This window comes from Scaptodrosophila lebanonensis, unplaced genomic scaffold (assembly GCF_003285725.1).
Source record: "Scaptodrosophila lebanonensis strain 11010-0011.00,11010-0021.00 unplaced genomic scaffold, SlebRS2 tig00001410-arrow-pilon, whole genome shotgun sequence".
Taxonomy (NCBI): domain Eukaryota; kingdom Metazoa; phylum Arthropoda; class Insecta; order Diptera; family Drosophilidae; genus Scaptodrosophila; species Scaptodrosophila lebanonensis.
In genome coordinates, this window is record NW_022060738.1 from 6560248 (window position 1) to 6626927 (window position 66680).

The following is a 66680-nucleotide window of genomic DNA, read 5'->3' on the forward strand; positions in this document are numbered from 1 at the left end:
ATTTTTAGTGTCCCCCCCTAATTCACGCAAGCGTGTGAACCAATTGAAGAGCCTCCTTTTCTATCCCACAGCACCTTAGCGCAATCAATAACAAACTCCATTTATACCTATCATCCAAATCGACTTATACTCTTATATGTTTGTATATGTATATAGTATTAAATATATATAGATTTAAAATACATGAATGTATGGGTATATTTAATAAAAGGCGCCAATCTATAATTATTACGTAATTGAGGTTGAATTCGCGCTTCAAACTTTGTTTATCAAGCGTTTCTCTTTGTGCCTCATCTTGTCTTGATAACCGTCAACATATGGAACTGGCAGCCATCGATCAGACAACACAATAATAACGAGCACCTTTTGTCTTTGTATCGGTTATAAAATTCGCATAAATCAACACAAATAATTAGACAGTCGAGGCGAAGTAAGAAAAAAGTCGGCCAACTCATCAGCAACAATTGAGGGAATTGTAAAAATATTAACAGCAACGAGATGTTCAACTTCTGCGGTCATGAAGCGGCCAAAGACTAATAATTTAACAAACAATTGATCAGATAAAGCAATACACATGTCTATTGATATTATGTGATTATTAAAAACTATAAATTTGCGACTACTGTAAAAAAAGCAATCGAGATTAACAGCATCAGATATTTATATCGGGTTCTCTTTAGTTAATCTATTAAGCAGCAAACTTATAGTTTAAATAGTATTACCAAATAGAGTTGTACAAAAAATAACAGTTGTTAACAACTTATAACAATTATCAATCAGATGCTTTCTGGCCATTTGGGATTATAACTTGATGCTGAACTGAATAAATTATTTAATTTCTATATTGCCGAAAACGACAAAAAGCAACTTTAAATTATGAAATGATCGAAACTCCTTTCAACTAAGTACATATATTAACTGGGGAAGAAACAATTTTAAATTAAATTTTCTAAACATTTTTTATTTTTCCGTAACTAAAAGGGCTCTAGCTTCACTTTTAAGAAACATTTTTAAGAACTTTTCCCTCAAGTAAACAAACGTTACCAGCGCATCAAAAAAAGCTACCAGCAGAAAGAAAAAGGTTAGCTCAAGTTTAAGTTTCAGACAAGTCTGCGTCAACCAATCTACTACAACAAAACTTGATGACAGCTACTAGTCTTGGACAGTGGCAACACATAAATTCATCTACATATGTGTAGTTGTTGTTTAAACCGGTGTATGCTCAAAACAAAGACTGACCAGTGGGAAATACGCTATTTTTGTTCAAAACGCACGACGCGTCGTGCTAAAATCTACAATAGGCAATAACCGAATCTATTCGAGTGTCACGCTGCCTAAAAAGAGGAGCTCCATAGGTGCACATCATAGATATTTTACATACTATAGACTTGTATCTTATATTTGCATCATTTATCATGCTTGTATTGTTTGGAGCGTTATAAAAAATGATGATGATCAGTTGGAGTGGTTGTGGGAGACTAAGAGGAAGAAGCCTATCGATGAAACAAAGAAATTGCTGCACATTTTTTGCCTTCACATTTCAAATGTTGAAGTGCAATTTGCTACGCCTGAAAATATTGAAAACGGGGTGTATCAGCACACACAAAAGCATAATTAATTAATGTTGAAAATCATTGTAATATATTATACAAATTTCACACGCCAAATTGTGGCACAGAAAACGGCAAAGCGAAAATAGACAAAAATAATAATAATGTAAATCGGCCGGCAGGCTGGTCAATATTTAAATTAGAAGATGTAAAAATAGGACTGCACAGCCAAAATGACTCGTGATTATTTTATAAGCTGCTGTCTCATCTACGCTGTCGCCCAGCAACGTCATCAGCACGTGGCTCGCCGGAATCAACAACAAAGTGGAAGATGCATCAGCATTGCACTACGACACAAATATTTTTAGCCACATTTTGAAAGAGAAACCAAAGGAGAAAAACAATATATTGATGTAAAGATAAATGTTTTATATTCGCGCTAGTTTTGACGCACGCGTCTCACTCTCATCATCGCCGGCGTCATCATCATCATCATCACAATATTGGCCTCTCGTGCATCTTTCTCTGCCCTGTTTTTGCAGTTCAAGTTCAGCTGATTTGCATTTGGCGTACAATGACGTGCCCGATGGCAAGTGCATGTGCTTATTTGTTAAAATATAATCCGTAAAACTGCTGTAAAGTTTTGCATTCAGATTTATGGCGTCGCTGTCGTCATGGCCCCCGCCGGAGCCGCTGACCACAGGCGCGTGGTCATATGTTACGTCTTTGCCAATTTGTTTTGCTTTGGTTTGTCACCTGCACGACTACGGCGTCTGTCGCGTGTCTATACCTTCGCTGGCGCTGTACTTTCGCGCCTCTCCGACTACAATGGCTAAACAAATACGACTATACAAATATACTAATGGCAACAGCAGTTCTATTCTACCCCTTCTTTCGTGTTCTGCTTCTCTTGGCTACTATCTAATTTGAGCTGCTACGCTACTCATTGCATTAGTGCCTGATAGATGGTTCTTCACTGCCAATTGTTACACACAATCTAGAACCAAAATAAAAAACAAAAAACACTACTTATAAAGCAACTATGCTGAATTTTTAGCTTAACAATTTGGTTCCGAAAACTAAAAGAATTTAGAAAAGTTCAATCAAAGGGATCCTGGAATGGATGTGCTGAATTAATTTAACTAATGTACTCTTCAATTCTTATATAAAAAGTATTCTTATACTTGTTAATAAGCTCAGCTACTATATGATTAATAACCATCTACAATGATCTACTTAATTGAATGATTAATTTGAACTACAATAATTTGCTATTATAATCAGAAGACGCCCTCATAACTTTTTCTAAATATCAAATAAATGCCAACTAATTTATGTTGGTGTTGCAATGATTGACTTCCCTAAATGATCGCAATTACCGATAATTATAGAAAAACTATAACGGCCCTCTTCCGGTTTTCGAATCTAACTATACTCGTATCTTTCCGGGTCTCACAAATCGAATTCAATGCAACAACAAATATACACATGTCTATAAAGTGAAAGATATTTTATGTATTTGCATTAAATAATGATAAGTAGTTCTCAGACTAATAACTTATATCTCTTAAAAAATGAAATGAAATTTGAAATAATGTTTCAAACAACATACAATTTTACTTTTATCACAGCTGAAAATTCCATTTAAAGGCCAGCAAACAACATTAATTCAAAACTTTGAAGAAGATTCTACATTTTATTTCTAGTTCATTTTTTTTTGACTCTAATTTATAATATTTTGAATCTAACAGGACTCCTTCAGCAACATTGTGGGTATTAAAAAAATATAAACAATATGAACTATACTTCCTATGTGCGACAGAATTGTCTCTCATAAAAAAATAAAGTCATCAAATCTATTCCAACAAATTTATTGGAATACGCACGTCTATTCCCAATATAATGATCACCATACCGACTACTTTATTTGAGTACAGATACCAGAGGTAGTACTGATCAACATGCTTAGACATAGAATAATCTATAAACTAGTTTAGTGCATCCCCACTATATCTTAAGATCCATTCGTTCAATGCGACAAGCTGAGCGACTTAATTTGTCATGCTAATCAAAAATATAAATGTATTTATTTTGCCAAATCTACGACGCCTTCTAACACAAATGTGTTACCCACATTACTAACAAGCTTATGTTTTTTAACCCGTCGAAAATTGTATTTCAAAATTGCCTTCCAACATGCAATAGAACTTAAGATTTCGAATGCAAACATCGTTCATAGCTAAGTGGGGTTGAGGATTTGAAAACATTTTTGCTGCATATAGTACACATTTATCTTCTGCGCGCCATGTTTATATTTTGTTTATTGTGTTATTAATAAATGTGCTATATCGTGAATGTAATGGGTATGTTTGAGAGCATACTCATGGGCCTACACCCATATTCACTTATAAATGTCTCTGCGTGTGTGTGTGTGTGTGTATTTGCATGTTTATTGTGCAGTTTATAAATCATTTTGCGTCAGGCGAGGCGCCTGCGACGCTTTGCTGACGCTGGTAAACCTGTAAGACATACACACACACGCATAAGACACACACATTGCACAGCAGCTAACTCATATTTATATTATTATTATTATTATTTGTTTAATATTTTCACCATTCAGTACTATGTTGTGTTGTTGTTTTTTCACTTTGTTTGTTGATGAAAATTTATGTCGTCATTGTCGACGGCGTCTAGTAAACAATTTATTTAATGCTTGTCTTCGTTTAGCTGCTTCTCTACTTCTCGGCTTCTCTGTTTTTCTGATTTTCTGATTTTCTTCTTCTTCTAATTACTCACACAGTGTTTGGTAATATTTACGCTGCGTATGCGTTATGTGTGCGAGTGTCCGTTGCGCATACGTCGCGTATTACCGGCTTAAATATTCACAAACATAGGCAATTATGTCTAGCAAATTAGAAACCACCACCATGACCATTTTTGGTTAGAAGAAGGAGAAGAACTGCCTAGAGGCAATACATACTGTTATGGCCGTTGCTATGCCAACTGCTGCCATTGTTGTTGTTGTTGTTGTTGTTTGCTACATCAAGTGCATAAAATGCTGCGTGCTGTTGTTGTAGCTGTTGCTGCTGCTGCTGCTGCTGGTGGTGGTGATGGTTCTGGTGCTGGTGCTGGTGCTGCTGCCTTTCGAACGTTGAACAGGCTAGATGCGTAATGTCACAGCCAGCGGGAAAAAGATTGCGACATGGATAGATCAGTGGTGCTGATGGCTGCGAGGATGACGATATGGTTGGCGATGAGGGTGGCGTAGTAGGTGCTTTTAAAATGTTCAGGTTTTGTCTATAGCACGAATTATTGTTGATCTCATAGTAGCCGCTGTATCGTATTGGCGCATAGGGTGATTCGCATTTAATGGGCGACGATGACGGGGTGTGTAAAATGTTTTGTGACTGTTGTAGTTCTTGTTGTAATTGGTGTTGTTGTTCTTGTTGCTCTTGCTGTTGCCGCTGTGTATTGTTACTGATGTTGTTGTTGTTGTTACTGATACTGTTACTGTTGTTGCTATCGTGCTCCAGCAACGCCGGCGCTTCTTGCTTCACCACAATCAGTGAGGCAAGGCGATCGCGCATTATAATGAGCTACAAATTCAAGCTTATCATGTGCATGGATATGTAGGAATACGTGTATGTAGGCATGCAGGTGCAAGTGAGACAGTGACAAAGACACACAAACATACAGACACAGACAACACAGAACGCATATAGATAGTTTCTTGGATAAACACCTGTGGGGCACACGGTGCGCTGAGGGGCACGCTCTTTATCCAGCACGGCGGCCAAATTGCAGGCTCCAGTCCTTTATATGCGAGTTTGTATATAATTCTTCGTGGCTATGTAGATATGTAATTGTAATCAGGTGACTTCGTCATTATAGCAGCAGTTATTCGCAATGTTTGTCCTTCACATACGTTGCTGGCTTGTTGTTTTCTTTTCTCTTTTTTTTCCACCTATTTTTGCATGTCCTTAGACTTGAACGTGCGACCGATTTTGGCGTTTGCGCAATAGCAGCTTCAATATAGATTTAACGACGTAAGCAAAACTGACGACGTAATAACTTACGCACGTACATACATATGTAAATATGTATGTATACAAGAATTTAGCTTACGAGTATGTGTGTGAACGTGTATATACTATATTGTATATAGTAGTTGAGAGGCACAAGGACGTCTTAAAGTGTTTTGTTTTTGTTGCGCAAAGTTGTACAAAAATAAGTTTATCTAGCTAGTACTTAAAAATTCACAATAATATTCACAATAATTTTCACAATTCACAACACACGTATACGAATAAACGCATATCAAGCATACGCACTGTGTTCCATTGCATGAAATAACTCATACGAACCGTTAAACGCGCCAATGTTTAGAGCATTGGTAAATTATGCGGCATGCACCAAGAAATGATAGAAAATCACGCATACGATACGGTGTGCAGTGCTTCGTGGCTTCCGTTTCCGCATAGAACGCGCGGCTCACCGGCTAAGTGGCAACTTGTTGCAATTGACAATTGTTGTTTAAACTTTAACAAACAATTAACAGCAGCTGCACATTCATAAATATTTGTATTATTTATATGTTAGTCGGGAATTGGCGAGCGAACGATCCGGCGAGTGAGCGAATCGAATGCGAAATTACCGTCAAACTAATAGCAAGATGTTTTAGTTTAATTTACAGTTGTGGTTGATGTTTGTGCTTATGTGTTTTCAATTTTATTTTATTTAAATTTCTTTTAGCTCTAGTCGTGTGAGCAGTTTGAGAAAAGTTGTTAACAATGCGGCGTCTGTGACGCGACTGAACTTATCTTTACGGTTACACGCGACTATATTCAAACGGACGAGTGCACGAACGCCAGAAACGAAATGCTGCTGCCGCCGCCGCTGCCGCCGCTGTCGCAGTCAACGTCGCATAAAACAGATATCGATGTGATTGTCTGTGTGAGAGAGAAGAATCACAGGCCAGCAGCAAGCACACGACCTACCTCGCATCGTTGTCGGCAGCGTCCCGAAGTGCGCCACATATTACGTCATTCCCTAACCATCATCATCATCATAGACAACAACAATAAAAGGCAGGCTGAATGTCTGGCTAGCTGGCTGGCTGGCTGGCTGGCTGGCTGACTGGCTGGCTGGCTGGCTGACTGGCTGGCTGAGTCGCTCGTGCACAAAAAATCGATGACGTTGTTTTTAAGGCGCCTGCGCTGCTGCCAATGCAGTGCAGTGGGCCAATTCTGAGCGCACACACATACACATACACACAAACAGCGACAACGACGACGACGACGACGTCGCACGAAAGCGAAAACGCAAATAATTTACGTCATAAAAAAGCTTTGCTGTCTCTGTTCATTTTATATCGTTGAGGCTATGGCTGCGACGCGGCGTCAAATGAGCGCAGGAACGGCACAGGTAACGACACAACAACAATGACGATTGATTATTTTAGCTCCTCATTTATGTCAGCACTGCTCCAACTCACAGGCACCTGTGAAAAAAGCAACCGCTCTCTCGCACACCCACACAACATACATATGTGTGTACATACTCGTATATCCTTCCAACCAGCCCGGTATATATTTATAAAGCGCGCCTCCCAGCATTGTAGAGTGTGGGAACTCGGGCTTCCCTGTTGCTGTTTTTTAGGCACAATTCGTTTTTTTTTTTTTGTGCCTAACGGGCTCGGAAATTCTATGTATATTCTGTGTAGGTGATATCACTGCAGGTGCATACATAGTATATTTATATAGTCGGTATAGAAATACATATAGTATATATTAAGCGCCACACAATGGGTAGTTTTTTTGTCAATCTTTTTTTTCTACATCCAATAGTTTGTATTAATAGCTTTTACAACTAGCCTCAGTGCTAAAAACTACTGCTTTTAAGAGAACGTTTCCTTAATTTAGTATTAGTAGACATTTACAAAAAGCGACTTTTTAGAAATTGATTGATAATTCGACTATTATGTATAGTATGTTAATGATAATAACATTACATTAATAGTGAAATTCTGTGTTTGGATTTATATGTGAGGTTGAAATAAACTTCTTGTTATACTACAAGCAAGCCTTTGTACGAGCTCCAACTTCGATAAATATGTTATTGGACTTAAAATCTAAAACCTTTATGATTAGATTACATATCAACTAAAGCAAAAAACCAATAAATCAAGTAAGTAAAACAAATACATAAATAAAGGAAGATTAATAATGAATTGGACATATCTGACTTGCTTTATTCCAGACAAGAACAATATAGAGTTTGATCATAATTTGCGAAACAGGAAACGAAATCTAGCCCATTACTTTAACTTCATCCTCCATTAAAAAAAAAAAAACAAAATAATTTCTTTATACCCCAGATGTCAATGTAGTCGTAGCCAATATTAATGCACCTTACCATTGACACCGGCATTCGCAGCTCATAAACACGAACAACTACAATAGCAACAACAAAAGCAAGTATGAAAGAAACAACTCCCAAGCCGAATCCAAAGCTCGGCTTGAATTCGTTTGGCAATAAACCAAAATTAAACGTCATCAAGCGCGACCATGAGCAAGCTTAGAGCGGGGGGCTGCTATGAATCGTGCATTGGCCATTGGAAGGCATCAGAGAGTGAGAGTAGAGTGGCCAGGTGAGTCGCACGCGCATGCGCGTTCGCGTCTGCATTTGCATGGAGGCGTGGAACGAAGTAGGTGAGGCCGTCGTTGCCGTTGTCGTTGTCGTTTCGTTTTCGTTCGTTAGGCTTCGTGTCGTGTGTTGGATTCGTTGTGGCTATTTTTAGACAGGTTTTTGGACAGGTTTAAGCCACGTTTTCTAACTGTTGTTAGCGTATTGCAACAAACAAAACGAAGCCGACAGGCAGCGGCGGCAGCGACGAGGCGGCCGGCGTTTAGACAAACGTGAGATCGGCAACGCGGTTGGGCGCAGTGGGCTCTTCCTTTCGTTTTCATAGATTTTTTTCCCATAATGCTTTGTGGCGGTGGTGTGTACATGTATATTAGTTGAATTTTGGGAGCGACGCAAGTGGAACTGGTCTGGGCCACTGCCAGCCACCAGCCACCAACCACCAACCATACATACCTACTTACACTCTCATATACAGTACTCATGGTGCTGTTATTGTTGTTTTTGTTGTTGTAGAGTAAGTATGTGCGGCTCTTGCCGTTGCTTGTTGGCTGTTCGCTGTTAGCTGTTGCTTTGACCCGCTCGTGGCCCCAAAAGTGCAACATTTGGCTGTACATGCAAACAGCTCCACCGGCCAAGTATTAGAGTTTCTGTTGAGTCGTCGCTTCCACGCCGGCTACACATTTCAGCTACACTGAAAGCATTATGCAAGATGATCGACACAAAGACACACATTAAAAATAGAAAATTAAAGCTTAAAATATATTGTACAATTATAAATTATTAAATTAAATATTGTATTTGAAACTATTGATCTTGATATCAGGAACATAATTGCACTTTACGATATACTCATCGATTATTAATCTCCACTACAGAGTTTGTAGTGCAAATACATACATCTTTTATTTAAACAATTAATCATAAATAAAGTCATTTATTGCATAATGGGAATAGCAATAAGAGATATACATATTGTAGTCAAAGGTATGAGGTTTCAAAGCTTTACAATTTGAATGCAATGTATTGATTGAATACATAGTCTTAGGACTTCAATTCAATTATTTCACATCAGTTTTAATGAAACACAAAAATAGTGAAATATGTTTAAGTCTAATAACGTCTCTGACTGCTCTTTGCTGTGAATAGGGGCATAGCTGGCCGTTTGGCAAATAAAATTCCCCCACCTAGTCGGATTCGGTATTGATAAAATAAATAAAAGAAATAACAAATAAAATAAAAAGAATAAAATAAATAAAATAAATGAAATAAAATAAATAAAATAAATAAAATAAATAAAATAAAAAAATAAATAAAATAAATAAAATAAATAAAATAAATAAAATAAATAAAATAAATAAAATAAATAAAATAAATAAAATAAATAAAATAAATAAAATAAAATAAATAAAATAAAATAAATAAAATAAAATAAATAAAATAAATAAAATAAATAAATAAAATAAATAAAATAAAATAAATGAAACAAATAAAATATATGAAATAAATAAAATAGATAAATGAAACAAATAAAATATATGAAATAAATAAAATAGATAAATGAAACAAATAAAATATATGAAATAAATAAAATAGATAAATGAAACAAATAAAATATATGAAATAAATAAAATAAATAAATTTTAAAAAAAGAAATAAAATAAATAACGGTTTTTTATGTTGAAAACTATTCTTAAATATAGTTGCTTTATTTTTCGCAATGTGTAGTTGCCTCTGCCGCTCTTATTGTTGTTGCAGTCACTGCATTTGTTGCTATTGTTGGTTTTATTGGCTGTATTATACCTGACGTGCCTTCGCAAGCCAAAGCCAAGCCGAGCCGAGCCAAGCCAAAATAGTGGCCTGCCTATGGGGCACTCCTTGATTTTTTCTTGCGCCTTTGCCTTTGTCTTCGGTTCGTTCAGTTGCGCTTTGTCTTGTGATGATATTCTAAATGTGCTGCGCCAAATTTGCTTCGTTTTGCTACGTCTACTTAGCGTTGTTGTTATTGTTGTTGTTGTTGTTAATACATGTATCGTTTTCGCATCGCTGCTGCCTGCTGTTGTTGTTGTTGCTGTGGTTGCTATTACAGTTCGTGAGTTTAATTTAAGGAATTTTTGACTTTTTTGATTGCTATTTAAGGTTTGATTTCTGACCGTTTGTCCGTCTTTCTGTACGCCAGTCCATCTCTCAAGCAAATTTCAATTAGCATGCGGCACTTTGCGTTTCGTTTGCTCATTTGTGCCGGCGCCGCGCGTCTCATTTGCATAAATTACATTTTGATTTGCTGCACCAAGCAAACTGTAAAGCCAACAACAACGAAAATAAAGGCTCTTTGCGCCCACCCATTTTGTGGCTTTTACCATTTGCGCTCTTTCTCTGAATAGACATGCCCATTTTTTTTCTTCAAGTCAGCCACCACTTACCATACGAATACCCAAGCCGAAGCATTTCCTTCAAATGCAAATTTTTAGTTGTCTGTTTAGCCTGCAGGTGCATTTTGTGGCGAATTATTGTCATTATTTTTGGGCTGTTACTATTAATATTTGTAACTTTTTACACAACCACAATTTTGCAAGTGGTTGTTGTTGTTGTTGTTATTGCTAGCCAGCTTTCGTGCTATTTTAAAGCTTACTGCAATGTGAATAAATGAATATATCAAAAGTTGACTCGGCAGAGGCCTCAGCAGACCTTTTGTTGGCTTTGATCCAACAGTTCCCTGTGTAATATAGTTTACTTTAAATTTAAACTTCGTTTAAGTGTAGATCCTTTGACCTTGGAAAGCGCCCAACCTCTGCTACGTCATTCCCATATAACATTAAACAAAGCCCAATCAGACAAGAGGGAATATAAAAGAGTCGCCGATGTCGGCATTGATTTTATGGCGTGCTTCCGTTGCGTCTGTCGGGCTATTAAAGCACGCATAGCACGTCAGCAAGCTCATATGCATGGCGGTGTCCATGTTCGTCATACACGCCCCGAAGTAGGCAACATTTTATACATTTACGTTTGTTTATCTACCGCCCCTTTTGGCTTTGACTGTTTGAGTGACTGGTGGCCATTACGCTTGTTATCAATAAAATTGATTGACTCATGCTCCCTCAATACGCTTCCGCCTTTTATAAAAATGTAACGGAATACATACGACTACAATGACGTTTGACTGCGGCCAAAACGGTTGCCAAGCAATCGTGTCGTGTTGGGACTGTGCCTTTGACCTCTGTGGCTAATTCTAAATTGGTTTAATTATTTCAATTGTTCAGGTAACTGTCTAAATAAATTAGTATAGATATACCATTAGAAATATAATGAAATATGTACATTTTGTTGAATAAGAATTATACTGATATAAATTTAAAAGATGGTGACAGTCCTGCAAAGGATAATAAATTAATGGCTATTGCATAAACAAAACAGATAGGTATTTGGACATGCCTAAAAAGCATGGCACCCCTTAAAACAAATATATTAAATACTCAAAATATCCCTACAAGTTACAAAAGATAGACTCTACCCTTGGGTAGAAAAATTGAACTCATCAATTTATTTATTTATTTTTGACAAAGAACTGTAAATTTAAAGACATGGAAACATATAAAAATAATAAAAATAAATATTCATTTGAATGAAATAAAAAAAAAAAAAAACCAATGAAAGAATAAAGTTACAAAATTATAAAAATTCTTTAAAAAGTGTAGAGATTTTAAGTTTTCAGCTTATACTTGTATATTAAAAGTATTTAAATAATTTTATATTTTATGTTCTCTTAATATCTATACTAAATAATTAACAGAACCAAATGATTTTAAAAGAAGTTCCCTTATTAAATATAATCTAAATTGTTTAAGTGTTATTAAAATAAAGGCATTTAATAAGGATAATGCTACAATTTAATAGGGATGTCAAACCACTTTCAATTAAAGCTTCAACAAGCAAACTAAAATGTTGCATTGCCCTTTATCTTCATGAAAAGGATCCTTTAAATTAGTAGAAATTTACATTTGCCTCTGACATTGACTTTAAACTTCATTCAACTCGCTTCTGATTAATATGGCCAGACTCCCACAACTCTTAATACGCCCCGGAATTATTTCAAATTGTTAATTATCAGTACACAGCGTTAATTGTTTAACTCTGCGTTTTAGCCGCCAACGCTGCGCTGCTTAACAATGACGTCACAGCGGTGGAAAAACTTCCGTGGTAAAGAAAAATCAATAAACTATGACGTCAAGGTTGTGGGTGGTGCGTAGCCTGGACGCCTGCCCATCGCTCAGCCAATTGTGGACATGCGCAGAGATGTGTTCTGCAGACATGAATGAAAGATAGCCGACCAGGTGTGTAGGCAGCGGACCACAACAGCAGCGACGGCCTACGCCAACGCCAACGCCGACGTCTACGGCAGCAACCCACGTATAAAAAAACACCGGCCGGTCTCGCTCTGTCTGTGTCGGCAGCGCTCACGCTGTGACCAAGAATAGCACGTGTATGTATGACGTCATAGTTGAGCAGAGCACCACCAAAGCAGCTATCCTTTTCTATGTGACGTCATGTACGGGCTGAGGTTTATTTCCAGTTCAGCTGATGATGATGTCACAACATTTTCCACTCGGTTGTCGTTGTCGTGCACACACAAGCGAAAATACAACAAGGACTATAACCAACAACACAAATAGCTTTTGCCTTTTTTTTGCTATGCACTTTTGCATAAATTTTACGAATGGTTATTTTTGTTTCTGCAAACATGCGCCTAGCCTGGCGGCTATGTACGTGTATAGTAAATGACTTATTTAAATGTAAGCTATGATATGACGATGTAAATAAATCAGCACTATTTAAATACATTACACCTCTGTGAATACATTTCCAACTAACGTATTTCTAGGACTTGCCTTTTTCAATGGCTCTTTACCAATTTAAAAACTTTAATAAACTGCATTTTATTTGTATTATCATTGTACATGTTATAGTTATATACTTACAAATATATAAATAACATCTATATCTACTCTTCTTTCAATTTTAAAACTATTTCTACTTTAAAACTTTATTGGATAACTGTGACAGAAAAGAAATAATTTAAACGAATTAAAGTAACTCTTTAACTCTTTATTCTTTTTTATTCTGCACCGAATCTATGTACTACTTGTATATACATATACCCCTCACTTCGTCTTACAACAAATGTTGTACTTCTTCATGTTTACAGACCACGAATTAAATAAAAACAGTACTGTCCTTTCTTTATTGCCTTTTATCCATTTCCTTATCCGTTCATTCTCATTATTTAAGTTGATGCCAATACTATATATTTTCAATAAAAAGCACTTTTCAAAGTCATAGTTATATGGTCCATGTATTTATATTTTTTAATCATACGTTATTTAACATATCTTTACCGCTGCAAATATTGATTCAAAAGGCAGTTTCATATCTCTGCAAATCTAAATATATATCGCTTTCCGCTTGAACAAAGTTGGCAAATACTGCAAACTTATTTCATAAGGCAATGCTGTGTGGCCCAATTAGTTCGTTTATTGCAAAAAAGTTTTGCTTACGCAAGTTTGTGCAATAAGCTCGTGAGACTGGACAACACTCAGCTTCAACTCAGATGAATACACATCCTTATACACAGTTCTTAACGTATATGTACTTATTTATATAGTCGAGCACAGAACAAGTGCAAGTTTCTCAGTTGCTTACTTAAATTAATATAATCTTAAATTTAAGGACCGTGCCCCAATTTTAACTTTTGGGCATGCATATAAAGTGATACTTTATAGTGTAGCCATGCGGGTCTATCTCAATTAAGGACATTCAAGCATATCTTATGGAGCTTTTTCTTTCATTACCAGTAGTCTGGTAAGACTGCACTAGATCGAGAATTCTATAGAACTTTATAAATTGTTCGAGTTTTCAGCAGTTTCTCAGTAGTATTACTTAACTTAATATTATCTAAAGTTTAAAGGCCGTGGATAAATAGTATTTTTAGGAATGCATTTCTACTTGAGTGATAGTTTATACGGTAACCATGCGGGTCTATTTCAATTAAGGACATACGAATACAGGGATATGTTGTTTGTACTGTACAGATTTTCTTGCAATACCAGTAGTCTGAGAATAACTTTTAATAATGTTTGAATTTTTATCACAAATAAGCAATTTGAAGGTACCTTTAGACAAGAAATACTTACATAGGAGCAGGAACTTAAATTGTAATTTTTAAAGCACACTTTGATGCCGAATTCTGTTTAAGAATTGTGCCCGTTTATTCAGACAACCACCAACATATGAATTTCTACGAGTAGTAATAATTACAAGCACCAAATGAATGAAATCAAAAATTGTGTGGAAACTTGTAAAATGTGCCATTTCAGACTTACAATATAATAAAAGCTACAAAGACTGAATGTTCTAGTTTAAAAATCTCTTACAAAACTGGCAAAGTTTCATGACAATTGCTATATCGTGGTTTTTTTAAGCTAAGCACTCAACGACAGCAATATTATCTGGCTGAAGCTTAAAGAGTCTTGGGGACTTGCAAAATAAGACAAAAATATAGGGGCTTCTTATAGTTTGAGGTGACTTGTTAATTCTGACGAAAAGGGTAAACAATTATGCTCTTTCATAGATCTTCTGATCAGATTAATTGTTCTGCCATTACTTTATTTTAAATCGATGCCTCTTAATAGTCGTCCATATATGTAAATATTTGTAAACATAGTATGTTGGTAGCAACCACTCACTAGTCAGAAATGCTGCAATGCCGCTTGAGGTAAATCGAAATGCACTGAATATCTAGCAGGGCCCAGAGGTTGTGCGCATTTTAATACTCTTGGTTGCAATAAATTTAATGGCTGTTACAATCTGTCATAGATAAACAACCATTAAGCATAACACGACGACAAAAGCAGCTATACGAGTAGTGGCCAGCTCCAATTGCAACGTCCGCAGACAAAAGCGTTGGCAGCATGCGAATGCGATGGTGCATCTGCCAATTGAATGCTCGGATGCTGATGCTCTGTTCTTGGCTATTTTCTCACCTGCGGCGCTTGGCCAACTAGCAAATGGTAATGGTAACGGGTCCGTGTCCGTGTCCGTCCGATTGTGGTCCGACAGTCGAGCACACAACAAGCAGCGACTGCTTAGACGCGACCTCGACCTGTCTCGTGTGCTCAAAAGCGCGCTCCATGTTATGTGAGATGCTGGGTATTATTTATTGACATTCAATGCGAAACACAACAGCAACAGAAACAACAACATCGGCAACAAAAAATATCCGAATATACATACAGCCACTCATAGCGGACTTTGCTTGAGTTAGTTGACACAGGCAGACGGTAAGCCGCTTTGGCTCAATGCTGCACGTTTACGTCTCTATATTCTAAATTGCATAGATTTGTATCAATTGATAGCGGCATGTAATTTTCTAAGCAGGCAAAATACACCTTGGTCAACAATCGAATGGCACAACATGCAACGGGCAACGGGCAAAGTGTTTGTCAAACCGAAGGTAGCAGCTACTCGTACAAGCTGGCTTACTCGCAGAGCTCAGCTCGACTGCACCTTTATACTAAGCCTGTGCACGTCTTCGAATATCGACGTCGCTTCGTGAAGATGCAGACTAAAACCCGCATAGAGGTATGCCGACTATGTACAGTAGGAATCGCAATAAGCAAATCGCCACAGCTAGACAAATGAGACACAAAGCTAACTATGTTAGACTGCACTGAACTTAATTCTCCTTCACTATCGTTTACATAAAGTGTTGCAAAATGTTTAAATCTGTGACTGTGCATACCTCTTGGAAGAACCCAAAAGGTATAATCCTCTTGAAATAACTTATCTTAATTAAAGATTAAGATTCCAATGTCAACTGAAATAAATGAGCATTTTCAGGAGTTGCGTATGATATTTTATTCGTTTCTATAATTTGTTTTCATAATAAAGATATAGATTCCAATGTCAACTGAAATAAACGCACATTTTCAGAGGTGTTTATAATATTTTATTCTTTTCTATAATTTATTTTTCTATTATTATAAATATTACAAAAACGTACATCTATGTGTTTACAAAAAAAATTACAATCAACTTAAAACAAATGATGGGGTTATTAAAAATAAAACACGAGAGATGTCTGTTAGGGAAATTAATAGAGTGGGATCTTCTCAGTCCCTTCGCCACCCACCCACATTATTTGGAAAAATATATACATGAATTTTAATTTAATGACACCTTGATTGGCAGCTTTATGTTTTCTTGACTACTAGTTTAAAAAGTTCTTATAAATTTCTATACCATGAGAAACAAATTGTTGAACTTCTCTAAAATCCTCTGAACTATATGTCTCTGACAACATATGGCTGTGAGTCGGGGCATAGCTGGCCATATGGCAAATAAAACTCCCCCAACGTTTCGGAGGCATTAGTAGACATTATTGCATAGTTACTATTGAGGCTTTCTTATTTTTTAAAGTTTAAATTATAACCTAATATTAGTAAACTGTGTTGACAGCATTATTTGTTGATATATTAATAACGTACAAAAATAAATAAATACAAAATTTCATCAATACATGTAAAAAGAAAATTGATTCTACAGATGTACAGAAGCCTAAATTTCAGTTCGAATACAATGGAAACATTTAGGTATTAAAACAGACCGACAAAAGGACTTACCATGTGGAAATATCTGCCGATTTCCTTTTAACCTCTAACATGGAAACATCAAGGCTTCCATATATACTCGTACATCAGAAGTTCACATGCCAAATACAACATACCCTTTCAATTATTGTGAAGAGTATAATATTGAAGCCACCTAATCGACTTCTTCCCGTACTACCTATATACGTGTATATAAGTAAGTATGCAGTTAGCTGCCTATCTAAGCGGCTAGCCCTCAGTCTTGGTGGCATGTGCGCCTGCCTGCCTGCCTATCTGTCCGCCTGGACCTGATGGCAAGCCCGTCTTCGTGTCGAGCGCGGATACTTTTTGTTGCCGCTGTTGCATAACGTAGAAGTCATGGCAGAACGCGGGAATTAATTAAACGGCTTAAATAAGATGTACTAACAATTTGCGCTAATGTGCCAATCATTCTGTTGGTGGTTGAGCCTGCGGTGGCCGATCCAAAAGTTCGTGTCGTTGGTGTTGTTGTTTCCGCTGTCAGAACAAGTAGGAGTGGAGTTCAAATTAACTTTGCCACGCTCATCATCATCAGCACCAACTCCAACGCCAACAACAACAATAACAACAGCGACAACGACAGTCCAACACAAGTCGTGCCCGAGCCTCAACATAATGTTCGAGTATCTATGAGGCGCATACATTTCGATCTGCCAAAATATTGTAATTTCGTTATATGTTCAAATACTTGTGTATAGCGGGTGTTTCTTGGGAGCAGTACATTTTAAATACAATACAAATACATGCAAATTTAAGCCCAGAAGATGAACCAATTTTCATTTTTTGCATAATTATTTGCCGTGCCATACATTTTGTTAGCTTTTCCTTATAAATAAATGCACCATTCTTTTTTTACACGGTAGATTGGTTCCAGAAACAACCGTGTAAAAAAAGACATTGATCATATGCAAAAATAGGTGATTGGTTCCTTATCTCAAAAGAAATATATATTCAATTTTTAATCGTGTAAAAAAAACCGTGTAAAAACAGAATTAGGTGTAATTCTAGAAGACACCCTGTATATCAGTTTTAAAAAATTATATTAAATTAATGTTGGTAGCTTTGTTTTGTTTTTTCTGTCTTGTGTGTGGCGTGCAACAAAATAATTTGCCAGTCCGTAAAATAGCAAAGAGAAGGGGTTGTCTATATTGGCTGTTTGTTTATTCTTTGTACTTATGATGATTCGGTCAATATGATATTTGTTCAGTCCAGTAAGCCCGAATTTAATATTTGTTTTATTAAAACTTTAAAGATGCACGAATTCTAAGATCATTTACTTGTTCTTAAACCAATTATTGAGGCGCTTAACGACGAAACCGAAAATAAAATGTTCCATGATATCTTTTCAAATTAAAATTGGTTTTAAAAGAATCTTCAGTGTGTTGCTTTATATCTATACAAGTATGGTGGATATATCGGGGCTTTGTAGCATTAGGTATCTGTCAAGACCTTAAAAAATTACAATTTTGTATTTTCCGGCATGACTTCTCTTAGGCAGATGTTTCAACTAAAGCCTATAGATATGCATGATGCTCTACCACAAGCAATGCAATGTTTTAGCATCGTTCAGAAGCTTATATTTTAATAAATAAATATTTTCCACAGCTTTGATTTCAGATAGGGTCAATTAAATGCAAATTATAATTTACCAAAAATTAGGCAACATTAAGTAAACAATTTGAAAAAAATTAAAATAAATACACAATTATAGAATCTGAGGATAAAATATGGAATCACGATCCCAGGGAGTAATTTCGTTCGTTAGGACAACTTTTTCGTTCTCAATCTAATCTACTTACATCTTTGTAATCTTTTTTCATCTTTATAAGGTTATGCTGAAAAAGAATCTTAATGAATGATTAAGCGATCAATAAAATCAACAAAATGATTTAAAACTATTCGTACTGATCAGTTGGAAAAATAAATACTTTTTGCACATTCTGCATGAAAAATTCAAATAATCAAGATCATAGCAAAGACATCACACTTTCGTATGATCTTTGATTACTAATTTTTTATCGAATCAAAACCAACCCAATTGCAATTCCCCATGCGGTTTTCCAAGCAACAAAATATTAGAATTGGAAGGGCCCTGCAGCAACTATTTACTCATAAATATATTTCCATGGCTTTAAATTTGTCTTCCGTGTGCTCTTTTCATTTTAGTAATTTTTAATCGAATCAAAAACAAACCAATTAGATATTTTATCACATTGGAGTACTCATGCAATTCTCCCTGCGGTTCTCTTGATTTTTTCAACCATGCAACAATATTTTAGACTTCGAAGGGCCCTGAAGATGTAAGCAACGTTTTACTCATGCTTACATACATTTCTATGGCTTCAAATTTGTCTTGCCATAAAATATGAAGGCTTGTCTGCAACAACAATACATAGTATAGCTATAAGATTAAGAAAAAGAAACATTTTAAATAATTCACAGGCGTGATTGGACACGCTGTGAGCGTCCCTCCACCGTCCCCCCACCAGCGATCGCTTAATTTCCATTTCTCATGCAACTCCAAGCCATCGCAGACCAGGTGAAGATGCAGTAAAAGTCAAACGGCTGCACTGCCGTCAATTAAACAAGCATAGAGGAATGTGACGATGCGCATGCGCATGCGCAGAGACCGAGCGAGACAAACTGAGATATAGTGCTGGTAGACACGGTTGCGTTTCATCAATAGACGTAACAAAATGCGCAAAATACTTGCCTCCAAATGTCAAGATGAGGACCAGTTAAAGTACGCTAATTAGTCAAAGCCAGTAGCCAAACGGCAATCCACTTTGCGGCCACCAGTTCGGCTGACACTTGAGCATGTCAAGGCATTTTATTTATGTACTTGGTAACCCAATGTGATCGGTACTACAACTAAGTCAGCGACGGCACTCTGCGGCGTCTTGTAGCCGGCCATTTAAGGAGCCGCTCGAGGTCAGACACTGTGGCACTGTGGCAATGAATGCAACGGCGATGATGTTGCACGCAATCGCCGCCAGCTAAGCGGCTGATGACTAACTGGCTAAATCGCAGGTGACTTACGGCTGTTGCGATCACAATCGATCGCGTTCACATTGAACGAAGAGTGCGATACGCGATAATCGCCAACTGCTGGACTGGTGGACTGGTCGGCTAGCCGGCTGACTGGCTGGACCGCTTGGCGGGCTTCCTGCTGCTAACATAGACATCATTTCAATTGGCGCACAGATCGCACAGCAAAGTTCAAGTAAAAATTGAATTTGAAATTTATTGCAAGCAGTCGTTGCTTTGTGTTGCCATTTCAAACGGATTTTTATTGTTGTTTCATTTGGTTTTGCTTTTTTTTATTATTAAACGTTTGGATTCTGTTCGCACTGCATTGCTCGCTATTTGTTAGCGCAAAAAGCGACCAATTATGCGAATATTAATGAAGCATTGTGTGCGTTTCGGGCTTGTAATTGAGGGATACTCATAAACATTAGGCTCACCAAACACTTCCTTGTGAGTCAATACAGAGCCAACAATAGCATCTAAGCCTTATACTATTTGCAGCTGCAGCAATCTGTTTACATTTGTCTGACTGAGCTCCCATTGTCCCATCTTGCACTCGTAGTATTTATTTGGATGGGTAGCCATTCCAAATTATCCGAAAGCGAAAACTCTTCCAGGAAAAAATGTTTCATTAAAAAAATTAATTCTACTATTATTTAACATCTGTAAGTTAGAATTAATCCTAAATCACAAAATGTAATACATATAAAAATATATGTACATATAACCAGAGCAACGTAGGCCTTCAAAGACAACAATTGTATTAAAAATAGGAGCAAATTAAGACTTTGACTCCAAAATTGTAATCCTAAAGCAATGATTAATTCCCTCGTCTTTCCTTATTTCAAATTGCATATTCTAAGCAGAAACAATTTAACATCAATTTACGTTCGGGTGATATTGCAAATATCACATTTCCACCTTAGAAAAATATGAGCTAAAGAGCTCAGATGGAAAAATAATCGCTTTTGGTGATCTTCATAACCTTCGTAGAGTTCTCATTAGAACAACATCGGCTATGTGTCTGCTATCAGAGTAATCGCAGAACCGCTTAATTAGACCATTTATTATAGTCCCGAAGATACAGACGTACCTTTTTTGCTCCGTCTTAGGCAGCAATCCAATCCTTAGTTCTTTGGAAGTTATCTATTTTTTCTGATGGCAAAAGGTTTCTAAAAAAGTTTCTATCAGTGCAGAAGGAAGAGGGTTCCTGAAGCTGCAGAATAAACTCTGCTCCATATTGTTCTTTGAAGCTGTTAAATGTACTTAGCCAAGCTCAACACGGCCGTCACAGGATCAATTAAGCATAATTCGCAGTGGATTGTCTTCAGCACCAGAAAAATCATCCCAATTATCTATCTTAATTACTTCAGGTTCTAATAAACAAATCTGCAACATCATCTAGGTTTTCTAGCATTATCTCCACAATTTTTTGTAAGCCAACATACATAGACACTGTCATTAAAAATTATCAAATATTTATAACATTTTTTAAATATTACTTCTACACGTACATAAAACGCTTTGAAAATACTTACGAGGTTCGCAGCTGGTAGCAATTTTCAATTTAATAAAAAAAAACAAAAGCAAAAAACAAGTTTGTTTGTTTGACAAGACCGCATAATTGCTTGCATAAATAAATAAATCAAAAATAGCTTTGAAATAGTTATATCTTATTATGAATGCTATATGCTATAGCTATTTATTGTTGCCGGATATGTTTAAAAAATGTCAACTACATATTTATGTATGTATGTATGTATGTATGTATGTATGTATGTATGTATACTAGACAATTACTCGTAAGGACGGACAATAACTGTCGTCTTAAATCCAGTGCGTCAATTGCATGGTGCCATCGTGGGAGCGTTGGGTGTCCATTACACTCATTTGACGCACCAAGCGCTTCATGGAGGGACGATGAATTGGTCGCCCAGTGACGCTGTCACTCGCGTTTGTATCCAGCGGTGTGCGTTCATTGATGAGCTGTTGTTGACGCGTGCGCCGTCCGGTGGTTTGCAGCTCGAGCTCAACTTCGGAGGCATTGTTAGACGATGAGGCCAACACATCGAGGTTCTCATATGAGGTGGGCGGCGAAGCAACATCGCTAGGGAGATAAAAGCTATGTTGTTAGGCCCTGACCACCACTAGCTTGTATAACCAACTACTCACGGCTCTGGCCGGCAGTGCAGGCAGTCCTTGAACGTCCAATTCTTGCCAAATTCCTCGCCTTCCTCGATTGTTTGCGGAAGGCGATGATGCAGGGTCTCTGGCAATCGCAACCCTGTCAAACCGCCGAGCATCGAAACAAATCCCATGATGACCAGAGGAAGCTTCAGGTTCTCCTTGCCCAAATACGTTACAAAGGGTATGGCAATCAGACCAAGACCACCAATATAACTGGACGCCCCAATCCCAATACCACGCACTTGCGTTGGATACAACTCTCCCGCGAACGGATAAATGATGAGAAAGGAGGCCGACAGCAGCGCCTTGGAAACCAGATATAGTACCAGAGTTTCATCGACGGCCTCATCCGGCAGCATAACGGTGATAACGCAGAAAACGCCTCTGAAATTCAAGGAATGTTACATTTGATTGAATAAGCTTTTAGTGTAAAACATACCCCAATATCATGGACAAGCTCAAAGGCCATCTTCTGCCCCAGGTATCCATAAAATACCAACAACACAAATAGCTAGGCAGCTCTACGACTGCGGACAGAAAGAAGCTCAGATACTGGTTGCTGCCTAAGGAGGGTCCGTAGTAACTGAGGCCGAGATAGACCGTCTCGTTTGCGAACCAGCTTAGTGTTATCAATATAGTCTTTAGCCGCATGTTGGGTGTACGACACAAATCCATCAGACCCACATTTACGACCTTCTTTTTCTGTTTTTTGAGCTTGTCCCGTATTATCTGCGCCTCCAACTTGCTATGCACAGCCTCAGGAAATTGCCGACCATTCACGCGCGCCATTCGCTCGAGTATCTTCAAAGCTTCCTCTAAACGGCCACGCATGAGCAGCCAACGCGGCGACTCCGGCATGACGAACATGTACAAAAAGTATGCCCAAAACGGCAAGGATGTGTAGTAGGAAAGACGCACCCAGTCTCGCTCCAGATAGGTGACTACTGAGAGCAGCATTATCCCAGACGTGTAAAAGGTGCAAGTCATAACCGTGACAAAGGAACGATAATTCTCACCTACCAGCTCGAGTGCTGCAACATAAAACAGAAGTCAACATTATAACAGGCTACCAAATCGATAATTCATACAATTGCTTACTTACATATAATAAACGGTATTTGGTAAACGGCTGGTATAGTAAGGCCCACTATAACGCGACTCCCGGCCCACATCCAGAAATCTGTGCTCAGCGATGTAATCAAGCTGCCCAAAAGCAATGTCGCCAGACAGGTGAAGTACGATAGTCGTCGGCCGGCCCGATCATTTAGCATTCCAAAGAGATACACACCCACCGGTCCACCTGTATTGAGAGCCGCCAGTCCAATGGTGGGATAAATGTCCTGGTCGCATACTAAATCAAACTGTGATAGGCATAAATGTTGGATTGATCCAATTATACTTGTAATGTATGTGTGTGTTTAAGCCAGGCATGATTCTATGAGTTCACAATGAGTTGGGACAAGCTGCTCTAAATGCACCTCGATGTGGGACGCTGATGGTGATGGGTCAATGTATTGGTCTCTTAGCGCACATCAATCACAATTGACGACCAGACGTCGCTAGTATTATACTCCCAGCCCTGACTACACTTCACAACGGGCCAGCTCTTATTTGGTTCAAGGGCGCTCATATTGGTCACATCATCCAGTATATCGGTCCAATTAACGCCGTAGGTGTAGCATTTGCTGTAGACAAGTGTATCATGATCCTGTGAATGTATATAGGCATTTGGTTATATTTTAAATTATTGTATGCTTTGTATAGATTATTTTATTACGTCATTGTTACATTGGAAGTTCAGTCTTATCCTTTATCTAGGTGGACCTATGCCTTATTCAGATTCAACCTAACAAAATTCCACAAATACCAGAACGTACAATAAACTAAACGGTAAAAGGGCCATGGTTATTGAAAGGACTTGGCACTACCAATGGGTAATAATCCAAAAAAAAAGAAATCCACGCAGTCTCCATATTCAGCCCTTTTTTGTTTTTATTTAATCGTTTCTTGTTTTTTTGGATTGGAAGTCTAACTTTTGCAGTAAGTTGCTGAAGGTTTAGACTCGAAACTTTAGAAGTTTGGAAAAAATAAAAACGACATGAAAAATACTGCTCTTCGTTTACCGGACCACTGTACCACTAAGCTGTGCACAATATATTTTTAGAGTCAAAGATTCCTAAAAGCTATTGGCTCTTACAGTAAATATTAAACTATCACTATTATCACTAAAACCCCCTGATCTCCAAATTAAAACGCTCTGCCCTTTATAGTGTCAACCTTATATAGTGGACGGGTCACTGAAATATATAGTACAATTGAACGAACTGGTAAGGCTATGGATAAGTCCCTTTCAAATCTTCTAATTCATCCATGTACAAAGTACTAGGAACTTTTTCATTACTAGGAGTCGATTTTTAATACTTGTTGCAGATGCTACGAGTATAAATAATACAGTAAAGACATCTTACTTCTGGGACCGCCTTGCGCTGAGTAGAAATCAGCTTCAGAAGAGTTGGCCAACAGACATAAGTTACGACCACTATAATACTTAAGATAACGTTATCTAACTACTTTTTGTTGTTGCACGTGCAACAATACGACTAACAGCTGTCTACACAAATTTATATACTAATATACATATACATATATGAATAAGTATGTACATACTTTGTGAGGAATGTATTGAACACCCGCCGTACCTAAACTTTATTGACATTTGTGGTCACACAACCAACGCACAATCAAGAACGTTTATCGGCCCCCTTTTCCCGTAGCTGCTCAGCATTCATATGGCTGCTGCTGCAGCTTATACCAACAGACACACATATGTGCTTACACACATGACCATTTATTATTCACATACTATAATGAAAACTCACCATTTCCAACGGTATGGACAAATGTTTGCGCTCCTCTATGTCCATGGCGGACAACTCCGGCACTCGACACCAATAGTCTATCGGTACATCGGCCATGAAAATCTGATTAAAGGCACAGAACCCGCAAGGTATACAGGCAGGAAGACAGATGCCAAATACAAGCAGTTTCTGATACTTTCCAAATTCTCCAATTGTGGGTAGCAGATCGTCCAGATCAAAGGCCTCCTGCGTGCGAGAACCATGGTTGTTATACCAATAGGATGAGATATTTCCATTAAATGATCACTCACATCTTGAGACTGTTGCTGTACAGGCTTATTGCGTTGTCGTAGCTCCGATAACTCGTCGTACTCATCATCGCTGTCCAGAATTTCCGTCATCAGTGGGTAGTTGCTCTTACTCTACGACCTTTTTTTTCGATATTTAACTCTTTCTCTGCAAATGTTTATAAAATACTGCACCGTTCATGCGTTGCGAAGCCTAAGAAATGTTAGTCGCTGTCAGTTTGCAAGCTTGTCAGTTTGTTGGCTGACTTAAGGGGTTGCAATAACAATCGATGGATCCAATACAGCGCAAGAGGGCGCCAGTAAAAAACCGTTCAAAATATATTTTAATTCAAATTATATTGAAGTTGTTTAGACTAAGTTTTAAATATTACATATTTGATTTAATTATGTTCAAATTAAAGTACACAGAATCAAACTATAGTACTTTCTCAATGGTTTAAAGTATGGGGGCAGAATACAGGGTTTTGGAATCATCAATTGGTTGCAATTTTGCTTAAAATTAACCATTTCTTTTTTATTTTGCAACGTTTCATCGTTGAAAAAAGAACTATACAAATTGTTACTTTCTCATCTCTTTTATACTTAAAGATTATTGCGCGCATCGTACTACAACATATATAGTATATCAATTAGTTCATTAAACAGAAAACCGGCTGTGCAGGAGCGAACCAGGCGCACGCACAACGCAGAAATCACACACATTATGCTTAAGTGTAAATTGTGGCAACACATACAAAACACACACAATTCGCGCCGCTCTCTCTCTTAGTCCACCTTAACCACGCTGTATATTTTGCGTATGAACCAGAAACACGCAAAGAATCCGATTGTGCCCGTTAGTAAGAAGAAAAGGAATACCATAATTGCTGTATAACCAAAGTACAGGAAGGTCGACGCGCTATCCTTAATGGAGAGCTTTGTGACAAAGTAATGACAACAATAGATAAATAGGTAGACGGCGGTAAAGCCAGATGTCAGGAAAGATCGCCACCACCAGTGATAGTCCTCGGCACATAGATGGAAATAGCAGAGCAATATAGTGGTCTCCGAACACGTGATGACGAGTATGAGAAAGACGAGGAATAGGAATCCAAACATGTAGTACATTTGATTCGACCAGAGAGAGCTCAGTATAAAGAAGAGTTGTATAAAGATGCAGCCAAAGGGCAACACACCTCCCATAACAATGCCAGGTATCGGTTGTGTATAGATCGACTGATCGGGTATCTGGCGTGGTATTTGATTTGTGCGCACTGGATGCTCCAGAGCCTGAAATTCGTATAAAAAAGTAGAAACGTTTCAAAATGCAACAAAGTAAATACGCTATGTTACTCACTCGCTTGCGGAATCCAAAATAGGCGCCTACAAAAGTTAGCGGTACTGAAACGCCAAACCATAAAGCCAAGAGAGCAATCAACGTGCTAAAGGGGACAGCTCCAGAGCTGTTTTCTCCCCAAAGCACCAGATTCATTACAAAGAACAACGAGAAAACAATTCTGTGGAGAAGATATATCGTTGAAAATATGTTTTGAAGTCACTGACTCTTCACTGACTTACCCAGGGCACACAATTGAAGTGAGTATGACGTTGCTCTTCCACTTGATGCCGCCGAAACTTTTGTAAATACGGGCCGACACATAACCGGCAGGCGTGCCAAGCGACACAAATAAAACCATGGAGCAGGTCATAAGAGCGCCACGATTGGCAGGCGACAAGAAACCCAAACAAGCAAACGCTAAAGTTATCATAGACATGGCAAGAACCTGCACACCAGAACCCAGGAACACCGACAACAGCATACCCTTCCGAGGCGGTCGGAACACATCACCGTGCACCAGTTTCCACCCAAATTCTTCCTGCGCATCCTCGCCGCTGTCCATTTGATTATAGCGCGCAATATCCTTATGCAGGGTTCGCAGCATTATCATCGCTACCATGCCACTTAAAAAGAGCACTATGACCAGTGAGTTCAAAATAGAGAACCATTGAATGTTTGTGTGCGGCATAGATTCCAATATGTAATCCCAACGTGAAGACCACTTAACGGTATTATTCTGAATAAACTTTACGCTGTACGTGTACACAATTCTCAGGGTTTCACCTGCCTTCAGTGAACTTTCGCGTATGGCCAGGGGCTCAGTGCCAACGCAATTCGGATTCTTGGGGTCAACGTGGTTAATTGACTTCGGTGTGACTTTCACCGATATAATCCGACCGCTGCTACCCTGAAAGCCAACACCCCATTCTTCGCGTGCACCACTATGGTATGTTATCTCCAAATCCACATGGTTAAATGGATAGTAGTGACCCGGCTGATTGTAAATAGAGTTAATCGGGCAACCCTCGCTATCGGTTCGCACTAAACAGCCCATCGGAAAACCGGTACTACAATACTGCTTGCCGTTCTCCAGCTGATAACACCACGTAACTGGCATGTTATCCACAATCCAATGATGCTGGTAGTTCAGGCTGATTCCTTTCTTTAGAACCATCATTCTGCGATCGCTGTCCGCATTATTGCCAATGTATGTTTTGTTGCAGGCCTGTAAAACACATGATTCCATTAAAATTTGTAATTATTTTGATTTTTGGACATTACATACCACCCGGCACTCAATATTCTCTAGAAACTGTATTTTATATGGTCCAGGTCGTATCCGCTCGCCAAACACCACTTGACCCAAATTCTCCACTGGTGAGTTTTCCTCTTTACCCAGACAGAAATCAAAATGGTGATACTCATAAGGTATGACAGACTCTTCCGTATTTAGTCGGTTGACGTACAAAATAACCTCTGACTATATGCAAGAAAAAACGCGATAAAAAATATTTAAAAAAGAAATATACACATTTAAGCGCATAAATATACATACACACATATGTATGTACATAAAGCGAATCATATTTAAACAAACGTATGTATTATACATACATACATATATACATATGTATATGCATGTACACTTATCTTCAAATTCTGCGTACTTGATAGATGAATTTGGTCAGATAATAAAGAACATAACAATGCATGAAAAATGTAAAGCAGATCAGTCACGCTAGCAGTTCGTTTGGCTGCATGGATAAACTTCTAAATTAGAACCACGTATGTACAATGTACATATACGCGCAATATCTAATATCTTGAAAGAACTTTAAGTGCTTGATGTAAGGCTAGGAACACACATACATACATATGTAAATACATACATATATATATAAAACTATTGCATGGTGCAGCTAAGACCATACTAGTTGTCCATTGCCCTTATCAATAGTTCCGGCGTGACATTTACTAATTAATTGATAATCAGTAACAAACATACCTTGCACGTCGATGACACATCTGACTTCTTACAAAAGTTAACCGGTGCCAAGCCAGGCAGATAGAATGCGCTGGACAAGGCCAACGCATGCAGAGCCACCAGCACAATAGCCAATGAACGGCTCCATCGTATCTGTCCAAAATGCAGGAACATCTCTAACCTAGCACCCACAATCAACTGATGTTGAAGTTTTGCTGACGACGTATGTATGTATGTACTTATGTATTAGGCCAAGTTGACGAAACTGCTACTGTTACACGCGCGCGTGCACACATACACACACACACGGCATTAACGTGTGGGAGTGGAGAAAATGTGCTATTAAACGGTCTTTGATAACAATGCGATTTTCTACGAATTTGTTTGCCCAATTTTTATCTTAATTTTCACTACTTTTTGTCTCAACACTGAAACAAACGTCACCACTGCCGACACTGTCTCAGATGAGTGCTGTAAAATACCCAAAGTAACACCTGCGATAACATTGAGTTCAAGAATGTGGTAACGCCGCACAGGAATTTTTACATTTATATTTCACAATAGATATAGATGTTGAAGCGATTTCGGTGGCAGTTTTAAGAATATAATGACAGGTTTTAGTTGCACTTTACGATTTTAAATAAAAGTTAACATTGTCCCATGTGTCTACTGTTCGTGAGCAACAATTTCAAACGCAACGGCCTGTTTTGTAAAGGCGACAGGGCTGCAACATCAAAGCGCATAAACAACGCAGCCTTTTCCATGTGGATTTAAAAGCAACCGAGTTTTCTTGCAATTCGGACGGGTCAAGTGAATAATTAATTACGAATTTAGCATTTAGTTTCAACCCAATCAATATACATCTTGCTTTACCGATTGCAAACGACATCAATTCCACTCCCGCGTTTTTTTTGCCAAGTTGAAACAGAGGCAGTGCGCAGACAAAGGTGACTGGATTGAAGAGCGACAGAAAAAGTAAGTGTGTGTTTTCGTAAAAAAGAAAAATCAATTTAGCCATGGCATTTTAATTTTGGAACACGATTGATACACGATATTTGTTGAAATTTGTTTATTGTAAGCAGCTGTACGAATTTGTCTATAATTACGCTTAGGTAGAGGCGATTACGAAAAGTTTCCCCACACGCCACTGCACACCCCGCCCATAACCTCTGACGAACATCTACGCGAAATAGAAAGCAAAAAGCGCAATTATGACTTCCGATATTACCAGGCAATTGATTGCTATATTGGAGAAGACGGTTTCGCCAGGTAAGTGGAGTACTTAAGCATATTCAGATGAAACCGCCAAAGTGATACATAGAGCCAGTTGAGACGCATGGTGTAATAATAAGACACCATGATTTCGCATCAACGATACGTACATACACATATATGTACATATGTATGTATATTGAACAGGGTTGCAATTTGCTGGTACTAGTAGCTATACTTGTACATCCATATGTGCATATATGCATGTATGTATTGGTTGCTAGGGGCACCGTCACACATGCATATATACACGTCTACATATGTATGTATGTGTAACTGAATGTATAACGATGTGTGCCACTAACAATGAAGGATTTAACTCACCTAACCTCACATTTCGTTACAATCGACAGACAAAAATGAACTTCTGTCGGCAAAGAACTTCTTGGAGCAGGCAGCCGAGTCGAACTTGCCAGAGTTCCTCAAGGCGCTGTCCGAAATACTTGTCAACACGACCAACAGCGCCGTGGCACGTATGGCAGCTGGTCTGCAATTGAAGAACCACTTGACAAGCAAGGACGAGAAGATCAGCCTGCAATATCAACAACGGTGGAACCAATTTCCCGAAGAGACACGCGAGCTAATCAAAAATAATGTGAGCTAATATAGTTATATGCACTTGCTGTAAACCATTAACGCAATCTTTATTATATCTCTACAGATACTCGTGGCTTTGGGCACTGAAAATACGAGACCTTCTTGCGCTGCCCAATGCGTCGCCTATGTTGCCGTCATAGAGTTGCCAATTAACAGATGGAACATACTGATACAGACGCTGGTCAGCAAAGTCGTGAACGAAGGCTCGAGCGAAATGCACCGTGAGGCGGCGCTAGAGGCCATCGGATACATTTGTCAAGATATAAGGTACGGCGTTCTCGAGAATCAATCGAACCAGGTCCTTACGGCCATCATTCATGGCATGCGAAAGCTGGAGCCGAGTAACCATGTGCGGTTGGCCGCCACCACAGCTCTGCATAATTCGCTAGAGTTCACCAAAGCAAACTTTGAAAAGGACATGGAGCGAAATTTCATTATGGAGGTTGTTTGCGAGGCCACACAATGTACGGACACGCAAATTTGCGTTGCCGCATTGCAGTGCCTGGTTAAGATTATGACCCTGTATTATCAGTTCATGGAACCATACATGGCCCAAGCTCTGTTTCCTATAACACTGGAAGCTATGAAATCCGATAATGATGCCGTAGCTCTGCAGGGCATTGAGTTCTGGTCGAACGTTAGCGACGAGGAAATCGATCTGGCTATTGAAAGTCAGGAGGCTACGGATCAAGGTCGTCCACCGCACCGTGTTTCAAAGCATTATGCACGTGGTGCTCTACAATTTTTAACACCTGTGCTGGTGGAGAAATTGACAAACCAGGATGAGTGCGATGATGAGGACACTTGGAGTCCTGCCAAAGCCTCTTCGGTGTGCCTCATGCTGTTGGCCACCTGTTGCGAAGATGAGATTGTACCGCATGTCTTGCCATTTATCAAGGAGAATATTGAATCGCCCAACTGGAGGTATCGTGATGCCGCCGTCATGACATTCGGTTCGGTGCTTAATGGACTGGAAACAAACACGCTCAAACCCTTGGTGGAGCAGGCTATGCCAACACTAATTCGTTTGATGTACGATTCGAGCGTCATAGTGCGCGACACAACCGCTTGGACATTCGGACGTATATGCGATGTACGTTTCTTTTTTTTTTCAAACTATTTTACATATATTTACTTTACTTTTTATCAAAACAATTTACAGATTATACCAGAAGCAGCCATCAATAAGACATATCTGCAGACGCTTCTAGAGTGCTTTGTCAAGAGTCTAAAATCAGAGCCACGTGTGGCTGCCAATGTTTGTTGGGCATTCATTGGCCTCTCTGATGCTGCCTATGAGGCTGCTGTAACCAACGAAGGCGAAACTCCGGAAACTTATGCGCTATCGCCGTACTTTGAATTTATTATTACTCAACTGCTGGAGACCACCGATCGCTCAGATGGCGCTCAAGCCAATTTGCGCAGTGCCGCCTACGAGGCGCTGATGGACATGATCAAGAACTCGCCTCTGGATTGCTATCTTGTCGTGCAGCGCACTACAATTGTCATCTTGGAGCGCTTGAATCAGGTGATGCAAATGGAAACGCACATCAATAACCACAGCGATCGCCATCAGTTCAATGATCTGCAATCTCTGCTTTGTGCTACATTGCAAAGCGTGCTGCGCAAGGTACGCGAAGAGGATGCTCCTCAGATCTCGGACGCCATCATGACCGCTTTGCTAACTATGTTCAACTCGAGCGCTGGCAAATCTGGTGGTGTACAAGAGGATGCGTTCTTAGCCGTATCGACACTGGTAGAGCTCCTCGGAATCGGATTCGCCAAATACATGCCCGCTTTTAAGGATTACCTCATCATGGGTTTGAAAAATCATCAAGAGTACCAAGTTTGCTGTGCAGCTGTCGGCCTAACAGGCGATATTTGTCGCGCGTTGAAATATTTGGTCGTGCCCTACTGCGATGAGATCATGTCTGTAATGATGAGCGATTTGGCCGAGCCGACATTGCACCGGAATGTCAAGCCGCAGATACTGTCAGCCTTCGGCGACATGGCATTGAGCATTGGCACGGAGTTCGTCAAATATTTAAATTTGGTCTTGGAAATGCTACGGGCTGCTTCGCAACTTCAGGTATGTAAGCCGAACCCCAGATGTTGACTTTTGCTAAGAAATAGCTAATTCCACAGGTCGACCCGTCCAGCTATGACATGAGTGAATACATAAATGAGTTGCGGGAGAGCGTTCTCGAGGCCTACACTGGCATTATACAAGGCCTGAAGGGTGTAGATCAAACGCCAAATGAAGCAGTCTTGCTTATGGAGTCGCATCTTATGCACATTATTAGCTTCATCAAGCGCATCGCCCAGGAGGGTGACGTTTCTGATTCAATGATGGCTAGTGCAGCCGGCTTTATTGGTGATTTGTGCACTTCCTTTGGTCCTCGCCTCTATCCTCTGCTAGACGATACGGTCATCACACAGTTCTTAGCCGAGGGCAAACGATCAAAGGGACAACGTACTAAGATGTTGTGTACCTGGGCTGCCAAAGAGATCAAGAAAATGAACAGCCAGGTCATTACTCAGTAAATTGAAATTGGGTAGAAGATGCCGTTCGATGTGAGAAGCCAAAATGGTAAGTTATGTCAATTTTTTAATCACACTCGACTGTACAGACATGTTCCGAATTCCATGCGATTCACACAGTATTCTTGTTTTATTGTGCAACAAAAGTATAATTATTATTAGGATCATTTCTGACCATGTCTGTATACTAGAGCAGCAAAACTGTAGCTACCGTTTTGCAGCTTTATCGTATTACAATATTTTGTAGTTGTTTATAAACATGATTTTCATTTAGTATATTCATATATTTTCTTTTGCAGTCCAGTCCGTTACTAAATTATTACCAGCTAAGTTTGTTTGTCCGATTTTGTTGCTGTGCAACAATATATTTAAGCATTTTGTTATAAAAAAATGTATGTCTAAGCCAACGTTCGGTTATAATATTTAACTTGTTCATATGTGAAGACTTATAATCAAATAACTCTTAGCTCCATTATCACAAATCCTGTCGGTTTTTTGTCGAAAAAATTATGCCGTTATTTAACGAGACATTTTAATTAATTTAATTGAAATGCTATATAGACTAAAATTTATTTATATTAAGCCGTAATTACATTATAACAAATTTAAAATTGTACTCTGTTTGGGCAACGGCACATAATTCATAGTTTATGCCCGATTTTGATCTGATTAATATTATGTCTTGAGTTTATTTGCCAATACCGGCAGCAATTATTTAGCAGTCATCATACACGCATAAAAAACAATTACATAAAATACAAAATATTATAAAAGAAAAAAATGAAAAAAAAAAAACAATACAAAACAAAAAATTATCCTTAATCCCGCACACCAATCTATAGAGACTAAGATACAACATTGTAATTGCAAAGTTCTGAAGAATGCTAAGATCGAGGCCAATGTATGCTTGAGTGTGTGATGTGATGTGGTCTATTCGATGCCGCTTTTTATTTGGATTGGTTGGATATTCAAGCTTCTGACTAGACATGACAAATAATTATCGAGATGTATGTATGAATGATATATTTGATTTTAGAAATTATTGTGAACGTGTATACCCAAGTATGTATGTATGAGTCTAAAATGCCATAAAATATCCCCTAATCGCGCCTATTTCTACATAGTATGAAAACTGTGTGCTTGATTGATGCCTTGACTGACTGACTGCCCGATGAGTGTGTGAACTGAAACTCAAATTTTCTTGTGATTGAAGACTTGTAAATACCCGATAATATTTGAAATTTCATTTGCGCGCGTGTGTTGCGTGTTGTGTGATATTACCAAATGTAAGCTTTTTCTAGTGATGAAATGCAAGTGAATACAAAACGAATGAAATATAGTTATAAGTAACAAAACACTAGAGAAAATGAATAATACAAATGGAATCGAAATAGATAAAATGTTCAAGCAGTAAAATCCAAAAAGGAAAAAGATTTTAAACGGACTTAAATTTAAATAAAATTATAAACGAACGAAAATATTTAAAAACAACTTTGTGCACGACGGGAATAGAGTTGAAAATCAAGCACATGACTGCATATACAATACATAACATTAAAAAATAAAACGAATTAACGTAAAACAAAATGACTTAGGGACGTACAAAGCGTGGACGTGCATAAGTGTGGGCGTGCCAGTAAAACCAAAAGTTTACCAATAGATCCCAAATACTTACCGTTTATATTACAAGAGAACCAACGATATACCGCAGAAACATATAGACCGAAATCGATTCCGATAATTGCCTTAAGAGTTCTTGTCTTCTTTGCACGCCCATACAATGCCCATGCAATACATATAAACATATTTATTATACATTAAAACAACAAATGACATTTTATTTAGCGATTTAAGACAAGTTTTGTAGTGCCACATGAATACAGTGTTTTGTACAGGCGCGCAGAACAAAGAAATTGATAAGTTTCTCATAGAATTATTTGATCGTATTAATTCCAAAAAATGACGCTTAGAAACCAAGCAAGCACTTTTTATTCAACATTAATTTATATCAACTACAACAAAAAGCAATATGCAACAAAATGAATACAACAACCAATGAACTACCTGCAGCATATATATACTATACTGTATTGTATATATACACATATATATAGTGAAACAAACACGAAAACTAACGAGAAAACGGACCAGGGTAACACAAACGTACTTTACATAGGAATAGAACGCATAAAGACCTACATACTTACATACATATACATAGATGACGTGCTGGGACTTTTTAGGACAACGCTACACTAGAGACTCTTTTTCTATTAAACAATTAAGGACATACTACATTGCAGTATGCATTGCATCACGATTTTGTCACACACACATATACTTACATACATGTACATATGTATAACCAGATCTACCTACATATTACATCATTAAAGACGTGACTACTACTAGCAGGAAGAAACTCTTTAAATCAACCAAATTGTAATTAACCGTTTAAAATCTTTTCATTGTTCATTGTACATGAATGCATAACAACATTAAAGGCATATTTCAGGTTTATTCGGCAGCCACACCAAAGCTATGGTCAGACAGGGCAAATAATTTGCACACAAATTAGTCACAATTACTTTTGAAATTAAAAGAACTACTCTTATTTTCTGAACGATTATTGTCGATGACGAATTAAATCAATGGTTAAAATACAGATTATTTGCACACTCATTTGTCGTATCTAACTTCAATTCTGGTTTCTTGAACATGTACATTTCAAATATGGCAGGAATTTCTATGCAAATTGTTTGCCTTTCTGCTCGTGCGTTTACAATTCATCCCGGTGCTGGTAAGTTTTTTCGTACCGCAGAAATGTATAGGAGATATTCGGAAGGATTATTGTGACAAATTTCATTTTCCAACTTTATGATGCAACTAACAATCCGGAATGTTTCGTATGCGAGGTTAGAAAACTTTTCCAAAACCTGAAATATGCTAAGTCTTACACTTAAGTAATAAGTAATGTATGAGTGTATTGAATGAAGAGCGAAGTTAAAATTAAGTTACGTATTTGATTTAAAAAAAACATACCCAAGAAATGTTAAAGCAGTAGCTATTTCATTGTTGTCGATCTTAAACCACACCACTACACCATTAGCAATTAGAGGTTACAAAAATATCGCACAGCCGTCCAAATATCTAAATTCATAAAAACTTATCCAGTTTAATCCATTCATTTAAATTAAAACATATCAAAACTCTGTGTGCTTTAAATTGTTTTAAAATTCAAATACTTTTTTAAAATCAAATGCCTCAACATTGAAATCGCTACTGGTTCATTTTGCTGTCACATCTTTGAATATTTTGAAACTAGTTACTAAATGCCAAAATGTATTAGATTGCTATTGCTAGTAAAGAATGATTGATTGATTGATTGACGAACTTGTATGCTGATTGCTGCGTGTTATGGGATGTCTGAGGACTGGATGAACAAGACTGCGTTTGAACGCACAGCAACCAACGTTGCCAAGAGGACATGTCTTTGTGTTTCCGGACGAATGTAAGTGGCAATAATTTAAAACCGAACTAGTAATACAATTTCATATCGCTTACCTTATTATTGAACTATTCTCTTTCTCACACATTTTCGCAGGTGTGATTAGGAAAAGCGTGAAACGACAAGAGGATGAGTGTGCGTTGTGTGAGAAGGTGTCTCCGACAAATCGATTTTATGAGAATGAGACATGGATGATGTGGATTGGATATGTTTCAAGCTTTCAAAATATTATTTAGAAGATAAAAAATACAGCCCTTTATGAATGAGTGAGCGAGTTTGTGTCTAAGATTACTTTACAGAGTGTGGTGTTATCATTCCAAATATAAAACTATATCATATGACCTAAGCTTGTCATCATTTAGCATAGAAACCCCCATCATGTTCACCTAGACCTAGCTAGTTTACGCCACAGCAGCCAAAATGTGAGCCTTAATGCGGGCAACCATTTATTTGGTTGCCTTTAAATCAAATTTTTCTTACTCACATTTTGGCTGGGTATATTATTAGTATAAAGCGTGCATGTGTCATTGTCGTCTGTACTAAATTGTACATAATTTTGCTACAATTTGCAACTTTGCCTGTGATTTGATATAAAACATAAATAGTGTGTAACATTTTGGTATGTTTGTGTGGCGCAAGCTTAAAGCACCACGCGCAGCGTCAAAAAAAGAAAATGGAAGAGAAACGTGTACGATATTTTTTGTAAATATAGAAAAAAGAAGTTGTAATTGTAAACATTATACTATATACAAAAACAAAAAACAAACAAACAACAACAAAATGAAAACGTAACATATGGTACTGATATTATGATACTGAGAACTGAGACTTTATACATTATCTAAATACTAACCACATACTTAAATACATACATACATACTTGCTTAAGGACTTACTTTAATTACTTTACGAGGGACTTTTACACCGACTACCAACAAACGGAAACTAGTGAAATTTACATATACAACACACACCTACACGCATTATTACAACTTATTAAATAGGTACAAAAAAATATATTAAAGAAAATAAATTAAAATAGATTCTAGACAATTGGTAACGCTGACGCGCGGTGCTTTAGGCCAAACTTTATATATAAGCATTAGATTTAAGTTCGAGGCGTATTGTGTGATTGCGTGCCGAATTGTAGTGCATATAGTGTATTATGTAAGTAGCATGTGAGAAGCGATAATATTTCAATGAAATTAACATGATTTATAAGATTTTATGTTTAAGATGCTGTAACAATGCGAACCTGTTTTGTCTATAGTATTTGCAAATTTGTAAGACGACGAACCGAATTATGTTGCTTCCCATCTGAAAACTTTAAACTATTTCTATTGTTTTTGTTGTATGTACAACATGTATGTATAGAGTGCGGTTTTAGTTTTCAAAATCAATGTATGACTGATAGTTTGTACGAGAAGTCTAGCAAATGTGTTTGTGTGCGAAAGCTGGAATAAAAGAATTTTTGAGTGGTAGAAAACAAAAAATGCTGTTTTATTTCAAAAATAAAAGGGGGCTGGGTGGTTCTGGTAAGTTGTTGTATTCTGAAACCCATTGTGCTTTTCTACAAAACTAAAATCGTCCAGGATAACGGGCATTGGGACGAAATAAAAAAACCTAAATAACTTGTGTTGCCTGAGAATAATGAGTATCCACATAGTATGGTCAATGTGCGCTTAGCCGTTTCCGGAAATCAGACGTTCATCCAGACGGACGGACATGCCTAGATCGATTCGTCTCGTCATGCTGATTAAGAACATATATATACTTTATGAGGTCGGAGATGCCTCCTTCTACTTTGCACAAACCTAATACACCTAATTCAGTTTTTACACGGTCTTTTCATACGATTTTGATTAAAACGGTTTGAAAATTAAAAATTGTATATGCACATGGTGTTCAAAAGTAAACAGGACTTTAAAAAAACAAACAGAACAAATGGTTTTTTCGGCAAAATCTATTTATTTTATTCAAAATAGTCTCCTGCTTCAATACAGTTTTTTGCACGATCCAAAAGCATATCGAACGAGTGTTTTAGCTCGTTGGCCGGTATGACCGCCAGTATGCCGGTGCAAGCCCTTTGAATGGCCTCTACGACTGCATAACGCTTTCCTTTCATGGGCAAATGCATTTTTCCGAAAAGGTAGAAGTCGCACGGTGCCATATCAGGTGAATACGGCGAGTGGTTAATGGTTAAAATGTGATTTTTGGTCAAATAATCGGTCACAAGCGTCGATCGATGAGATCAACTTTTCGTAGCCCAAATGTTCGGTCAAAATGCGATAAATCGATGGTTTGGAGATGTTCAATTACATTTCCATCAATTTCAATGATGATTTCGGCTGATTTTTGATGAATTCACGCACAGTTTCGATGGAATTTTCAGTGATCACGAATTTTGATTGGCCCACATGTTGATCGTCATTTATGTCCTCACGACCACTTTGACAACGTTGAAACCACTCGTGCACTCTGCTACGGTATAGGCAATCATCGCCATAAACTTGTTCCATCAATTGAAACGTTTCGGTAAAAGTTTTACCAATTTTATAACAAAATTTAACCACCACCAGTCGACATATAGATAGCGCCACCAGGGGGCGCTAGATTCAAAAAGTCCTGTTTACTTTGGAACACACCTTGTATATATTTCTTTAGAGATAAGGAGGCAGTCATCTATTTTTACATATGATCAATGTCTTCTTTTACACGGTTTTTTCTGGAACCAATCTACCGAATTAGATGTATACCCTTTTATAAAAGCATTAATATAATAATTCCTAAATTTGAAATTAATCGTTAGCTCCAATTTTTTTACTCCTTACAAAAATACTACTTGTATTTATTTGCAAAAGTCTGTCTAGAAAGATATATTTATATAGCATAGCTTACAGTTTTGCCTCAGAAGGCAAAATTAAAACTCCATCAGCCACCAACTTTTGCATCTCAGCTGGCTTCAAGTCTATTTCTTCAAATATCGACTGCTGCTGGCAGGTCGAGCGCAATTTTCCGGGCGTGCGACTTAAACGCGGAGCTGGACGTGGCGCCCAGGTATCACCGAAGCGATCAAACGCCTGCCGCTCTGCATTGTGATCGTGCTTCATGACGTCTTGCCAATCGACAACAGGATACACGCAGGCATCAAAATCCTCGAATAGCTCTGACAATTCCTCCTGAGTTTTTGCCAAAAACGCTTCGGTCAGCAGCTTTTTTCCCAGCGCCTGATCTTCGGGACCATACTGCGAAAGCTCTTCGGGCAGATTGAGGCGTTGCTTAAGCACCTCAAAGAACTGGGGCTCCAAGGCGCCCACTGACATATATTTTCCATCTTTCGTTTCATAGGTATCATAAAAATAGGCTCCGCCATCTAGCACATTTTTACCGCGTTCCTTCCCCCAAATGCTGAGACCACGCGACATGAATAACCAACTGGCCACATACGCTGTACCGTCCACCATAGCAGCATCCACAATCTGGCCTCGGCCAGAATGGTGGCGCTCGAGCAAGGCCAGACATATTCCCAAAGCACACAGGACGCTGCCGCCGGCAAAGTCCGCCAGCAGGTTAATGGGTGCAGTGGGCTTCTCCTGGTGACGGCCCAACATAGAAAGTACCCCAGAGATGGCTGCGTAGTTAATATCATGGCCAGCACGCTGTGCCAGTCTGCCCTCCTGCCCAAATCCGGTAAGGCGTGCATAAATGAGACGAGGATTGTCGGCCCACAGCTGCGCAGGACCCAAGTTGAGTTTCTCCATGACGCCAGGTCGAAATGGCTCGATAAGCACATCATGTTTGGCAGCAAGACGTTGCACCAACTTCTGGCCAGCTGCCATCTTTAAATTTACAGCAACAGACCGCTTCCCATTATGCAACACATCGAATGAGTTCTCAACCACCTGATTGGAAACCAATTGATGGAAACAATTCAGAACAGTTCCAGATGCAATCCTTGAGAGCTTACCTTGTCAATGCGTGTTACATGGGCCCCAAAATCGCTTAGTATTTTCCCGCATAGTGGGCCTGGAGCTAGTCCTACAAATTCCAGCACTTTAACGCCTTTTAGAGGCATTTTACTGGGAATGGCTTAGAATGGCAACAAAGTTGTACTTTGTACATCCCGAACATCGCAGCATTTGTTTACATATGTATGTACATACTAATACAACGTAGTACATGCAGATGTGTGTACAATTGTATGTACATTAATACATATGTATGTGATTTGTGCAAGAGTGCTGCCAACTCAATTAAAAACAATCGACGCACATTGGGTCTTAAACAGGATAGCTTTTGTAAAGCTGTTGCTACCCGCTTTATTTTGGGAATTGTTAAATACAATACACCTAACATTTAACATGGTTTAAAAATTATAAAATGTATATATGGTTTTACGCATTTAACACGATACAAAATAACATATGATCAATGTCTTTTTTTAGACGACTTTTTCTGGAACCAATCTACCGTGTAAAAACAGAATTATGTGTATTTATAATTAAGAAGTAAAAGATATCAGGGAATCTTTTTGAATATAATACGTAATTAATATATTTATTTTGCTCAATTTTATATATTTTCGTTATCAAATGGAAAACCAACTAAATCAGTCATTTTTATCAAGTAGTATATGATGCCATGTGTTAGTTTATTAAATATTATAATAAAATATTATAAATTTGAAAATCTATTTATACTTATTCTCAACGAGCTCATTTCCTAATTATAATACTTTTTTAAGCACATTTCAAACTTTAATTAATTCAACATATTTATGGTATATGGAAAGTATTTATAATACACAAACAAGCACGAAAGTCTATCTTAAATAGGGAAATATAAATAAATACATCTATTTATTACTTTACTTTTTAATCACATTAAATACCTTTATAAATGACATCATTTCATTGAACTTTTCTTTTTTCGACCCACTGTGCATCAAACAAAAAGAAAGCAATGAGTTACAAAATGTGAGGTATATTACAAACATTTCATTAAAATAAAAACTATCAGTAGAAAAAAGAACAAACAATGCCGCAGAACCGACGCAAAGTGCCCTTTAGCGGTAAGAAAAAGAAAGATCAACTGCTCCAGAAACGCACGACAAAAGGTACACACACAGGTCTTGAAAAAAACATATGCCGGGGCATTTAAAAACAACTTTCTGCTAATTAATAGGACCGCCCAAGTATCTGCGCAGCACTCAGGAATCTTACGAGGACAGCGATGCGCCGGAAACAGCGTCAGCGGCACGCAAACTCATGGAGCAGCCACATAGTCATGGTAAGAATGTCAATCGGTACAACTTGCAGTTCTATCAGGAAAGCAAGAAGCAGCTGGATCTGATGAAACAGGAGGGCTTCAAGCCACTGCAAGCACTGTCGCCTCAGGAGCGCGAGATCGATGATCGCTTCTTTAAGGACAGTAGTTTTCCCGTGCGACCTGCCTGGAGTCTCGATAGCAGCAAGGAGCAACTGGATCGCAATGAAAACCGCTATTTTAGGGTTTGCATTTCTTTTATGCGAATATAAAATAATAATAATAAAACAGTGTCATTGTCTAGGAATACGTTGAAGAGCTGCAAAGACAGCAGCGTGCCAGTAACCAGGAACTTTCCCTTTTCGAGCTAAACCTGGAGACTTGGCGGCAACTGTGGCGCGTGCTGGAATTTTCTGATATACTGCTCATTATAGTCGATGTACGCTATGCTACACTCATGTTTCCGCCAGCGCTCTATGATTATGTTGTGAAGACATTGAAGAAGGATGCCATTCTCGTCTTCAATAAAGTCGACCTAGTTCCACCCGAGGTGGTAGTTGCTTGGCGGCATTATTTTCACGAACGATACCCAGAGTTGTCTGTTATCCTATTTACCTCAACGCTAGGTCGAAAAGGAGGACATCGTGGCGCTCGGGGGCATAGTCGTAGCCTGGAAGGCGTCTATAATATCTATCGCGCGTGTCAGGCTTACGTTCAAAACGAAGTGGATCTCTCAGCTTGGGAGCAAAAGATACGTGAGGATATGGAGAGCGAGCAGCTCGACATACTAGACGCAGAGACTGGCGAGTTGAAGATCAGCAGCAACATTGACACTACACCCCACGAGCATGTGAAGTACCGCAACGGTGTGCTGACTATTGGCTGCATTGGGTTCCCAAATGTGGGAAAATCTTCACTCATTAATGCGATGAAGGGTCGCAAGGTGGTCAGTGTCAGTCGAACACCTGGCCACACTAAACATTTCCAAACCATTTTCCTGACACCACTCGTTCGACTGTGTGACTGTCCCGGTCTAGTCTTTCCCTCGTCCACACCAAAGTGCCTGCAAGTGCTGCTAGGCAGCTTTCCCATCTCACAGCTGCAGGTTCCGTACCGCTCGCTGAAGTTTCTAGCGGAGCACGTGAACCTGCCACACTTGCTGAAGCTACATCTGCCCGAGGACTATGACGAGTGGTCTGCTGTGGCCATAGCGGACGCCTGGGCGTATAAACGAGGCTTCCTCACTGCAAAGGCGGCGCGTCCGGATCGCTATCGTGCCGCTAATCACATATTGCGCATGTGCTTGGCAGGACAACAGCTCGTCTTGTGCTTCTATCCGCCCGGATTCGACGCACAGCGCAGCAAGTGGTTGGAGCATCCGGAGGTGGCAGAAGTCCGAAAATATCAGGAAATTGATGAGCCTATGGCTGCAGTCAACGAAGCAAATGAGGATACCTCTTCAGTTTACTCGGATAGTATGTTAACAAATGACAATTCTTTTTTCTTCACAATTGCCATTCAACAAATTTTATTTTTATAGCTGGCGACAGCGAGGATGATTTGAGCAGCTCCAATGATGAAACCAATGCCGACGACGATGAATGCGCTGCAAGCGGTCCAATAGCTACACCGTCGCGCTCTCGCAACGTTTTTGCTTTGCTGGAGGATGATTAGGGCTTTGTCTTCGGCACACAACATATTCCATATTTAATTTAATAATGCTTACACCTTTTTATTTTTTTGGTAAAAATCTACAAGGTATAAATAATAATGTGTATTTTTGCTAACAGCCATTGATTAAATCAAGTAAATAAACACGCATGCATTGTAAAATTGAATTTAAATGTCGTCAATTTCGTCTGAGGATATGTAGTCCTCGCCCAGCTTGTCATCCAGCGAAAGTAACAGTTCTATGGCTCTGTAAAATCATAAAGGCATATAGGGATTGAAGTTATTAGGATATTTGCACTCTACTTACTTGATCAGCTGCTCCTCATGGCCGTTCTGCTCTATGGGCGCGGGATAAAGTGCCTTTCTAAGCAGCAAACCAGCTAAATGTTTTCGCAATTCGAGCACCACGGCGGCGGTTTCGGGAGTGCATTTAAAACTGAAATATAGTTGGCACTCAATTCGCCATATAAACTTTTAATTTGATTTGATCGGCTTACTAGTATGTCTTGGCAACGCATAGGTAATGCTTATTTTGCGTTACCCCAGCCTCGACACCATCGCCGAATATGAGCAGCGCCATGGGAAAGACCATAGTGGCATCGAGCAGGTAGAGAGCTTCCGATTGCCGACGTTGGAAATATACGAAATAGTCTGAATCAAAACTTGACTCGCCATTATTTACCGAAGAAGGATGGAATTGGACTCGGCGTCCATCGTCCGTTGCCATGCTGTGAATGGCGCGTACCCGATTTTTTATCTGTCGACATTTGCTGTAAAATACAAATATATGTATTAACACCCAATTACATTTGTTAGGCTTTAAGTTAAGCTAGAACTGCTTACCGCAAATGGGCCATGTTGGGATAGAGACCAGCTCCAATAATAGCACGTAAAAGCGGTATTTTCTCTGAATTTACGTTTGAGGTATCTTGCTTGCAATTGGATGAAGTGAGAAATCTAGAAAATGAAGTCAACGTTACAATAAATAGCAGCAAGTTTAAAGGGCGTACGTACTTGTAATTATTAAGGAGCTCAGCAAACTGTTGCTTCATCCGCTCCAGCTGCTGGAGTGTCATAAAACTGAGAAAATTGTCGTAGCAAAAGTTGCGTTCGCGATGGGCTTCTTTGCTTTGTCGAAATCCGCAAATGGTGTTATGGATCATTAGATGATCGCTGCGTGTGTTGAGTGACAATTTACGCTTAATCTGGTCCACTCTGCTCTCCTGACCTAGCGGGGTGTAGAAGGGGCTCTTATAGGAGAGTCCCGCAGCAGCAGATGTGATGGGATCAAGGCAACGAAACAGGGCCGACATCAGAATCATTTTGCCCATTTGCGGATCGATTGGCAGCTTGGCCAGATGCATGCCCAGCGGAGTGAGCTGACCCGATTGGCTATCCAAAGCCTCAATGCTAGAAATTCATACCAAAATGTATTTAACATCATAAGAACAATTCAGCAAAGTATTACCGTTTGAGCAACGCCACTCCATGGCTGATGGCTTCCGGTTGGGGAGAATTTATCAAAGTTTGCAGAAATGTGTACGGGTCATCTATGTGTAGCATTTTAAGGCTTAGAATGATCGATTCCAGTTTAGAGCGCAATATTTCAGGCGTAGGCACCTCGGACATGCAAGCTTCACGTGCCCTGCTAAAAAGATTAAAACACACGCCAGGCTGTACGCGTCCAGCACGTCCTTTTCGCTGTTGGGTGTTCGCCAGCGTTACCCATTCTTCCTCCAGCGATTGTATATTGGTTTCTATGTCGTAGTTAGTGCTCTTAGTGCGCCCCGTGTTGATAACGTAGACAACGTCCTCTATTGTGACAGAAGTTTCTGCTATGATGGTTGATATGATTACTTTTCTTTTTCCGGGCGGTGCAGGACGGAATACTGCCTGCTGCTCGGCGGACGGCATCATAGAGTGAAGTGGAAATATTAGCAGATTATTACGCCAACGTTGGCCTTTCGGCGATTTTGGTTTATCGAGTGTACTGTGCAAATTGGAAATTTTATCGTACCCCGGCATGAAGACCAAAATAGCTCCATCCGGTTTCATTTCGCAAATGTAGTAGATAAGTTGTGCTATAAACTCAATGTCGCCACAGCCCTCTGATTCGGGAAAGCGCAGTTGATCCAGCACCCGATCATCGTACTTGCCACGCACCCTACGTATGTATGGCTCAATCATAGCCTTGTGCTGCATTTCGCGTTCAATGCGATCCCGACGCTGTCGCCGCTCACGTTGTTGTGAAAACCGATGCCCCGTCAGTGTGAGAATATCCTCCAAATAAAGCATTTCGACGGGATACATTACACCTTCGATACGAAGCATTGGACAGTTGTCAAAATAATTACAGAAATCCTGCTCCCGAACCGTCGCACTCATCAGTATGACTTTTAGACACGGTCGGTGGGGCAGTATTTTCTTTAATAGACCCATAAGTAGATCCGTCTCAACGCTTCGCTCGTGAATTTCGTCTAGAATGAGCACGCTCACGCTGTGCAGCAAAGGATCCGATTGCATTTGTTGCAGCAAAACTCCCGTTGTGCAGTATGTGATGGAAGCGCGTTCACGCGGCTTACAGCTCTCCAGGCGTATCTGATAGCCCACGGAAACGCCAAGTTTTTCAGCACGTTCATAACTAACGCGCTCGGCTACAGTTATAGCCGAAATACGACGTGGTTGCGTGCATACAATGCGACAGCTGGATCCTCGACCTTTGGCAATACAGTTATCCAGCAGAAGTTGAGGCACTTGCGTTGTCTTGCCACAGCCTGTGCTGCCCACAATAAGCACCACAGGATTGGCATCTACGGCATCAATAATGTCGCTGGCATTTTGCATTGTTGGCAATTTGAGTCGTGCCTCGTACCGTTGACGCACCTGTTCATTTTCCAAACGCGATAGAAATTGATTTAGCAGCATTTCATCCAATTTTGTATTTGTCAGGTCAACGTCATATTTCTCTTTGGTTTCCGCTAGGAACTCGTTAAAGTTCACTCTTAATAAATGCTGAAACTGTCGATCAAAGTTCTCATCCAACCGCTCCTCTACTGGCGCATTTTTAAATTTGTCAATACATTCCTGAGCTCGATCCAGCACGACGGTTGGCACCGACACACTACAACCCAGTCGAATCTTTTCATCATCTGTATCGCCGCGCTCCTTTTTACGTGTTTTGGCCAAGTTTTTGTAGTACATTCCTATCTCCTTGCCGCGCAGACCAGGTGGCCTGTTCCCTTTCCGAGCGCGGGACTGCGAATTTTCATCTCGTTGCATGCTCTATAAACACATTAATTTTCCCCAAGTATGTTTTCCAAAATCAACAAACCAAGGTGGCGTTGCCATCTATTTACGAATCTATGTATGTTGTGTATGCACGTAGTGTTGGAAAATTCATTACCGCTCTCTCATATTTTGACGTTTGCTGCGTCGCTCTTCAACCCAAAAAATTCACATGCATGCACATTCAAAAAGCAACAGACTAGAATGAACTGATCACCGCGCTTCGGAACGCTTAGATTTTTAATTTTCCTACGCGAAATACGTGTTAAATTGTTAATTTCTATACAAACTGTGCGCACGTAATCGAATAGCTACGTTTTGGGATTTTATGTTCATTTAATGCGCAAACGAGACAGCAACAAGTGGTGCCACCACTAGACGCAACAACATCCAAAAGACGATCAACACAAGACATAATAATAATTAAAATTGCACAGGTATTGTACAACTACTTACGAATGTACATATGTACACATGTAGCTGCTGTTTAAAAATCGCCCCGTAATAGTAGGTTCGCAGTGTTTTATTGAGTGCGTGGTGTGGAAGTGCGCTGCGCAGGCAAAAAAAATAACACAGCGCAGAGGCTAAGGCAGCAGAGCAGCGGCGTCGACGCCAGCGTCAGCCGAATAAAACAAACAAAACGTTGTCGCGCACCCAAAAAAATATTTTTTAAACAACAACCACTAAAAAGCAAAGCCAGACTGTGTGACTGTGTTTGTGCGTGCGTGTGATCACCAAGCCATTATTTTTTCTGACTTATGACGTAAACCATCGAAAAATCAAAAGTGAGCAGCGCAAAATATTTAAACGAGAAGGTGAGCAATTCTTGTTTTTGGTTCGTTTTCTTTGCTTTAACGTATTTTCTGAAAACAACTTCAGCTCACGCTAATAAAAACAGAGACGTTTTTGGTCAACCGTTAGAGTTTAAAATACGGACGGCGTACGATTGGGGGGCTTGTTTACAATTGGCACAGATTTACTATACAATACATATCTTGCATTGTTGTTGGCCCTGTTAGTTGTTGCCCCACACACGCTCACACACGGTGCAGGGTGCATTCGCCTCGCATGTAAACAAAAACACTCGACGCAGCCGAAGGCGCAGTCGCAGCATCTGCCGCTGCTTTCTAGGTGCATTCATGTGGCTATGGCCCATTCAGTCAGTGAAGCAAGTCGGTGCTTCATTGCTGCTGCAGCAGCAGCGGTAAATTCTTCAGCAAAAGAAATCTCGTTGAAAGCATTTCCATTTCCTCTTCGCATGAAAAGAAATACTCTTCTACATACATTGCCGCTCCACTCTTCACTATTTTGCGCATAAATTGTTGACCGGAATTGTGAAGCGTGCCTGCACACATCAAATCATTCACATTTATGTGCGCCAACAAAGCAGACTTTTTTTTATGGCATACAGCCAAAGTCTTAAATACTGTTTTACCTTGTATTTATGTAACATGCAGAAGAAGGCTGTATAAAGATTATATATTGGGTTGTTTTTTGAAGTAGGTACCCGGTTTTTAAGAGAAGGTCTCACTAGACTCCAGCATTTCATTTCCGTTTTAAGCTTAGACGTTAAAATATCTGCTCAACTTTTAAGTACTATACAATTTTTCCCCTTTTGATTGCATTTTATGTATTATATTTTAAATATTTTTATTTCATATCACCTAAGTATATAAGCATTTCTGTGCTGATTCTGGATCAGATTTGAACTGGCCAGGGATCCTACAACAAGTCTGATAGTTATTTTAATTATAACCGCAAAATTCCTATCAGTTATTCAAGAAAATATTTCTTATTCAATATCTACAGTATAGTCAGCCATTTTTCCATATAAATGATGTAATAAGTGTGTCTTGCTCTTTCGATTTCTCGCTTGCTGTTGTTTTTGCTATGCCGACCGATGTCTATAAAATAATCCAAACCAAACCTGTTGCCTGCTCAATGTTCTAACGCTGATCGTCAGCCGTATTTGTTATGCCTCTGTTAATGATTCATGATTTACCTTCTAAATGGCTTAAATTGTTGTCTCAAAGACGACGCAAGCATCATTGCCGATCGAACCAAATCCACTTGAGAGTTTTTCTTGTACAGAGGCGTACAATTGTGGATGTGTAATTGCATCTGCCATGATTCACACATTGGCGATAGGACCAAAGTAAACTGGCAATAAACTTTTATCGCTGGTGTGCTTTTCTCTTGCTCTCCATAAATGCTCTACACTTGAAATATCTATTTTAGATACATTAGCGCCTCAATTTGAGCAACTTTATGCTTATTATTTATGTACTTTATTATTCCAATTTTGTTTATCTCATATGTTTATTTAACAGCAGAGGGAACGCTTTGTTTGAACGTTAAATCTACAGTTTTCATGCTCCACGTAGCATTTGAATGGGCCATCCCTCATTATTATTGTTAAACGGCACTCTTAATAATTATTATGATAATGGCACAATGATTATTTATTTGTTTAGAAAATTGAAATAAATTCTACAGTATTATGTCGCCATCATAACAATGCAAATGATATGCCTTCCAGTCTTTAGTGAATCAATAAGTCGCTAATTCTCATTGCAGGTATTTTGAAATGTAAACAAAAATCAGCTGTGCTTAGGAATCCAAGGCAGAGCTACGCATGTCCGGGAATAATTCGCGATTCTTGAACAAAGCAGCGCGTAGTATTATTTTAAAGCTCTTAAAATGCGCAACAAAATGTTTAGGTCTGCTGCACATGCATAATTTAAGGTTCTTATTAAATTAGCAGAGTTAATAAAACCCGACTGTTACTCTTTCGCAGAATGTCGAAACACGAGAAAAACAAATCAAGCGGCGGAAGTCTGCTGGAGAGCTGGTTTGGAAGGCCCAAGTCCAAGGGCGGCAGCTACAACAGCAACACATTGACCCACGCTGGCCGACCCGCCAGTTCAGACCAGGAGGTCTTTGGCGTTGACGACTTGGAGCGCCATATACGGGAACTCACCGAGTCGGAGGTGAATGCCAAATTTTTAGAAATCATCGAGGATATGAATATACCTACGGACAAACGCGAGCCTTTGTTAGCTAAATCGAAGGAAGAGCGTCAGAAAATGATTTTCATGCATTTAAAAGGTGAGTTGGAGATCAAATATAGTAGAAATAAGCTGGCAGTGTGGCTTGGCCACCAAAATATAACAGTAAAATAATCCAAGGAATCGGTCTTTCGCACTCGAAGGACAGGTTGCTAGGAATTTAGAAAAACTAAAAGTTTAAAAACAGCACCGACCGAAGGTTCGAAGGTTGGGTTTAGTACAGACAGACAGTTTTTGTGATATGATCATAAATATCATATATATAATAACAAAAATACAAATAGACGTACTTTTTGCTGGTTCTAGATAAATCTAGTAGATCCTACACTTTTCAATATAAATATTCTATATGCAAATATACTTTTAAATAAAAGTTCGTTCCGCGAGGTCCATCGATAAAATCAGCTTTTCCATTCTCGGATTTAGGAGAACCGGCATATCTTTTTAATTTGGTGAGTCTTTCGCAGATTTTTGCAAGCGGACGGACCGTCAGATATGCACAGAACGACGCATTTTTATGGGTGTTAAAAAAATAAACGACTTTATGATACTCTTCTTTTCTTATGTATAATTGACGAATTCTCCCGTCTCGTCTTCTGGTACGTGTTTTTCGTGCTTTTTTTAAATCAACACGAACAAAAATAATAGACAATGTTTGAGTAATGCTAGAGACCCATTTGATCACAAGCTTTTTTATATTTGCGGCCCACATTAATATCAAGCTTATTGTTAGTACAAAGATATGTTAATATTAACTTAAATATGAACATTTCAAACCCATTTCAATTTAATTTAAAATTTTAAATGCAGTTCTAAGCTTTAAATGGTTTGACGAGCTCTAGCTCTTTAACTCGCTGTTTGAAATAACTATGCATGATTACTATTCTTAATTTGTAATTTAATTATTCTCTGTAGATAAGATTCTTATATCTCCCTTCTTACAGACTTTATATCAGGGAGCTTGATATTAAAGATATAACGGAGATAGTGATCTACAATAAGGAGTCCAGGTGTTGAGTGCTGGTTGCTTTTGATTTTCACAGAAGAAATTCAACATTTTAATAAATACTATAAATTAAATTAATATAAACAGCTGCAGACTAATAGGTTATAAGTTAACGAATTAAACTTCGTTTAATAGCCTTTTAAACGATGTTAGTTAGTGTAATAGAAATTTGTAACTTTGTTTTCTGGTGTTATCGGCCAACCTGTCGTTGGGCGCTCATTGCATTCCGTTGTGATAAGATTATAAAGTGGGAGTGTATATGTGTCCATTGTTGAGAGAACATGTATCTGTAAATGCCAATTTTTGCTATGCATGCCTTTTTTATTTGCCAATTTTGCGTTCAGAAGAGGCGTCAGTGGCGTCATTTTTCCTGAATTTCTCACTTCTATGCGCAGTTTATTTTGTTCTGCATGACTCAGAGAACATTTTTAGTTCACTTTGTTATCAAGTCCAGTACTTATCTAACTAAACAGTCAAACATTGCCAAATAGGTTAATAGCACACATTCTAAATAGTAGTATCTTATAATCTAAAATTCTAGGGGCCTTCAACAAACTAAGTTGCCACATTTTCGGTGATAAGTCTAAGTGTTAGTTGCTCTAATTAAATTGGACGAAACAATTGAAACTCAAGCACCACATTTCAATTACCCCCAATCCATATGCAAATTGTTTGCCTTCAAAGCAGCGATAAGAAAAAACAACGATTCAGAGAGCAAATGTTAGTCGCAGTCGACTATTAAGAGTTTTTATTGCTGTATGTCAGCTCTCTTGTCAAACCTAAGACCTTTTCACACTCTACTTTGGCGGACAATGAAATACGAGCAAGTACTCCGAGTAGATCAAAGGGTCATAGGCGACATAATAATTTTTTACGATTGATCGAAAATAACTCTACATTTTTTATATCTCCAAAAAATATTAATTTTCTCGAGCTTTACTGGGTCTAAGATGATTTCCAAGATCTTAGCGTTCATACAGACAGAATAAACGATCAAACGGGTGGTCGAACAGACGGGTTTATCTAGATCAAGCCGTTAATACGTTTTAATTTTGGTTGTCGGTTTGCATTTAGGTCCTAAAATTAGTCTTTGGATTCTGATAGGCATGTATGTATATTTAATGAGACCAAATGTTTTTATGGTAGAGATTTGCATCGCTCCAAAAAAAATATTCATCAGCCCTTTTCAAATCTAAATCATTTACGTTTAGTTTTCGTTTGATTGAGCGATATATAAATAAGTGTTATATAAACAATGGGGTATAGAAATTCGAATAGGCACATATGGCAAAAACGTTGGCCGCCAACTCAAGCACTGGTTACTAACTGTTTTATTAATTAACTCGAGGTGTGTGCCACTACTCATCAAGCGTGTTAATGAACGGGCTTGTTGTTTAACTGGCCCGCCACTGTGGGCATGCATTTTATTTTGGTTCTGCTACAATGAATACGGCTCTACTGGAACCTATGAGTTTATAGATGGCTGTTGGGCCTGTATCTGATCGTCATACCAGCAGTCAAAGTTTATTGGCTTTTTATATTATTATTGCCATTTTAATATTCACTTGGCGCATTTATTTTAAGCTGATTTTGTCATTTTGCACACAACACAAATACACTTATTTCTATAAAAATAAAAAATAAATCACTTGGAAGGCTGTCGTCGATGACAAAACGGTGATGATCTATGAGGCTCGCCTTGTTTGCAATTCTCTCGCGAGATCTACTCAGTTTACTCACGTTATGCCTCTCTTAATAGGCGTTGTGTTTGTTTATTTAAATGAAATGCAGTTGTTTATTATTGTTGCTCTTTATATACATATGCAATAGTTACACAATACCAGAATGTTCAGAAGAGTTGTTTATAAGAGATTTAAATAAAACAAGCTACAGGTTGCACGTCAGCCACTTGACGCCATTCAACAAATTTTCAACTTTTTCTTCAACTATACAATTTACATACATACTTGTATATAGCGATTATATAGTGCATATGCGATAAATGTCAAGGCCAATTTTAGTGGTTTTTTGTTTTGGTTATTCCGTTGATAAGCAAATGCGTATTTATGTATGTACTATACAAGTATATTTATGAAATGAAAAACTTTGTAAAAGTAAAGCGCTGGCTTTGGCAAAACATAAAGCTTATAGAGAACTCTAAAAACGGATGCCAACTACTAATCATATTATTAATAAACAAACACTCATGTGTACATTTTTCAATTTAATTTATAATTGCTTTCATTTTAAACAACATTTGATAAAGTAAAAATAAAGGGTACTTGCTGTCAGTTACTTTAGAATTGTAGAGAGTATCGACACATATATAGCGAAGAAAGAACCATAAATAAAATAAATCCGTGTTGTCTATAGATAAGGAGAAGAGTCTACATATCGAGTTTGCTTAATGTGGATCTAACCATTTCAAATCAATCCGTTCATCTAGACAGACGATCATGTCTAGATGGATTTGATTCTTCATTCTTAACCCAGAAATATTTATATAGGTAAAAATGAATGTCTTTCTCTTTCTTAATAGGCGTCGAAATTATGGAGTCAATCGTTATAGAATTACAGCTTACTATTTTCACATCGATTTAAGAAACTTATTCTATACATCATAGGGAAACAATTTGTCGGAACCGTTCTTCTATATATAATCCAAAACCAAAATTAGCAACTATTCGACGCAATGTGGTATATATTATTCGACGAAGGGAAACACTGGGTGAATATTATTAGAAAGAAGTGGGCGGTACCGCAATTCTAGTGAAATTCATAATTTCTCAGCAAATATGTTCTTGAATCAGGTAGATAAAACTGTAAACACGATCAAGAGAACTTAGCTTGTTTCTTTTTGAAACAATAGGTAAATCTTTTATCTATTGAAAGAAAAAATGATTACAATCAAATCTGCTAGAAGGCAATCTATATTGAATTCTTTTATATTCTGTGCGAACATACACATATCATAAGAATTGTTGAGAAATTAATTGGTTTTTAAAACATTCTCAAATCTTTATTTTTTTCCAGGCAAAAACTCACTGGAACATCGTGCGAACTCTAGATTTGAGAAACCACAAGACTATATAGAGTATCTCCAAAATGGTGAGCACAGCGAGAATAAAATTTACCAATGTTTGGAGAGCTTACGAGTGGCGCTCACCAGCAATCCTATATCGTGGATCAAGGAGTTTGGCGAGGCAGGCATCGAGCAAATTGAGAAGCTGCTGTCGCGAGCCAAAAAGGATCGCACCTACGACCGCATCGAGTTCGAGGCTATACGCTGCCTTAAGGCGATCATGAACAATACGTGGGGCCTGAATGTGGTGCTAACGCCGGACCAGCACAGTGTGGTGCTGCTGTTAGCCCAGGCACTAGATCCGCGAAAACCTCAAACCATGTGCGAAGCGTTGAAATTGCTGGCTTCCTTCTGTCTCGTTTATGAGCGCAATGGCTACGAGAAAGTTTTGCGTGCCATAACAACCATTGCTGCCAACTCGTACAAGGCGAGTGAACGCTTCCGACCAATTGTGGATGCATTGTTTGTGTCCGCCAAACATGACTCGAAACGGGACCTGGCCTGTCACAGTCTAATTTTTATCAACACGCTATCCAACACGCCGTCAGATTTAAACTTTCGCATCCATTTGCGCTGCGAGATCATGCGTATGGGTCTGTTCGATAGGCTCGAAGAATTCACCGAGATTGTCAACACCAGCAACAATGAGGGATTGCAGCAACACTTTAAGATCTTTAATGAGATACGCGAGGATGATTTTGAGGAGTTTGTGAGCCGTTTTGATAATGTTACCTTCAACATGGATGATGCCACCGACTGCTTCGAAGTGGTAAAAAATCTGGTTACAGACACCGCCTCCGAGCCGTACTTCCTTTCGATTTTGCAGCATTTGCTGTACATACGCGATGACTATTACTTCCGACCTGCCTACTATCAACTAATCGAGGAGTGCGTTACGCAGATTGTCTTCCACAAAGGCTACTGCGATCCGAACTTCCAGAATCGAAACTTCAACATAGACACCTCGGTACTGCTGGACGACATGGTGGAGAAAGCAAAGGTCAATGATTCGAAACGTTCCGAGGAGTATGAGAAAAAGATTGAGCAGCTGGAAAGCGCTAAGCAGGAAGCCGAGGCAAAGGTGGCACATTTGGAGGAGAAGGTAAAGCTGATGGAAGCGAATGGTGTGGCGGCGCCATCACCCAATAAATTGCCAAAGTTGAATATACCTATGGCACCGCCACCACCAGGTGCAGGCGGCCCACCACCTCCGCCACCACCTCCTGGAATGGGTGGTCCTCCACCACCGCCCCCACCTCCTATGCCTGGAAGTGGCCGAGGAGGTCCACCTCCACCGCCACCACCCCCTGGAATGGGTGGCCCACCACCACCGCCTCCACCACCTGGCATGGGTGGTCCCCTTCCACCGCCATTCCCTGGTATGGGTGGGCCACCTCCGCCACCTATGGCGCCTGTCTTGCCGCACGGTATGAAACCGAAAAAGAAGTGGGATGTCAAAATTCCCATGAAGCGCGCTAACTGGAAGCCCATTGTGCCGCAGAAAATGTCCGAGAATGCCTTCTGGGTTAATTGCAAGGAAGACAGGTTGGCCTCTGATGATTTTCTGCAGGAACTCGCGGCTAAATTTAGCTCGAAGCCGGTGAAGAAGGAGCAAAAGGATGCAGTCGACAAGCCCACAACGCTGACCAAAAAGAACATCGATTTACGGGTGCTCGACTCTAAGTCAGCTCAGAATCTGGCCATTCTTTTGGGTGGCGCACTGAAACATTTGTCCTCCGAACAGATCAAGATATGCCTGCTGCGCTGTGATACGGATATATTGTCCTCCAACACGCTTCAAGGGCTAATACAATATTTGCCGCCACCAGAGCAACTAAAACGTTTGCAAGAGATCAAGGCCAAGGGCGAAGCTCTGCCCCCAGTTGAACAGTTTGCGGCAACTATAGGTAAGTCATTCGTCGTACTTTCGTTGTATCTTCTAATTGAATAACATAATGTTTCTCATGTGTTCACAGGTGAAATAAAACGCCTCTCGCCGCGTCTGCATAATCTGAACTTTAAGCTGACATACGCAGATATGGTGCAGGATATTAAGCCGGATATAGTAGCTGGGACAGCTGCCTGCAAAGAAGTTCGCAAAAGCAAGAAATTCTCCAAAATTCTTGAGCTCATTTTGCTGCTTGGCAATTATATGAACTCCGGCTCTAAGAATGAGGCCGCATTTGGTTTTGAAATTTCATACCTGACCAAGCTAACGAATACCAAGGATGCCGACAATAAGCAGACACTACTGCACTACTTGACCGATCTGGTTGAGAAGAAGTTTCCAGACGCTCTCAACTTCTACGATGACCTCTCGCATGTCGACAAAGCCTCCCGAGTCAACTTGGATGCTATACAGAAGGCCATGCGGCAGATGAACTCGGCCGTTAAGAATTTGGAGACCGATCTCCAGAATAACAAAGTTCCACAGTGCGATGATGATAAATTCTGCGAAGTAATGGGAAAATTCGCTGAAGAGTGTCGGGAACAGGTGGACGTTCTGGGTAGGTGTCGATATGTAAAAGTGTTAAAAACATGCCGCTTTGTTTTAGGAACTACAATTAGTTTTTATACCCTGTAATACGCATAAGTAAATGTCGCAGACTGCATATTCTAGGTAGATCTATAAGCAGCATGACGAGATGAATCGCTAAACGTCCGTTCCTTTTGTTACTTACTTGTAGTCTGTCTGTATGTATACCGAGATTTTTATATGCCCATCAATTTGATTGCAAACTATAGCCTCAATATTTGTTGTAACAACCATAGGAACGATCGCTGAGAAAGTTACTTATATTACCAAACCCGGTATTACAATTAATCGCTATATAATGATGTATCATTAAAATCTGTGCACTTATCATATTTAAAACATTCATTTTTATAGCCTGTACCCAAAAGGCAAAAGGCTATATTAGTTTTGTGCGAATGTATGTAACACACAGAAGGGGGCGTGGCAGACCCCACAAAGTATATATATTACGGATCAGGATGACAAGTCGAGTCGATGTAGCCATGTTCGTCTGCCTGTCCGTCTGTATGAACGCAAGGATCTCAGCAAGTACAAGATTAGAGTAACCAAACTTGGTTACTTAAAGTCATAGATATGTCCGTCGATGCGTATGCATAACGAGGCGAATCTCGGCCCGTGCACGAGTGACCTCTGTTAGACTCCGTGGCGATTCATGCTGATTTGGTAATCCCAATAACCTAACAAACTGTCAGCCAGATATTGTTGTTGTTAAAGAGGGGTAGGATAGAATAAGTATTACTTCTTGTAAATCGTTTAATATATTCTTTGAATATCTATTTGCTCCCACAGGAAAAATGCAGGTGCAAATGGAAAAGCTATTTAAAGACCTGAGCGAGTACTATGCCTTTGACCCGAACAAGTACACCATGGAGGAGTTCTTTGGCGATATCAAGACCTTCAAGGACGCTTTCATGGCTGCATACCAGGAGAATGTGCGCGCCCGCGAGGAACTCGAGAAGAAGCGGCGCATGCAAGAGGCGCGTGAACAGTCGATACGAGAGCAGGCCGAAAGGCACCAGCGCAAGCTTGCAGTAGTGGACATGGATGCAGCCCAAATGCAGGAAGGTGTCATGGACAGTCTGCTCGAGGCGCTGCATACGGGGTCAGCGTTCGGACAACGAAATAGACAGGCCCGGCGACAGAGACCGGCGGGAGCCGAACGTCGTGCGAATCTTAGCCGTTCACGCACGCGCGCCAACAATGGCCAGCTGATGACGCGAGAGATGATACGGAACGAAGTGCTTGGGTCGGCGTAGTTCTATTCGACGATTTTGCGTGTACATATACGTGTATAAAATAGACATCTACATCTATAATTAAGTGCCTAGACCTATGCTATGTTGTGTATCGATAAGAGTGTTCATATCAGATTGATGCTAAGTGCCAGATTTTAATCGACGGCGAACTTCAATTTTATACGAGTACATTTATTTTTTATACGCTTCTATTTTTGAAACTGAAAACGGAACTTGTTGTCCTGCGGTTAACCGCACTACTTATGTTGCATTTGCTTTTTTATGAAAAATGTTGTAAAATTACATTGGAATGGTTCTTTTTATACATATTGCTTTGTTGTTGCATGTCAATGCTGTGGCACTTCGTTTTCGAGGCACCCGAAATGTTTCAGCGATACTATTTTTATTTGTATTAAAATTGTTTTAAGTAACTTTTTAACATTGGAAGTTCCATTTTTTTTAATATGTCTGAAGCTATAACAATTTGTTAATTTATGTAATTTAACAATGATTTAACGTACATTTTTAAATAGTTCTATTATATACAAAAACTGCGGAAAATCTTCAAGAGCTTAGAAATAAAATTCTAATTACAAATTTTAAATGTGTCCATACAGAATTTCTTAGAGTATGTCAAATTATGAGTTTCGTTTTGGGCAGAATTTGGTTTATGTTATGACGCCACAACTCAAATTTTAATTTGTTTGATTAACAAAGATGTTTTTATCGCTAATGGTCGGCATCCATAAAGGCGAATTGCACTTGTCAATGAAGACGACGGTGGTGGTGGTGAAGGGCAGGGGCCATAAAACTCTTCAACGTTAAATGAACCGACAACGTCGCGCCAATAAGGTCTTGCGACGGCATATACTTGTATAAACTTACATGTGTGTGTTTAAATTTAAAAAATTTCGATGGATCGAAGGCGACAGAGGATGATTCGGATCTGCGGATCGACGCTTCTTCAGCTATCTCACGAATTGCCGCTCTGACTTAATGGGTTTATAGCCCGTAATTTTTAATTGAATTTTAAAAAGAAATGTTGCCCCTTTAAATATTCTTGATGTCAATACTTGATAAAAAGACTAATAGCCGGTTTCCACATGCATATTCATAATATTTGAATGATGTCATTGTCACTGGATACGTTTACATTTGAATGACAACTGCATCTACTTGACAGAAGAAGATAGATTTTGTGTCCTTGCAAAAACTTACATAATAAATACTACAATATATAGTTTTAGAGGTGCTATCGGTCTAATTAAGGTATTTCAGATCGAAGATGATACGATTAAGGGAAGAGCGAGAGGTACATTGGGAAAACACAATAAATTTTATCTTTACTTTGGGAATTAATGGAACATGATTATCCTAGCGTTTATACATCCCGAGATCCCTTTCATTCAAAGTATTTAAACCTGGACTACAATGTGGAATGTTGAAATACATACTAACTTGGCGTCTTTGGGGCTTAGAGAAAAATGCTTGTCTTAGCTCTTATACTTCCTGAGATCCTTGTTTTCATACAGGCAGACAAGGCTTTATTAAATCATTTCGTCTACGCCTATTTCTGTGTGTATTTAATATATATAGTTTTTTCAAAAATTAAAAACACTTTTCCCTAAATATAGACCCATACACGTGTTTGTTTTTTTTATTAATTGTTCACATACGACATCTATATTAACATAAAACAATTCCTCATTATAACTATTCAATTCCTCATTACAGCTATTCAATTCCTCATTATAGCTATTCAATGTCTTTTTAAATTTGGTTAAAGTTTGTTCTTCACTTTTTTGATGTAAATTGAAAAGTTTTTAAATATATTTTCAGTGTTTAATTATTTATTTATTTTTGCCTTGAAAATCTTTTTAAATTTGTTTTTTTCTGCTTTTTTGAAAAGTTTTTAAATATATTTTCAGTGTTTAATTATTTATTTATTTTTGCCTTAAAAATTGAAAATCTTTTTAAATTTGTTTTTTTCTGCTTTTTTGAAAAGTTTTTAAATATATTTTCAATGTTTAATTATTTATTTATTTTTGCCTTAAAAATTGAAAATCTTTTTAAATTTGTTTTTTTTGCTTTTTTGAAAAGTTTTTAAATATATTTTCAGTGTTTAATTATTTATTAACTTCTGCTTGAAAATTTAAAATCTTTTTAAATTTGCTAAACATTGTTTTTTTTACTTTTTTGATGTGAGTTGTAGAATTGATTAATATTTTAAGTTTTCAATTATAATTTATTTTTTGCTTAGTTATGCACGGAGTTATAGAAAAAACGTAGACATTGCTGTAACTAAACCTTAATTTAGTAATTAGTTAGCGCGCTAATCACATCTACCCGTACATCAACAAAAAATTGTTAAAAGGAAAACTACAGTTTCCAAAGTCACAAGACTGACAGCTTTAGCTTCTCTGCATCTTTCAATGAGTATTACAATTTATTATGCTGTCCGATGTGCCATAATTGAGTTGCATTGCTAGGGGTAATATTTTCAGCTCAACCGCTCCTGCCCGAATCTGCCGGTCCGAGGCCTCACCCGGCACGTTCATGTGAATTTGGTGCAGGTAACATTATGTCCAGTTGCATGACTATGACTTGGCAGGTCGTGCCGCCACGTTTCTTAAAAAAAATTGCTTACCCGTGCACATTTCACTCGATAAATTCCGCTGAATTGTGGACGATTTGCGAAAAAATGGGCTGCCTAATTATGGTACGAGCGCGAACTTTATGGCCAGCGTCGTCCTTTCCCATTGTTTGATGTCCCTTCAAAAGCGAATAACTATTTTTATGTTGCCTGCTGCTCTAGGTCGCGTTCAGCCTCTCAATTGTTTTACAATGTTTTGTTTTGAGTATTAAGGGGTTTTTGTTTAACTAGCACGCAGGCGCGTCACCCAAGCCCGATCGCGATCCCAACCATTTTCGGGCTCGTAATTAGTAAAGGGCCCAGCACTGTTGCAGCAACTGTCGATTTTAGTTGGTGGCCTACCCAAAATTTGTCATTGTCCCATTTGAATACTCTTCAAATTATCCTCGCTTACCGAACACATTTGTGCAGTGGCGGCAAAAAGTTTTATTATACGGTTAGAGGACATAAAAATTGACGATCAATGAATACGCCTTGGCACAAAGGTGTCTTGGTCTACTCAATTAGCGCAAGGTGTGCACATTCAGTTGCAAAATTATACAAATATAAACAGTAACGGATGGGAAAGTCTTGAGGAATCATAAAGTATTCAAATTTTAACATTTACAAGCCACATGTTTGTGTACATATTTATCCTATAAAGAAGACAAATCGATCAGAAAACAATTGCTGCAACGTTTGTGCCTTGACGTAGAGGTGGCTGATTCCACAAAAGGTTGGTTATATTCCTGATAGTCGAGTCCACATAGCATTTGTCTTTTCATCCGTCTGTATGAAGAAAATTAACTTGGATAGAAGAAGAGTATATTTTTTAAGCAGAATAGGCTTGTATTCCTTCCCCCCCATTGGCAGATATTAGTAATATTCCATATTTCATAGAACTGTTTACCCCGTGCATGACATGTTAAATTGTTTAATTCTAAAGAAATTAATAGCTCTGCGAGCTTAAAAGCTCTTAAACTGCGGCATGCATCCATATTTACTTTTGGTTTAGATTTAATGGACTGCTAGCGAATCTTAATCCCGCTTAGAGAATCTTAATTTCTAAAAATTTTGGAATTAAAATCTACATCGAAACAGAATTAAACTTGGAAACTAAGAGAAATCAAAGCAGTTTCAAATTTGTCCTCAATCATATATCGACAATATAATAAATTCTGTTTGTAGATTGTAGACTGTGCAAATATTTTACTTGCAAAATGCTTCATAAGAAACAAGTAAAAAAGCTAAAGTCGGGTGTCCCGACTTTGAAATACTCTGTACATATGTTTACAATAATTATAGAAAATAAAAAAAATTAAGAAAATAAAAAAAAAAATTCGATCGATTTTACCTCTCTCGGTATTCGAACTCACGTAAAGGGTGTATAATTGCACATTTACATAGCAATTGCGTCTGTGTGAGTGTATGTATGCCTATGCGCATCAATTCGTGTCTGTGTAAGCATTTTCGCAGTCAACCAAACAGCAACATCAACAACAGCCGCGGGCAGCGCTTGAGCAGCGCTGCAGCAGCGCTGTATCAGCAAATATATTTATGGCTATAACTTCTTGTTAAATCGGTCTATCATAATGAAATTTGGCATACGGACACATAATAACTAACTGGGGGTATTTCCAAAATTTTAGTTCGAAATTCCAAGAATTACGGGAGTTACGATTTGCGGGGTAAAGGGGGGAGGGAGGGGAATTCCAAAATATACATTTTCTGCGTATTCACATAAGGCATCTGGGACTAAAATTTGGTGTTCCTAGGTCTTATAGTCTCCGAGATATAGGCGATTATACGAATGGAAAATCGGGAAAACCCCCATAGGGGGGAAGTGGGGGGGGAAAATCAAAAAAATAAAACAAACTCGTATAGAATACACACATAACGCATCTTCGTGCAAAATTTGGTGTCTCTATCTCTTATAGTCTCTGAGATCCAGGTGTTCATACGGACGGACAGACGGACAGACAGACAGACAGCGCTAGATCGACTCGTCTTGTCACGCTGATCAATAATATATATACTTTGTGGGGTCTGCCACGCCTCCTTCTGCCTGTTACATTTTTCAGCTCCCGCAAACCTAATATACTCTTGTACATTTCATGTACAGAGTATAAAAAGGAATTGACTTAAAGAATAGCTCTACAATATAAACGTGACGTTTTGTTATTGACATGAAGACAACATTTTTTAAAATCAAATATTTACCGATTTCAGTTCTATAAAAAGTAATTGAATTGAAGAATTTAACTCCGCAGAGGAAAAGTGACGCCACCGAGGCGTAGTATTCCCCAACCCCTATATAGCTATATTTTATTGATGTATAAAGCTATAATACCATAGGTTCCAAAATCGATCTAAGTTACACTCTTCTTTGTTTGTAAAGGAATGTTAAGCAAATATTGTATTTATGGGTTAGTTATAGTCCATCATTACAAGTATAATCTGAATCTTAAGTAAAGTTATTGTAATATGTTTTATTATTTATTTAATTGATTTGGGACAACAAGTCCTGATTGGCTGGCAGAAAATTGAAAAACAGTACTGACTTAAGACATACAATGCTTTTATCATAAATAAAAAAAACACAATATAATCGCTGAATATTATTATTATTCTTTTATGGTTAGAGCGTTACAAAATTTTCTTCCGACATATCACATGAAATTATGCTGCTCCGCAAAGAAAGTCATTAATAAATTCACCAGTTTTCGGATAAACTGAGAGCCGTTTTCTCGCCAATAGAGGCACGCGTTTATAGTTAAATTATTGACATATGACATAGAAACTATAAGAATTTTTAGTTTGCACAATTATGTTGTATAAATATAGCAAGTGGTTGTGTGTGTGTACATTTTTTATCGTTTTAAGGCCGCTGTTTGTTTGCAAGTCATTGACGACTCATTATATGGCGCCATCAGTATTACGATTGGTTAATAATTGAAAATGTTAAGAGAGAGCAGTGATTTTGTCATTTAAAGTGGCACAATAAAACTGAAATTTCAAGTGGAATATTGATATCTAGAAATACGAGTATATGTAGATACTAATGAGCAATAATGTAAGGACAGCATTTTATATAATTCGAATATTTTATACGGCCGAAGATGGTAATGGGTGCGACACTAATACGCAGTAATGTAAGGACAATATTTTTTATACCCTGTACCCAAAGGGTACAAGGGTATATTAGTTTTGTGCGAGTGCACATGGAACACACAGAAGGAGGCTTGGTAGACCCCACAAAGTATATATATTCTTGATCAGCATGACAAGCCGAGTCGATATAGCCATGTCCGTCTGTCTGTCTGTCTGTCTGTCCGTCTGTCCGTCTGTCTGTCTGTATGAACTCAAGGATCTCCGAAAGTATAAGAGCTAGAATAACCAAACTTGGTATACAGATTCTCCTGAGCCCGAGAAAGGACGAGTTTGTTCATTTTTTCTGATCCACCCCCCCCCACTCCCCCCCTATTAACGATTTTCACTCCCATAATTCTTGGAATTTTAAACTAAAATTTGGTAGACACATCCAGTTAGTAATTATATATCCGTATACCAAGTTTCATTATGATAGAATGATCGGAAAGAAAGTTATAGCCATATAACCAGGCCCAATGCACACATACATACATATGTGCAAGTACACAAACACGCATAAGGCACGATTCTGATGGAAATGTAAATGTATGTATGCATGCATGGAATATTTTATATTTAATTAGTTAATATTTAGTTAATTAATTAAATTAATTTAGTTAATTAATTAAATTAAATTAATTAATTAATTTAATTACTTTTTTGTGGGGCGGTACAGGGTATTTAAGAGTTGAGCCTGCTCGACTTTAGCATTCCTTTCTTGTTTTCAAATCAACTTTTTCTTTTCGGAATGCAGAATCCCCCATTCACTTCCTGCTACTGGAAAATTCAATAAACGAAAAATAAATGCAATTATTCAATTTTTTCCACATATTTTCAAAAATTTTAATAAAATAAGAGTAGTGTTTTTAAAATCATGGTAGCTTCAACTGTTCAATGGTAAATTGTTCTAGACATTTAACATAATATTACAAACAATAATTACGCAATATTGATAAGGTTTAATGGAAATTAAGTACAGAAATAAATTAAAACAAGAAAGGAATGCTAAAGTCGAGCAAGCTCAACTCTTAAATACCCTGTACCACCCCACAAAAAATAAATAAATCGGGAAAAATGAACAAGCTCGTCCTTTCTCGGGCTCAGGAGAATCTGTATACCAAGTTTGGTTATTCTAGCTCTTATACTTTCGGAGATCCTTGAGTTCATACAGACAGACAGACGGACAGACGGACAGACAGACAGACAGACAGACGGACATGGCTATATCGACTCGGCTTGTCATGCTGATCAAGAATATATATACTTTGTGGGGTCTACCAAGCCTCCTTCTGTGTGTTCCATGTGCACTCGCACAAAACTAATATACCCTTGTACCCTTTGGGTACAGGGTATAAAAATTACTTGCTGTCTGGTGGCTACTGGCCTTGCGAGGAGCAATTTTTGTGGGCAAACAGGTACGTGCCACAGAAAAATATAAAAATTCGTTATGACTTATTATTACAAATAAGAAAGGCGGCAAGTGTGGATAGATTTAAAGTTCGACATGAATAACATATTGAGATATAGGCGGTCTTAAATTCTATATTGAGGCCATGGGGAGCCAGTCTTCAGACGCTAAAAGGAAATAACATCACACATGTATATAAATTAATATAAATATTTAAGTAGTATGGAAAAGCAAAACGAGTCTGATAATTATACCCTGTACCCAAAGGGTACAAGGGTATATTAGTTTTGTGCGAGTGCACATGGAACACACAGAAGGAGGCTTGGTAGACCCAACAAAGTATATATATTCTTGATCAGCATGACAAGCCGAGTCGATATAGCCATGTCCGTCTGTCCGTCTGTCTGTCTGTATGAACGCAAGGATCTCCGAAAGTATAAGAGCTAGAATAACCAAACTTGGTATACAGATTCTCCTGAGACCGGGAAAGGACGAGTTTGTTAATTTTTTCTAATCCACCCCCCCACTCCCCCCCTATTAACGATTTTCTATAACTCCCGTAATTCTTGGAATTTTGAACTAAAATTTGGTAGACACATCCAGTTAGTAATTATATATCCGTATACCAAGTTTCATTATGATAGAATGATCGGAAAGAAAGTTATAGCCATATAACCAGGCCCAATGCACACATACATACATATGTGCAAGTACACAAACACGCATAAGGCACGATTCTGATGGAAATGTAAATGTATGTATGCATGCATGGAATATTTTATATTTAATTAGTTAATATTTAGTTAATTAATTAAATTAATTTAGTTAATTAATTAAATTAAATTAATTAATTAATTTAATTACTTTTTTGTGGGGCGGTACAGGGTATTTAAGAGTTGAGCCTGCTCGACTTTAGCATTCCTTTCTTGTTTTTTTAATAATTAGTAATCAGTACTTGTTGTCCCAAATTAAACTGCAACTTTTTATGCGGCAAATGCTTAGAGCCAATAATGTCCCCAGCACACAAAAACGCCATCGTTGCACCACTTCTCCCACATCCAGCATCCTAGCAAGCTGTTTTTTACGCGGCCTCGACCTACTGTTTTGAAAGCAGAAGGACGAAGGGTTTCATTTGTCTGTGTTCTGCCCAGAGTAGCGCAACTTCAGCTCTCCTTCGGCTCGTGCATGTAAAGAGCCGATACACTACGTCCTCTGTGTGATTTGAACGTGCAAGTACTTGATGCGATGATATTGAGCCAACGTGGGACCAATCAATGTAAAAATGTGATTTGATTCCAGTGATTTTAAAAGCCAAAAAACAAGCTGGAACAAGCTAAGAAGTTTTTTTCGCGACCCACTAGACGTGCAAAACCATTTGGTTCCAAAATCTTTATACACAGAAAGTTTTTCGCACAATAACTGTTTCTAAATCATACAGTTTTTGTGACAGCAAAAGATATAGTCACCTGACATAGTGCCTTAAAAAAGTAGCCACCGTTCAACTAAAACTGTTAGTGCTTGAATCAGATAGACGGTTAACACGGTTAATCATCCTGATCATGCATGTATACGAAAGGTATGGTACATATATGTGATTCGAAACCGCGCGATCTATCGTTTTTGATCTACTCTTGGTTGAGTGCTGGGTATATAAAATAAATATCTGTTCTATTCTTGAGTTACGTTGCAGATTTGATACCCTTCAGACAGTCTTTGGTACTATAAAACTATATTGATATAGGGAGGGATGAGGGAAGTATTTATGTAATAACGTCGACAGTCGTCATAAGTGAACGACTTGTTACACTAGACGTATAGCTGTTTTTGAAGGCACTAGCTTTGTTATCAAGATACACTGAGCCCCGT

General features: G+C 38.5%; 7 protein-coding genes across 14 annotated transcripts; 3 read left to right on the forward strand and 4 right to left on the reverse strand.

Moving 5' to 3' along the window:
- Positions 1-21672: 21672 nt before the first annotated feature.
- Positions 21673-25349, reverse strand: LOC115630645 (carcinine transporter). Its single transcript, XM_030527285.1, has 7 exons — positions 25260-25349; positions 24970-25194; positions 23622-23798; positions 23193-23451; positions 22530-23121; positions 22076-22474; positions 21673-22010 (listed from the first exon to the last, which is right to left on the reverse strand). Exons 1-7 carry the CDS (start codon positions 25347-25349, stop codon positions 21731-21733), a joined length of 2022 nt encoding a protein of 673 aa, XP_030383145.1. The 3' UTR covers positions 21673-21730.
- A 265-nt stretch (positions 25350-25614) lies between these two features.
- On the reverse strand, positions 25615-28977 carry LOC115630402 (transmembrane 9 superfamily member 2). Its single transcript, XM_030526929.1, has 5 exons — positions 28580-28977; positions 27860-28054; positions 26814-27799; positions 26593-26752; positions 25615-26525 (listed from the first exon to the last, which is right to left on the reverse strand). Exons 1-5 carry the CDS (start codon positions 28730-28732, stop codon positions 26022-26024), a joined length of 1998 nt encoding a protein of 665 aa, XP_030382789.1. The 5' UTR covers positions 28733-28977; the 3' UTR covers positions 25615-26021.
- Positions 28978-29319: 342 nt separating this feature from the next.
- Positions 29320-36742, forward strand: LOC115630815 (importin subunit beta). 7 transcript variants are annotated; one of them, XR_003996109.1, is made up of 10 exons: positions 29320-29533; positions 29671-29827; positions 30184-30425; positions 30492-31520; positions 31590-32516; positions 32573-33017; positions 33811-34034; positions 34093-34254; positions 36318-36479; positions 36573-36742. XR_003996109.1 is itself a non-coding variant. In XM_030527484.1 (7 exons), the coding sequence occupies exons 2-6, from the start codon at positions 29770-29772 to the stop codon at positions 32969-32971; spliced, it is 2655 nt and encodes an 884-aa protein (XP_030383344.1). In that variant the 5' UTR covers positions 29321-29533; positions 29671-29769; the 3' UTR covers positions 32972-33017; positions 33268-33734. The 7 variants fall into 7 exon arrangements, 1 of the variants encoding a protein (XP_030383344.1); XR_003996111.1 differs by having other exon boundaries at positions 33811-34030; XR_003996112.1 differs by having other exon boundaries at positions 33811-33975.
- Positions 36743-39291: 2549 nt separating this feature from the next.
- LOC115630585 (alpha-methylacyl-CoA racemase) lies at positions 39292-40618 on the reverse strand. The gene is made up of 2 exons (XM_030527204.1): positions 40444-40618; positions 39292-40378 (listed from the first exon to the last, which is right to left on the reverse strand). Exons 1-2 carry the CDS (start codon positions 40549-40551, stop codon positions 39371-39373), a joined length of 1116 nt encoding a protein of 371 aa, XP_030383064.1. The 5' UTR covers positions 40552-40618; the 3' UTR covers positions 39292-39370.
- Positions 40619-41443: 825 nt separating this feature from the next.
- On the forward strand, positions 41444-43566 carry LOC115630572 (guanine nucleotide-binding protein-like 1). The gene is made up of 4 exons (XM_030527189.1): positions 41444-41592; positions 41661-41986; positions 42046-43216; positions 43282-43566. The coding sequence occupies exons 1-4, from the start codon at positions 41514-41516 to the stop codon at positions 43413-43415; spliced, it is 1710 nt and encodes a 569-aa protein (XP_030383049.1). The 5' UTR covers positions 41444-41513; the 3' UTR covers positions 43416-43566.
- Positions 43448-46733, reverse strand: LOC115630571 (ATP-dependent DNA/RNA helicase DHX36). The gene is made up of 6 exons (XM_030527188.1): positions 44881-46733; positions 44427-44822; positions 44256-44369; positions 43910-44182; positions 43720-43848; positions 43448-43659 (listed from the first exon to the last, which is right to left on the reverse strand). Exons 1-6 carry the CDS (start codon positions 46689-46691, stop codon positions 43581-43583), a joined length of 2802 nt encoding a protein of 933 aa, XP_030383048.1. The 5' UTR covers positions 46692-46733; the 3' UTR covers positions 43448-43580.
- Positions 46734-46864: 131 nt separating this feature from the next.
- Positions 46865-58221, forward strand: LOC115630592 (protein diaphanous). 2 transcript variants are annotated; one of them, XM_030527212.1, is made up of 5 exons: positions 46865-47134; positions 49495-49805; positions 53805-55760; positions 55830-56360; positions 57179-58221. In XM_030527212.1, exons 2-5 carry the CDS (start codon positions 49496-49498, stop codon positions 57643-57645), a joined length of 3264 nt encoding a protein of 1087 aa, XP_030383072.1. In that variant the 5' UTR covers positions 46865-47134; position 49495; the 3' UTR covers positions 57646-58221. The 2 variants fall into 2 exon arrangements, with proteins under 2 accessions (XP_030383072.1, XP_030383071.1); XM_030527211.1 differs by lacking the exon at positions 46865-47134 and adding an exon at positions 47206-47512.
- The last annotated feature ends 8459 nt before the right edge of the window (positions 58222-66680 follow it).

What these genes read in the sequence shown, in the direction of transcription:
- LOC115630645 (XM_030527285.1), bottom strand. Translation starts at nt 25,349, where the DNA reads ATGACGGAAATTCTGGACAGCGATGATGAGTACGACGAGTTATCGGAG. An exon ending in CCAAATACCGTTTATTATAT is followed by an intron (nt 23,122 to 23,192) that starts GTAAGTAAGCAA and finishes TTTATGTTGCAG; the next exon opens with CACTCGAGCTGGTAGGTGAG. An exon ending in CTGCACTGCCGGCCAGAGCC is followed by an intron (nt 22,011 to 22,075) that starts GTGAGTAGTTGG and finishes TTATCTCCCTAG; the next exon opens with CGATGTTGCTTCGCCGCCCA.
- LOC115630402 (XM_030526929.1), bottom strand. Translation starts at nt 28,732, where the DNA reads ATGTTCCTGCATTTTGGACAGATACGATGGAGCCGTTCATTGGCTATT. An exon ending in ACTTCAATTGTGTGCCCTGG is followed by an intron (nt 26,753 to 26,813) that starts GTAAGTCAGTGA and finishes TCTTCTCCACAG; the next exon opens with AATTGTTTTCTCGTTGTTCT. An exon ending in ATTTTGGATTCCGCAAGCGA is followed by an intron (nt 26,526 to 26,592) that starts GTGAGTAACATA and finishes TACGAATTTCAG; the next exon opens with GCTCTGGAGCATCCAGTGCG.
- LOC115630815 (XM_030527484.1), top strand. Translation starts at nt 29,770, where the DNA reads ATGACTTCCGATATTACCAGGCAATTGATTGCTATATTGGAGAAGACG. An exon ending in GGAGAAGACGGTTTCGCCAG is followed by an intron (nt 29,828 to 30,183) that starts GTAAGTGGAGTA and finishes TACAATCGACAG; the next exon opens with ACAAAAATGAACTTCTGTCG. An exon ending in CATTCGGACGTATATGCGAT is followed by an intron (nt 31,521 to 31,589) that starts GTACGTTTCTTT and finishes AACAATTTACAG; the next exon opens with ATTATACCAGAAGCAGCCAT.
- LOC115630585 (XM_030527204.1), bottom strand. Translation starts at nt 40,551, where the DNA reads ATGCCTCTAAAAGGCGTTAAAGTGCTGGAATTTGTAGGACTAGCTCCA. An exon ending in ATGTAACACGCATTGACAAG is followed by an intron (nt 40,379 to 40,443) that starts GTAAGCTCTCAA and finishes GTTTCCAATCAG; the next exon opens with GTGGTTGAGAACTCATTCGA.
- LOC115630572 (XM_030527189.1), top strand. Translation starts at nt 41,514, where the DNA reads ATGCCGCAGAACCGACGCAAAGTGCCCTTTAGCGGTAAGAAAAAGAAA. An exon ending in CCAGAAACGCACGACAAAAG is followed by an intron (nt 41,593 to 41,660) that starts GTACACACACAG and finishes GCTAATTAATAG; the next exon opens with GACCGCCCAAGTATCTGCGC. An exon ending in ATGAAAACCGCTATTTTAGG is followed by an intron (nt 41,987 to 42,045) that starts GTTTGCATTTCT and finishes GTCATTGTCTAG; the next exon opens with GAATACGTTGAAGAGCTGCA.
- LOC115630571 (XM_030527188.1), bottom strand. Translation starts at nt 46,691, where the DNA reads ATGCAACGAGATGAAAATTCGCAGTCCCGCGCTCGGAAAGGGAACAGG. An exon ending in CCCAACATGGCCCATTTGCG is followed by an intron (nt 44,183 to 44,255) that starts GTAAGCAGTTCT and finishes TGTATTTTACAG; the next exon opens with CAAATGTCGACAGATAAAAA. An exon ending in CATGAGGAGCAGCTGATCAA is followed by an intron (nt 43,660 to 43,719) that starts GTAAGTAGAGTG and finishes ATGATTTTACAG; the next exon opens with AGCCATAGAACTGTTACTTT.
- LOC115630592 (XM_030527212.1), top strand. Translation starts at nt 49,496, where the DNA reads ATGTCGAAACACGAGAAAAACAAATCAAGCGGCGGAAGTCTGCTGGAG. An exon ending in GATTTTCATGCATTTAAAAG is followed by an intron (nt 49,806 to 53,804) that starts GTGAGTTGGAGA and finishes ATTTTTTTCCAG; the next exon opens with GCAAAAACTCACTGGAACAT. An exon ending in GGAACAGGTGGACGTTCTGG is followed by an intron (nt 56,361 to 57,178) that starts GTAGGTGTCGAT and finishes TTGCTCCCACAG; the next exon opens with GAAAAATGCAGGTGCAAATG.